Source organism: Muscardinus avellanarius (genome assembly GCF_963383645.1).
Source record: "Muscardinus avellanarius genome assembly, chromosome: 11".
In the NCBI taxonomy this organism is placed as follows: domain Eukaryota; kingdom Metazoa; phylum Chordata; class Mammalia; order Rodentia; family Gliridae; genus Muscardinus; species Muscardinus avellanarius.
In genome coordinates, this window is record NC_137797.1 from 20,951,969 (window position 1) to 21,007,022 (window position 55,054).

General features: G+C 44.4%; 1 protein-coding gene across 1 annotated transcript; it reads right to left on the reverse strand.

Annotated features, from left to right (window-relative positions):
* Positions 1 to 224: 224 nt before the first annotated feature.
* DRAM1 (DNA damage regulated autophagy modulator 1) lies at positions 225 to 51,070 on the reverse strand (the record flags this gene model as incomplete). The annotated part of the gene is made up of 7 exons (XM_080705309.1): positions 225 to 269; positions 1,093 to 1,185; positions 8,827 to 8,885; positions 16,859 to 17,036; positions 26,279 to 26,421; positions 31,585 to 31,652; positions 50,940 to 51,070. The coding sequence occupies 7 exons, from the start codon at positions 51,068 to 51,070 to the stop codon at positions 225 to 227; spliced, it is 717 nt and encodes a 238-aa protein (XP_080561435.1).
* Positions 51,071 to 55,054: the final 3,984 nt, after the last annotated feature.

Genomic DNA, 55,054 nt, shown 5'->3' on the forward strand with positions numbered 1-55,054 from the left:
AAAAACTTTGCTATAATGTTATGAATGTTCTACATTCTCTAGGAAAACATACCTTTGTAAATAGTACAACTACTAGGAATTCTTAATGAAATTCAAGTCCTGGATGTGACGCAGACACACCCCAAACAGGGCAGCATCAAACCCTGTCCATTCTCTGTGCGTTCTAGAAACAGTCTGTGAAACAGTCTGTGACATTCTCTGAGCAAGACAGAATCCTCCTTTCTTCAAATGTCACCGTTGATTTCTGTGGATATCCTTAAAGTGACACTCTATTTTCAAAAGGCAGAAGAAAAAAAAGAGATTTTACTTTTTTGCAGCAGCAGCAGCAGCAGTACTGGGAATGAAACCCAGGGGCACTCTATCTCCAAGCGACACCCACAGCCCTATTTTTTATTCTTTATTTTGAAACAGGGTCTCACTGAGTTATGAAGGGCTTAACTAAGTAGCTGAGGCTGGCCTCGAACTGTGATCCTCCTGTCTCAGCTTCCAAATGCTGGGATTACAAGTGTGTGCCACCACACCCGGTAAAAGAGATTTTATAGAAGTCAAACAACTGCCGGTGTCAACTGACAGGTCCAGAAACTCTGCTGCCCCTAAGAGCTGACCTCAGTCCAGTTTGTGCTGTGCTCGAGTTCGAGTTAGATCCTAAAGGATTTTCTTGGCTTTTGATATCCTTTTAGCTAACAATTCACTTGTCTTAAAATGTAAGTTTTTCCCTGTGGTCTAATCTGCTAAATTCCTACCTTCTCTCTCTGCCTTGGGAACATTTTTCGACAGCATCCTTTCATTTTTCATTTTTAAAAATGACCTATTTTCTATTTGGGGGGAACTAGTGATATTTTCTCTAGAACAAACAGGATAGGTGACTTTTCACCGCAAATGGCAGGACATATAAAAGTTTCATCGGTTGAGTGAAGTGCTAAAGATGATTCCTTTTGGGAATAAGCTAATAAACTAAGTTGCACAACACATATATTTTTTTCAAATACACAAAAGGTAAGAAGAGCATGTTCTTAAAAATGCAAGAAATTTTCTGTGTTTACTAATCCTAATTGCCAGCCATTTAAAACATTTGAGCTGATAAACACCCACCTGGAAATCCTGGATGAATGTTAGGAAGTAGAAAATAAAACCAAAGGCCACGGTCCATTCGCAGATTGCGCTCACTACATGATATATATAATCCTAATAGCAAGAAGAAAAAAGCAGAATTTAGTCTGAAAGACTCACTTTGATATACCACCTGAAATGACGAGGGGGAAAAAGCTGTCTGTGCCTACATCAGCTGTTGGGTTTTTTTGTTTGTTTGCGGGTCTGGGGATGGAACCCAGGGGCATTCAACCTCCAAGCTACTCTCCCTGCCCTATTTTTTTTATTATTATTATTATTATTCTTTACTTTGAAACAGGGTCTCACTAAGTTGTGGATGGCTGTCCAAGAACCACGATCCTCCGGTTTCAGCCTCCCGAATGCTGGGATTACAAGCGTCTGCCACCATACCTGGCATAGTTGTTTTTGTTTTTGTTTGTTTGTTTGTTTTGTGGTACTGGGGATGGAACCCAGGGGCACTCTACCTCTGAGCTATGCCCCCAACACTATTTTTTATTCTTTATTTTGAAACAGGATCTCACTGAGTTGCAGAGGGCCTCACTAAATAGTAGCTGAGGCTGTCCGCGAACCGCAATCCTCCTGTCTCAACCTCTCAAATGCTGGGGTTACACACATGCACCACCATGCCCGGCTAAATCAGAACCTCGAGAAATGAACCCAAGCAGGCCACAGGCTACGTCAGTGTCAGGGACCTGCCCAAAAAGAACTGGGAAAGGCAACAATCCCCAGTGGACTCTCAGGTTCTCACACACCCTGGTTCTAAGACAGTCTACATAACTTCAAAAGGCAGAATAAAGACCACAAAATAGCTGAGACGGGGAAGTAAATGTGGATTCCTCAGAAGAAAGAACTTTCCATACAAGGCATGATGGGTCTCCCGTCACCAGGAAGCCCGTAGGTGAAGGTCATGGCACGCCTGACAGGCATCCAGCTGGCGCTTCTGCAGTTATTCCAAAGAATGAGTGTGTGCATCTAGACAAGACTCGCTGGGTTTTATATTTCCTTGTCACTACAGAAAACGTTCTTTCAGTCAATAGCTTTGCTTAACATCAACAGGTAACCATAGCTGCAATGCCGGTCAGAATATATCCTTGAGAGAACTGTGTTATCTTCCTGGGGGTAAGAAAGAGAAAATGAAAGCCAAAAGAAAGTGTGCCTTTCACCAGGGATTCCAAACTCAGTGGCTTATGGAGGCCAGAAAGTTAATAAAAATAAATGAGCACAGGCTTGTAATCCCGGTGCTTGGGAGGCTAAGACGGAAGGATCACAGTTCACTGCCAGCCTCAGCTACTTAGTAAGACCCTCCATAACTTAGTGAGGCCCTGTTTCAGAATAAGGAATAAAAAATCAAGCTAGGGAATATAGCTTGGAATGCCCCCTGGGTTCAAGCCCCAGCACCACAAAATATTAAATAAATAAAACTGCTGTTTGGTTGCTAAGAGAGAGAGAAAAAAGGCTAGGTGTGGTGGTATGTGCTTGTTATCCCAGTACTTGGGAGACTGAGAAAGGAAGAGGGCAAGTTGAGGCCAGCCTCAGCAACTTGGTGGGACCCTCAGCAACTTAGCAAAAATATGTTTCAAAATAAAAATAAAATAGGGCTGGGGGTGTCGCTTGGAGGTAGAATATCCCTGGGTTCAGTCCTCAGTGTCACACACAAGACAGAGCAAAAGAGAAAACTTGGGAGGCTGAGATAGGAGGTTGTTGGTTCAAGACCAGTTTCAGCAAATAATGAGACTCTCAGCAACCTAGCAAGACTCTGTTTCAAAAGCAAAATAATATGACCGAAAGTGGTGGTGCGCGTTTGTAATCCCAGCATTTGGGAGGCTGAGACGTGACGATCGCAGTTCGAGGACAGCCTCAACTACTACTTAGTGAGCCCTTTGCAACTCAGCAAGACCCTGTTCCCAAATAAAGAATAAAAAATAGCCGAGCGTGGTGGCGCACGCTTGTAATCCCTGCGCTTGGGAGGTGGAGACAGGAAGATCACGCAGGTTCGAAGCCAGCCGCGCTGGCTTAGGAGACCCTGTTTCAAAAAAATAAAATAGATCTGGGAGTGTAGCCCAGAGGTAGAAGGGCTTCCAGAAACCCCAATACCACAGAAAGAAAGAAAGAAAGAAAGAAAGAAAGAAAGAAAGAAAGAAAGAAAGAAAGAAAGAAAGAAAGAAAGAAAGAAAGAAAAAATAGAACTGGGGGTGTAGCTCAGAGGTAGAATGTCCCTGGGTTTCATCCCCAGTACTACAAAAAAGTAAATAAATAAAAAATAAAATAAATAAATAAATAAATAAATAATAAAATAGAACTGGGGGTGTAGCTCAGAGGTAGAATGTCCCTGGGTTTCATCCCCAGTACTACAAAAAAGTAAATAAATAAAAATAAAAAGGAGGGAGTGTAGCTTAGAGATAGAATGTTCCTGGGTTTAATCCCCAGTACCACATACACAAAAAGGCATAAAAAAGGGAACATTGACATAAAAGAATATTAAAATTCTGCATTAAATAAAAGCAGAGGCAAAGGTGAGTGTGATGTGTCACATGAGAAATAGTACCGTATGCACTAACTCACACAAGCCATTGGCTCACAGTTTTAAAAAACCATATTGTAGCCGGGCGTGGTGGCGCACGTTTGTAATCCCCACGCTTGGGAGGCTGAGACAGGAGGATTGCACAGGTTCGAAGCCAGCCTCAGCTACTTAGGCTCTCAGCAACTTAGTGAGACCCTGTTTCCAAATAAAGTGTAAAAGTAGGTCTGGGAGTATATCCTGGAGGTAGAAAAGCCCCTGAGTTCCACCCTCAGTACCACAAAAAAAAATAAAATAAATAAAATAACAGAGGCACAATTTGGGGGAAATGTTTTCAGTATCATATGAAGGAGAGTGCAAGAAACCAGGAGCCCCTCCCTGGTTCCTGGTTCATCCTGAGCATGAATGCAGGCCACGCCTTCAACATCTTTGAGACAATTGTTAATAACAATTATAACTCTCACTCTCCCTACGGAGGAAGTCAGTGCAAAGAAAAAGAAAGCTCTAAAAAAAAAAAAAAAAAAAAAAAAAAAAAGCACACACAGGAAGTCTGGGGCAGAGCCTAATCGATTATTCTCTTCAGGTAAAGAATGTAAAGGGATTTTTGTTGTTGTTGTTTAGTTTGCAGCCATTGATACTAGAAACAGAAACAGCAGAGTAGCCCAGTAATTTATGCAGTGAATAAAAAAAGCAGGTATTTTCCACATTTAGGGAAGGTAACATGCTCATCTGTTTGCAGAGAGATGCTTTGTTGCGCCAGGCCTTCCCAGCTCCTGGTTCCTGTTTGATTCGTGGTGGAAGGCTGCCCTATAGTGGCTGAACAGTAGAATACACCTTGGGCTTTCTCAGCATGGAAAGGAAAAGCAAAGCCCTGAGGATAAGATTTCCACTTGACAGAAAACGTGCCTTATGTTTGGGTGTAACCTCTTAGATAATTTGGCTACTATAAATTTATATTCATAGGAAGTAGTTTTGTTTTTTTTGCGGGTCTGGGGGTGGAACCCAGGTGCATTCGACCTCTGAGCTATACCCCCTGCCCTATTTTTTTATTCTTTATTTTGAAACCGGATCTCACCAAGTTGCGGAGGGCCTCACTAAGTAGCTGAGGCTGTCCGCGAACCACGATCCTCCGGTCTCAGCCTCCCGAATGCTGGGATTACAAGTGTGCGCCACCATGCCCAGCTAGGAAGTAGTTTTTGAACTGTCTAGATGTTCTTTTCTTTTTCTTTTTTCTTTTTTCTTTCTTTTTTCTTTTTTTTGGAGGTACTGGGGTTCCTGGAAGCCCTTCTGCCTCCGGGATACACTCCCATGGGCTACACTCCCAGACCTCTTTTTTACTTTTTTTTTTTTTTAAATGTGGAAACAGGGTCTCTTAAACCAGCAAGGCTGGCTCTGTACCAGCGCGATCCTCCTGTCTCCGCCTCCCAAGCGCGGGGATTACAAGTGTGCGCCACCACGCCCGGCTGGATGTTCTTTTATTACCCATCATTTTCGGTCCTTCCCACCCCCTCTGTCTCAGCTGCTCCAGAGGAGGGCCGAATCCTCTCTTGGAAAAACCCTACTCTGACCCTGCTTTGGTTGGTGAGCATCCCTCTCTCTGATTCCTTCACCTCCGCACAGTGCTTCTAACCGCAACATTTTACTGAAACTGCTTTTTTGAAAAACATCAGAGACTCCCTTACAAGCCCCAGTTCAGGGACCCAGGGCATTCCTAAGACTTCAGCTCCATCCGTCATAGATAACCACTTGCCGTTCTCTTGAGAAATGCCCTTTCCCGAGTCTCCGGGATGTCTTCTCCTCTTCCATATAGTGAGAATTGCTATTGCTTCTGAATTTCCATAATATGTTGTTTGAACTTGTTCAGAGCCTTTATTATTCTTCAAGGTACTACAGCTTATAGCTGACAACTAGCTGTTTGCTCCCACTAAACAAGAGACTTCCTTGGGGGCCCCGCTAGTCCATAGCCGCAGGTCTATTTGGCAACAGAGTCTGGCTTGAGGCAAGGACTTGGGGGATGAAGTCAACTATAACACACTGTTGTTGTTGTTGTTGTTGTTGTTGTTGTTGTTGTTGTTGTTGTTCTTCTTCTTCTTCTTCTTCTTCTTCTTCTTCTTCTTCTTCTTCTCCTCCTCCTCCTCCTCCTCCTCCTCCTCCTCCTCCTCCTCCTCCTTCTTCTTCTTCTTCCTCCTCCTACTCTTCTTTTTCTTCCTCCTCTTTCTCATCCTCTTTCTTGTCTTTGTGTATATGTGTGGTACTTGGGGTTGACATTCTACCTCCAAGTTACACCCCTAGTCCTATCTTAGTTTGTTTCAGCCTCCCAAGTACTGGGATTACAGATATGTGCCACCACGCCCAGCTTACACATCTTCTTGTTGGCTCATGAATTCTCTCCCTTCTCTTCTTGCTGGAGGCATTCCGCCGCCTGTTCTTTGGGGACAAACTCTCCTGCTGTTCTCTCACTAGTTCTCCTCTCTCCTGGAACGTCATCTCGTCACTGTCCTCCAGGATACCTGGAGGAAACACCAGCACGGGTGTCTCACTGCACGGGACAATCTGGTTTCACACATTTGGGTCCAAGTGTTGTAACCTTTACTCTGGAAATTACTGTTTACCCTATTCTCCTCTGGATCTCAATTCCACCAGAGATCTAGCCCTACATTTCTAACTGATAATGCTCCTTGATATCTCCCTCTAGCCTCGGATTCCACGACTGCAAAACCAAACACCTCTGCCTCCGCCTCTGGTATCGCTTAGCCCTGAGGGAGACCTTATCTTGGGTCATAGGTATAAACTCTTTGGTTCATCGAAGATAAAGATTTGGAAGTCATTTATGAGACTATGATTAGATCTCTTCTATCAGAGGAAAGCCTGACTTACGCTCCCTTTTACAAAACCACCATTTTGTAATCCTGTGTACACTTACGTGGTTTTCTGACAATTTCCATCTCCTGAGAATTGCAAGTGCCATCCCCTCTCCCAAGCGTCCCCTCCAGCCAATGGCATGAAGACTGTGCAGCTACGCTCCCACCAATGAGAGCACAGCACCGGAGTCCCATGCTGAAACTAAAATCCCCAGCAGTTTCCCACCATGTTGGGCTTGCCTAACTAATGTTACTGGTGGCAGGATCCCTTTTTGCAAAACTTAAAACTTGCCTTACCGAGCCACTTTTGAATATGTGTCTTTTCTTACAGCGCCAGGAACTTTCATTTCTAACATCATCTATGACTCATGATGCCCCTTCATTCACAAGCCACTCGCAGTGCCCATGAAATATTTTGCCCCGTTGTTTCCAATCTAGGCTCGTCGTGATTTGAACCTGAACTGGTAGCAGCGGCCTCTCCCTGCCTTCCTAATGCCGAGCACCCCCGCAACCATGCTGGGGCCACTTCTGCCTGTTAAGTCTCCAGTGATGCCCACCCCATATCCTTTCCTGATCAAAAGTCTTGAGAACAAAGGTGTGCTGTGGTCTCCTAAGTCAAGTGGAAACTCTCTGCCAGTTCCTTGAAGCCACTGCTCCCTTGCAAAGTCACCCCTGAGCATGTTTAATTCTCACCGTATCCTGAAGCAAACCGCCCACCTCCCGGAGCTGGTCTCGTTCTCTCTGCTTGACAATCCACACTTCCTCTGGCCTCTGCAATCCTTCATTCATTCACCTTGGCCACTGCTCTTAAACATCCAACCTGTTTTACTCAGCCTGAATGGTTAAGGTGTTTAGGACAGAAATTAGGAATTCAACATTTTGGAAATCGTCTCAGGAACCATTTGGGATTATCCAGATGGCTGGTGGTAAACAAAATGCATGAGAAGTCATTGTTCCGGACTGAGCTCTTACACTGGGCTCCGAGAGGTCAGAACATTCAAAATGGACTCACTCGTGCCAAGTGCCACATAATCCCTCTGAAATTTTAGGGAAGCAGAGAGCCGGGCGTGGTGGCGCAGCACGCTTGTAATCCCAGCACATGGGAGGCTGAGACTGGAGGATCCCAGTTCGCAGACAGCCTCAGCTACTTAGTCTCTCCACAACTTAGTGAGACCTTGTTTCAAAATAAAGAATAAAAAAGCCGGGCGTGGTGGCCCACACTTGTAATCCCCACGCATGGGAGGCGGAGACAGGATTGCGCAGGTTCGAAGCCAGCCGTGCTGGCTTAAGAGACCCTGTTTCCAAATAAAAAAGTATAAAATAGGTCTGGGAGTGTAGCCCGGAGGTAGAAGGGCTTCCAGGAACCCCAGTACCACCAAAAAAAAAAAAAAAAAAAAAAAAAAGACCCTGTTTCCAAATAAAATATAAAATAGGTCTGGGAGTATGGCCTGGAGGTAGAAGGCCCCTGGGTTCCATCCCCAGTACCACCAAAAAAGAAAAAAAGAATAAAAAAATAGGGCAGGGGGTGTGGCTCGGAGGTCAAATGCCCCTGGGTTCCATCCCAGACCCGCAAAAAAAAAAAAAAAAAAAGAAAGAAACTTTAGGTAAGCAGATACATCCCAACACTGATGAATTTCTCCTGAAGACAAGACACTCCAGTTTACCTGAGTTAGTGTAATAAAGAAACCCCTTCTGCTTACAAAAGGAAAAAGAAAAAAAAAAATCAAAGTGCAAAAAGCAAAGCTGATGTTAATCAATCAGCGTTCGCCCTTTGTTCTGTTTCCTTGTTCCCACCTTACAAAACCCACTGTCCTGCCTCTGCCCTGTGGGCTCTCATTCCATCTTGTAGACTGGGGGCTGCCTGGGATTCATGAATTGCAAACAAAGCCAATTAACTCTAGAATTAAATTTGATGCAATTTTGCCTTTTGAAACTAATTCCTACACACTCATTGCCAAGTAATGGGACAGTAAGTTGATTATATGCCATCTTCACCCCATGTTTTGAAAGTTGTTCTCAGAAATGACTGTGATCTTCCTTAGGATTTGCCCAGCCACAATCTCACAGAACCGGTTTCAACTATCTTATATTAAGTAAACTGGGCGTGGTGACGCAGGCTTATAATCCCAGCATTCAGGAGGCTGAGACCAGAGGATCGTGGTTTGCGGACAGCCTCAGCTACTTAGTGAGACCCTGTTTCAAAATAAAGAACAAAAAATAGGGCAGGGGGTGTAGTTCGGAGGTCAAATGCTTCTGGGTTCCATCCCCAGACCCGCAAAATAACTAACTAACTAACTAACTAACTAAATAAATAAATAAATAAATAAATAAATTTACCTTTTCTTTTGGATTCCACTCCAGTTTGGTTATGGAAATTAGTGAAGCACAGGCAATCACTTTTTTTTTTAAAAGGAAATTGTTAAGGAAGCTACAGAAGAACGTGGGTCCTTTAATGTTGAGATTCTACTACAAACAAATCATTACATGGTGTTAAAATGTTAGTACCAATATTCCTACATCAAACCAGTTATATTTGTTTCTGAAAATATCAAATCTTCAATTTGCAGCTAACTTACAATACAGCAACACAGTCATTCAGCTGGAGGTGGTGGCACACACCAGTAATCCTAGTACTTGAGAGGCTGAGACAGGAGGATCACAGGTTCAAGGTCAACCTCAACAAGTAGTGAGACACTCTCATCAACCTAGCGAGACACTGTGTCAAAACAAAAATAAAAATAAAATAAAGCTGAGAGTGTAGCTCAGAGGTAGGATGCCCCTGGGTTCAATCCCCAGCACCACCAAAAAAAAAAATCAGTAATTCAAAACACTGAGGGCAGCTGGGTGTGGGTGGTGCACACTTGTAATCCAGCATTCAGAAGGCTGACACAGGAGGATCACGGTTTACGGACAGCCTCAGCTACTGAGGCCCTTTGCAACTCAGTGAGACCCTGTTTCAAAATAAAAAGAATAAACCGGGCGTGGTGGCTCACGCTTGTAATCCCCGCTCTTGGGAGGCTGAGACAGGAGGATCACACAGGTTTGAAGCCAGCTTCCGCTACTGAGTGAGGCTCTCAAGCAACTTAGTGAGACCCTGTTTCCAAATAAAATATAAAATAGGTCTGGGAGCATAGCCCGGAAGTAGAAAGCCTCTGGGTTCCACCCCCAGTACCACCAAAAATAAATAAATAAATAAACAAATAAATAAAATTTAAAAAAATAAAAAGAATAAGAAATAGGGCTGGGGTGTCACTTGGAGTTAGAATGCCCCTGGGTTCCATCCCCAATACTACAAAAAAAAAAAAAAAAATTGCTGAGGGCAAAGTTTAGAGGCACATCTGAGTTAGAGTCAGCGTATCCTCTCGGCATTCCCTCCCTTCATATTTTGCAATGATTAATACTTCCCAGTTTCTAAAAAAAGTATCGAATATTCTCTCATCATTTCATTAGCATACGTGTGTGTGTGTGTGTGTGTGTGTGTGTGTGTGTGTGTGTGTGTAGTACTGGGGATTGAACCCAGGGGCATTCTACCTCCGAGCTACACCCCAGCCTTTTTTATTTTTTTGTTTTGAGACAGGTTTTCGCTAGGTTGCTGAGGAATAAGCATTCATTCAGAATAGAATGGTGTCTGGGTTATCAGGGAAAGCTTGCCAGAGCTGAGCTTAATCTAAACTGTGAATCTGAAAGGGCTCACTAGGGCACCAGCCTACAGAACTCTCAAGTATAATTTTAAATTTTCTGGTGGTCATGGTTTTATAAACTAAAAAAGAAAAGTGAAATTCATACGACTTAACCCAAAATGTTAAAATATTGTCAACTTAATAATATTCACATAGCTATGTGTGGTGGTGCATGCTTGTAATCTCAGCATTCGGGAGGCTGAGACAGGAGGATCGAGGGTCATGGGCAGCCTCAGCTACTTAGTGAGGCCCTTTGCAACTCAGAGAGACCCTGTTTCAAAATAAAGAACAAGAGCCGGGCATGGTGGCTCAGGCTTGTAATCCCAGCATTTGGGAGGCTGAGACAGGAGGATCACGGTTCGCGGACAATCTCAGCTACTCAGTGAGGCCCTCTGCAACTCAGTGAGACCGGGTTTCAAAATAAAGAATAAAAAATAGGGCAGGAGGTGTAGCTCGGAGGTCAAATCCCCTTGAGTTCCACCCTCAGACCCGCAAAAAATAAAAAAATAAAAAAATAAAAATAAAAATAAAGAACAAAAAATAGGGCTGGGGTGTAGCTTGAAGGTAGAATTCCCCTGGGTTCCACTCCCAGTACCATAATAATAATAATGATAATAATAAATAATAATAATAAAATAATAATAATACCACATTATTTGATTAAGGTTATCTAACTTTACATGTCAAATATCATTACTGATAGCCGGGCGTGGTGGCGCACACTTGTAATCCCCGCGCTTGGGAGGTGGAGACAGGAGGATCACGCAGGTTCGAAGCCAGCTGCGCTGGCTTAAGAGACCCTGTTTCCAAATACAAAGTATAAAAAAATAGGTCTGGGAGTGTAGCCCGGAGGTAGAAGGGCTTCCAGGAACCCCAGTACCACCCAAATATATACATATTTATTGATGTTATTACCATTTCAGTGTGCAATTAAATATAAATCATTAATAAGCTATTTTGCATGATTTTGAAAGTCTGTGTGATTTATGTTTATAGTATATCTCAATTTGGACTAGCTACATCGTTTGTTTGTTTGTTTGTTTGTTTGTTTGTTTTGGTGGTACTGGGGATGGAACCCAGGGGCCTTCTACCTCCGGGCTACACTCCCATACCTATTTTATATTTTATTTGGAAACAGGGTCTCTTAAACCACCTAAGGCTGGCTTCGAACCTGCACGATCCTCCTGTCTCAGCCTCCCAAGTGCCGGGATTACAAGCGTGTGCCACCACGCCTGGCTAGCTACATCTCTCTCTCTCTCTTTTTTTTTTTTAATTTTGTATTGGTGCATTGTATTTATACATCATAATGGGATAAAAAACTTATGCAGACATAAATGCACACATCACCCAGACAGCCCCTGGACTAGCTACATCTTGAGAGTGCTGTTGTGGCCACTGTGTGGTTCTGACAGCTGGGCTCTAGAAAGAAAAGGAGAAGGGGCACGCACGCACGCACGCACGCACGCACGCACGCACGCACGCACGCACGCGAGGAGGAGGGCACCGACTATACCGGAAGAGAAGCAGCAGCCTGGCCTAGAGGAGAAAGTTTAAGAACAAGGCTGACAAAGGAAATCGTGGTCAGATCCTGCATCTCCCACAAAGCACCTGGCCTCATTCTGTTTAGTGCTTCTGTGAAGGCTTTAGAGGTCAGTGCAAAGTTGAACGAAAATGCAGAAACGTGATTCTGGTCTCAGTGCCTCCCTGTCGTCAGCAGTCAAATGAAGCCATATCACAGGGTGGAGAAACAAGGGCATTTTGTTATTTATTTTATTTTATTTGGTACTGGGAATTGGACCCAGAGCTATTCTACCTCTAAGATACACCCCCAGCCCAATTTTATTTCTTATCTGGAAACAGGATCCCACTAGGTTGCTGAGAACCTTGCTAAGTGGCTGAGGCTGGCTCTGAGCCTGTGATCCTCCTGTCTCCACCTCCCAAGTACTGGGAGTACAAGCATGTGCCACCATGCCTGGATATTTTATTTTATTTTGTCTTATTTTATTTTGTTTTGTTTTATATTCAAACAGGGTCTCACTAATTTGCTGAGGCTAATCTTGAGCCCGTGATCCTTCTGTCTTAGCCTCCCAAGTACCACACCAGGCTACAAAGAGTGTAGCTCAGAGGTAGAATGCTTCTGGGTTTAACCTTCAGCACCAATAAAATAAAATAAAATAAAAAATAAATACTTTTCAAAGAAATATTACTACCACGCTAACAGATAAGACAAAAGACTTCTTCCAAGGGGTGAATTATTTTAGTTAATTTGCTACAGGGACAGAATTCCCTTTTGTTTGAGGCTGTGACCCAGTGGCATGGCTCACAGATAAGAACCTCCTAGAAATAAAAACTATTAGTATTGGAAACTCAGAGGCCTCAAGTGTTTATTCTGCTAAAACTCTCGAATTCTGTTTTCTAGAGAGAGACCGGTCTCTAAAAGTTGGAAGCAAGGAAAAGTTTCTTACACCAAGAAGCTTTGCTTTGAACACTATAAACACCTTTTACTATTCGTTTTACAATGAATACACGTTACCAGTTTTGCTCTTGTTTTTGTTTTTGTTTTTGTTTTGCGGGTCTGGGGATGGAACCCAGGGGCATTTGACCTCCAAGCTACACCCCCTGCCCTATTTTTTATTATTTTAAAACAGGGTCTCACTGAGTTGTGAGGGCCTCACTAAGTAGCTGAGGCTGTCCACAAACCGCGATCCTCCTGTCTCAGCCTCCCAATGCTGGGATTACAAGCGTGCACCACCACACCCAACTAAGTTTTGAGGAACTATATTCAAAGAGAAAAGTGCAAGGCTCTCCAATCCATAACTAGAACAAGAAAATAGAGAAGACATTATCTTAGGAACAAGGGTATATATTTTATTGGTATTTCTCAATACTAGGATCTAGTTCCTCTGTGTTTGAAAATTTTGTAATTAAAAAAAATTCTTTCCTAGCTGGGTGTGGTGGCACCTACCTATTACCCAGTACTTAGGAGGCTGAGACAGGAGATTCAAGGCTAGCCTCAGAAACTCAGCAAGACCCTGTTTCTAAAAAAAAAAAAAAAGAAAAGAAAGAAAGAAAAAGAAAAAGAAAAGAAAAGAAATTGGGCTGGGAGTATAGCTTGGAGGTAGAATGCCCTGTGTTCAATCCCTAAGATTGGAAAAAATACTTAAGACTTCACATTTTGTATAGCTTCTACTTGAAAGACAGTTGGTGGTGGCACACACTTGTAATCCCAGTACCTGGGAGCTGAGACAGGAGGATCACGGTTTGTGGCCAGCCTCAGCTTAGCCAGGCCCTTTGCAACTCAGTGAGACTCTGTTTTAGAATAACAAAAAAATAGGGCTGGGGTGTCGCTGAGGTAGAATGCCTCTGGGTTCAATCCCCAATACTAAAATAAATAAATAAATAAATAAATAAATAAATAAATAAATTTTACATTTAAAAATAGGGCTGGAGCATAGCTCAAAGGTAGAAAGCCCTTGGGTTCAAACCCAGTACCACAAAAGTAAAATAAAAATAAACAATAAATATGGCTGGGAGGAGAGCTCAGGGGTAGAATGCCCTGGGTTTAATCCCCAGTAACACACACATACACACACACAAGCGCACACACACACACACACACGAAAACTAAAAAAAGAGAGAAATGCAAAGCTCAAAGCACTTGATATCTTTCCAAATGCGTTCTCAACTTGCCCACTTTATACTGTTGTAACCTAACCCATACCAACAAAACTGCCACTTAAAAAATGGTTGCCAAGCCAGGTGGCCGTGGCACACACTTGTAATCCCAGTACTTGGGAGGCTGATATAGGAGAGTCGCAGGTTCGTGGCCAGCTTCAGCCACTGAGCGAGGCCCTCCACAACTTAGTGAGACCTTGTTTCAAAACAAAGCAATAAAATAGAGTTGGTGCTGTAGCTCAAAGGTAGAACGCCCCTGTACCACACACAAAACATAAATAGTTGCCATTTCCCTATATTCTGACATTTTATTGTCATTTTAATGACCCTGCTGCTGCTTCTGGTGTGCCCACAAATGGTACGTTTAAAGATGAGAAATTCTTTACTCCTTAAAGACCACAGCTTTTAAAATTTTCTTGGTTAAATACTTCATTAAAGAAAGAAGGGAAAAAAAAGGAAAAGTTTCTTCTAAATCAAAATGTAGAAGCATGGTGAATGCATATGTTCTTTACATTGCTGAATTAAAAATGAAATTAATTTAGTTGAGAAAATGAAATCAGAGCCAATAAAAAAAACTGACTGCATAAGTGCATTTAAATTGACTTTGGTAGCCGGGCGTGGTGGCGCACGCTTGTAATCCCCGCTCTTGGGAGGCTGAAACGGGAGGATCGCATAGGTTCAAAGCCAGCCTCAGCTACTTAGTGAGGCTCTCAGCAACTTAGTGAAACCCTGTTTCCAATAAAGTATAAAATAGGTCTGGGAGTATAGCCCAGAGGTAGAAAGCCTCTGGGTTCCAACCTCATACCACAAAAAAATTTTTTAATAAAAAATAAAATAAAATAAAATAAATTGACTTGGTAGTAAGTGACAGGGAGCTTCTAAAGGGTCTCTTCGTATGAATGAGTAAATCAAGCCTTCCTGTCATCAGATTGTGAGGGACTGGCCTCTTAGGACTTCATAGAGTTATTGCTTTAAGTACAATATCAATATTTGGTGTCTTTAGCCAAGCACTACAAAGAAAAATAAATATTTTCACAGGGCTCATGAGACTAGCTAGCCCCTGGGAAAGAAAGTAAACAGAGACCCAAGTGTTCCTCCGACATTTTTCTGTTCCTCTTTCACACCACTATTTTCCTCAAAGATTCTTTTGATCTAGCCAGGCAAAGTCGAGGTATTTTTTAATGATTTATACTTTTTCTCTCCATTTGTTCTTCTGAAGAATGTGGAAACTTGGTTCCTTTTTTTTCAAGCCTTCTTTGAGGGAGGGGACACCGAGCTTGCTAGGACACCGTTACAAAGATTCTTTGCTCGACCTAAGTTCAGCCAGACTCCTGAATCTTCGTTGAAGCCCGTGTTACACAGTCCAGTGTTAGCAATAACCCTGCTAAGTCAGTTTAGCAAGAACCCCCACTTTTGATGTTTGTTTCTGTTTTCTGGTACTAGGGATTGAACCCAGAGGCATTCTACCTCTGAGTTACACCCTCAGCCCTACTTTATTTTCTATTTTGAAAGGAGGATTTCACTAAGTGGCAGAGGGCCTGCCTCACTAAGTTGTTGAAGCTGGCCTCGAACCTACGATCCTCTCCTCTCAACCTCTCAAGTACTAGGATTACAGGTCCGCACCACCATGCCCAGCTCCACTGTCGATAACTGACCATCCTGACTATCTGACTGGGAACTTTCTCTAGCATCTGACAGATGATGTCTGATACCCTGGCCTGTCTGCAGGATTCTTAAAGGTGGCACAGTCCTATAACCCCAGCTTTTGGAAGGCTGAGGCAGGAGGATCACAAGATTTTGGTCGACCAGGCTGACCAAGACACTGTCTCAACACAAAATAAAGGGGGCGGATAGCTCAGTGGTAGAGTGCTTGTCCAGTGTGTGCGAGGCCCTGAGTTCAATCCCCAACACTCCTATGCCCCAAGATACTATTTAGAAAAATTAGTTTATACCAAATAGGAACATGGGGCCTACTATACAACTGGGTACTTTGGATTTAGAGATATTATAAAGAGAATGGGATAACTCAATATCAGTATTAGTTCAATCCCCAGAAATTCAGGGGAAGAAAAAGAGGTGGTTAAATCAGTATCCCCCCCACACACACCTCCTCTTGTCTCCTCTAGGGACTTCTACCCACTGATCCTAGGCTGCTCCTGGTTATAAACTTTCACTTGTTCATGCTATACTCAAAGTTGAACCTGGTCTGTGTCCCACACTACAAGACTACTACCGTGGTCTCTACACCTATCACTCTGGCTAAATAAAGCCGTGCTCACCATACATTAACAAGCATTGCTGGTGTGTGGATGTGTGTGGAGAGGGCACTGGGGATTGACCCAGGGGCATTCTACCTCTGAGCTATACTCCCAGCCTGGTTTTATTTATTTAAAAACAGGGTCTCACTAAATTGCAGAAGGCCCCGCTAAATTGCAGAGGCTGGTTTCAAACCTGCAATCCCCCTGTCTCAGCCTTCCAAGTACTGGGATTACAAGTGCACACCACCATAGGAGTTTGATTTTTTTCTCTTTCTTTCTTTCTTTCTTTCTTTCTTTCTTTCTTTCTTTCTTTCTTTCTTTTTTTTGTGGTGGTACTGGGGGTGGAACCCAGAGGCTTTCTACCACTGGGTTATACTCCCAGACCTATTTTCTATTTTATTCGGAAACGGGGTCTCACTAAGTTGCTGAGAGCCTCACTAAGTAGCTGAGGCTGGCTTTGACTTGTGTGATCCTCCTGTCTCAGCCTCCCAAGCGCTGAGATTACAGCATGCACCACCACGCCCAGTTCAACTTGATTTTCTTTTTCTTTTTTGTACTAAGGATTGAACCTAGGTGCATTCTACCTCCATTCTACACTCCAACCCCTTTTCGATTTTTTTTTTTTTTAATTTTGAAATAGCCTCTAAGTTGTTGAGGCTGGCTTTGAACCTGTGATCCTCGTGTCTCAGCCAAGTTCTGGGGCTACAAGCATGGGCCGTTTTTCCCCCTAGGAAATGACAACTGTGGAAAGGATACTGGGGATGACGGCTGCACAGGAAACAGCAGAGATGGCCATGCGCACATGACACGTCAAGAGGCTGTTCCACTGCGGGCACGACTTGTAAGAGATGATGGACTGCAGGAGCGTGTACACCACGCCACAGACGAAAGCCAGCAGCGCGCCCCCGTCGTGGACCACCGGCACGGCCAGCTCCTGGAGAGGAAGCCACAGATAAGGGTTACTCTGGGTGAGACCGTGAACATTAAGCTACAAGCAGTCACTCGACGCCCCAAGCCACAGGCTGTCATGGAGGCACCCCTGCCTGGAAAACCTTGACTGCATACACGAGGGCCCCAAGGGAAAAGCACTTGTTGCTGCAAGAGACGCCGGCAGCTGGGTTCTTTTGCAGCAAACCTGGGCCAGGCGTGATGGCTCCTGCCTGTTATCCCAGTATTTGGGAGACTGTGGGAGACAGAGACAGGAGGATTACAGGTTCAAGGCCAGCCTCAGCAACTCAGCGAGGCTCTCCACAATTTAATAAAGTCCTGTTTCAAATTGAAAAATAAAAAGGGCTGGGGGTGTAGGTCAGAGGTAGAATGCCCCTGGGTTCAATCCTCAGTAACACAGACAGACAGACAGACAGACAGACAGACACACACACACACACACACACACACACACACACACACACCCGCAGCAAACTTGGCCATGTGGGACAGGAAAAAGCAACGTCTACTTTGGAAGTGGGAGATTTGAGGATGGTGGGCTTTAAGTCTGGCACACCTGGATCAAAAAATCCCAACTTCATTTCCAGATCCTGGGCCATCTCTGTATCTGTAAAATTGGCAAAATCATCACTGTCTTGCACGTTTACAGTGAAGACTGTATGATACATTTCATATAAAAATAGCATTTTGGAGCTGGGCATGGAGACACATTCCTGTAATCCCAGTATTTGGGAGGCTGAGATAGGAATATCTCAAGTTCCAGGACAGCCTCAGCTACTTAGCGAGGCTCTCAGCAACCTAGTGAGACCCTGTTTCCAAATAAAAAATAACAAAGGGCTGGAGTGTAGCTTGGAAGCTGAATGCCCATATTTAATCTCCAGTGCCATTACCATAAAATATTTAAAAAATAATACACACACACACAATTTAGGGCTGGAGATATGGCACAGTGGTAGAACAGCTGTATAGCATGACCAAGATTCTGGAGTTTAATCCCCAGCACTAATAAAAAAAAAAAAAAAAGCCAGGCATGGTGGCATACACTTGTAATCCCTGCATTTAGGAGGCTGAGAATCATGGTTCGCAACCAGCCTCAGCTATTTAGTGAGGTCCTTTGCAACTCAATGAGACCCTGTTTCAAAATAAAGAATGAAAAATAGAAGTGGGGGTGTGACTCGAAGGTAGAATGCCCCTGTTTCATCCCCAGTACTGCAAAAAATAATAATAAAATATAAAGCTTCATCAAATTCTGTAATGAGTCATATCAATTATTCATTTATTAGATGTAGATTATGTTTACCTAGGATACTTAGCATGGGAATATAGGTTCATGAAACATTTGAAATATGAATTACATTCTATGCCTTTTTTTTTTTTTTTGGTAGTACTGGGGATTGAACCCTTCACTGGGCTTCACTCCCAGACCTATTTTTTTTATACTTTTATTTGGAAACAGGGTTTCTTAAGCCCAAGAGGCTGGTTTCGAACCTGCTCGATCCTCCCGTCTCCACCTCCCAAGCACGGGAATTACAAGCGTGCGCCACCACGCCCATCACCATTCTATGCCTTTAAAAATGTCTGCACACCTTAGCCAGGCATGGCAGCACACACCTGAAATCACAGTACTTTGGAGGCTGAGACAGGAGGATTGCACGTTCCAGCTCGGCCTCAGCAACTTAGCAAGAGACTGTTTCAAACTAAAACAAAATGATGGAGGTGTAGCTTGGAGGAAGAATGCCCTTGGATTCAAGTTCCAGTATCAGAAAATAAAAATAAAAGGAATAGGGTATATCTCAGAGATAGAATGCCCCTGAGATCAATCCCCAGTAACAATAAATAAATAAATTAATTAATTTTAAAAATTAAAATTAAATGCATGTACACCTTTTTTTTTTTTTTTTTTTTTTTGGTGGTACTTGGGGTGGAACCCAGAAGCTTTCTACCTCCAGGCTATACTCTTAGACCTATATTATATTTTATTTGGAAACAGGGTTTCACTAAGTTGCTGAGAGCCTCACTAAGTAGCTGAGGCTGGCTTTGAACATGTGCGATCCTCCTGTCTCAGCCTCCAAGCGCAGAGATTACAAGCGTGCGCCACCACGCCCGGCTGTATGTACACCTTTGAGTGCATAAAGAACTCAGGAAAACAATCACCAAGCAATATACTAAAAGGGTAGGATGGCCGGGTGTGGTGGCCCACACTTGTAATCCCAGTATTTGGGAGGCTGGGAGGCTGACACAGGAGGATCGCAGTCCGTGAACAGCCTCAGCTACTACTTAGTGAGGCCCTTTGCAACTCAGTGAGACCCTGTTTCAAAATTAAGAACAAAAAATAGGGCTGGGGGTGGAGTTTGGAGGTAGAATGCCTCTGGGTTCCATCTCCAGTACCACACACAAAAAAATAATAATAATAAAATAAAAGGATTATGCCGGGCGTGGTGGCGCACGCTTGTAATCCCCACGCTTGGGAGGTGGAGACAGGAGGACCCCCCAGGTTCGAAGCCAGCCGCGCTGGCATAAGAGACCCTGTTTCAAAAATATAAAATAGGTCTGGGAGTGTAGCCCGGAGGTAAAAGGGCTTCCAGGAACCCCAGTACCACCAAAATACATACATACATACATACATACATACATACATACATACATGGATTAGGATGGTAATTTTGTGTATATTTTATCACAACTAAAAATAATTTTTAATAAGAATGAAGAAAAACAAATCCCTTTCTCCCCTGGAATTTTAGGCACATCTGGGCAGGAGGAAATAAAAAGCTAAGCATCTGCTACTAATGAGTCATCTTCAGGGATAATTTGAGAGATCTGGTACTTTCCACGTCTTTATTTTCTCTTTCCACTAAGTACATCAACATCCTGAATTTGCATACTTAGTTTTCTCCTACAAATACTATCAGGGAATTTTCCTCCTTAGCTCTGACCAATTCAATACATCCTTCTGGGTTTTAATCTGGAAAATTCAAAGCCTCTCTATTCCCCCTGATATTAGCAGACCCAAAGACCCTCAACTCAGTGAGGGCTTTTTTGGTTTGCTTTTGTCTTTTTCACTTTTTGTAATGTCTTTTATTTAATTTATTTATTTACTCATTCATTCATTCATTCATTCATTTTGGCGCTGGAGACTGAACCTGAGGACATCCTACCTCTGAGTTACATCTCCAGCCCCTTTTTATTTTTAATTTTGAAACAGGGCCTCGTTAAATTGTTGAGGATGGCCACAAGCCTACCATCCTCCTGTCTCAGCCTCCCAAGGACGGGAATTACAAGCTTGCTCCACCATGCCCAGTTATAATTATGTCTTTAGAAGAAAAAGAAAAAAATATTTAAATAGAAGGGAAAAAATTATTAGGTTAGACATGAAATTCGGATGGAGGATGAGATGAAAACTTGTATCCTTTTTAGACCCCTTTTAAGAAACTCTCTTGATAATTTAAAAGATACCAAAATACAGAATACACTAGGACATTGAAAATGTTCTTTTCCAAAAGGGACAATTATTTTTAAAGTTTTCTTTCTTTCTTTTTTTTTCTTTTCTTTTTTTTTTTTTTTTTTTTTTTTTGGTACTGGGGATGGAACCCAGGGGCATTCTACCTCCGAACTACACCCCTAGCTCTATTTTTTTATTCTCTATAATGAAACAGGGTCTCACTGAGTTGCAAAGGGCCTCACTAAGTAAAGTAGCTGAGACTGTCCATGAACTGCAATCCTCCTGCCTCAGCCTCCCGAATGCTGGGATTACAAGCATGCACCACCACACATGGCTAAAGTTTTATTTCTAACTGACAAAATAATAATTGTACATATTTAAGGGATTTTGTATGTTTTGATGCTTATAATTGGAATATTAAATCAATCTAATTAGCCTATCCATAACCTCACATACTGTGTGTGTGTGTGTGTGTGTGTGTGTGTGTGTGTGTGTGTGTGTGTGTTCAGAACATTTAAAATCTACTATTTAGCCAGGCAGGGTAGCCCACGCTTGTAATCCCAGCATTCAGGAGGCTGAGACAGGAGGACTGCGGTTCGCGGGCAGCCTCAGCTACTTAGTGAGGACCTCTGCAACTCACTGGGACCCTGTTTCAAAAATAAAGAATAAACCGGGTGTGGTGGCGCAAGCTTGTAATCCCCACGCTTAGGAGGCAGAGACAGGAGGATCGCTCTGGTTCGAAGCCAGCCGCGCTGGCTTAAGAGACCCTGTTTCCAAATAAAAATTATAAAATAGGTCTGGGAGTGTAACCCGGAGGTAGAAGGGTTTCCAGGAACCCCAGTACCACCAAAAAGAAAGAAAGAAGAAAAGAAGGAAAGAAGGAAAGGAAAGGAAAGGAAGAAAGAAAGAAAGAAAGAAAGAAAGAAAGAAAGAAAGAAAGAAAGAAAGAAAGAAAAATAGGGCAGGGGGTGTAGCTCAGAGGTCGAATGCCACTGGGTTCCATCCCCAGTACCACAAGTCAATAAATAAATAAATAAGTGAATAAATAAATAAATCTATTTTTAACAATTTTAGAATATACCTTATTATTAATGATAACCATCGTGCTCTATGATAGATCTTCAGAACTTATTAATTCTGAAGCCCTCTACAATTTAGTGAGACCCTATTTCAAAATAAAATAGGGCTGGAAGTGTAGCTCAGAGGTAGAATGCCCCTTGTTTCCAACCCTAGCACCACACACATACAAATAATAATAATAATTGTTATTATTACTATTACTTCCCACGTTGTCTCAAATGACAGAATTTCAGAAAAAGGAAACTTCTGGAGAGAAAATAAAATATTGACAGAATTAGTTGGGCTGCACCAAAAAGCAGCCATCCCACACATCTGTTCCGGGAAGAGTTATCTGTGAACTTCTCATAAATGTGATTTACTGCAACTCGAGAACAGCTACTCTCTTGACCTCACAGTTCAAACTCTTCTGGAGGTAACAACTCCAGTTGATTTGCTCACGGCATGCTGCAACTGAATTACAGGACATCAAATGAGGAAGTCGCAAAAATATATTTATGGGAACATTGCCACAGCAAACACTTTGCTCCCAAGGAAGTTAAAAAGATTCTATTTTTGGTTTTTGTAAAGACACAGTCACTTCATGGAAGCCTTAAAGAGAACCCACAACTCAATTATCTAACCATCTAAGTTTTCTTTCTGAAGTCTTCCTTTAATAGTTTCAAAAAACATCTATATGATTAAGCCGGGCGTGGTGGCGCATGCTTGTAATCCCCCACACTTGGGAGGCTGAGACAGGAGGATCGAAGCCAGCCTCAGCTACTTAGTGAGGCTCTCGGTAACTTAGTGAGACCCTGTTTCCAAAAATAGGTCTGGGAGTATAGCCCAGAGGTAGAAAGCCTCTGGGTTCCACCCCCAGTACCACACACACACACACAAAAAAAAATCTATATGATTTATATATTCAGTTATTCAGAGGATAGAGTGCATACTACCCTTTACCAAACAATTCATATCCACAGTCTTCTAGACAATTTAGATCATTCCATGTCTCCCCTTTTTACATTTTTTGTCATGCTTTCTTTTCTGTGTGTGTGTGTGTGTGTGTGTGTGTGTGTGTGCGTATGGGGGGGTGTATTGGGGACAACTCAAGGGCATTCTACTTCTGAGCCACACCCCCACCCTACCTTATTTTTTTTTATTTTTTAATCTTGAAACAAGGTTAGAGTTAGCTCACTAAATTGCAGAGGGCCTTGCTAAACTGCTGAAGCTGGCTGTGAACCCATGATCCTAAGTCTCAGCCTCCCAAGTACAGGTGTGCGCCACCACACCCAGCTCTTCTGCCATTTTTCTGTCTTTTTTCCGATGGCAGAACCATGAGCTATTACAGTCATCCCTCAGTCTCTGCAGGAGATTGGTTCCAGGACCCCTTGTAGACACCAAACTCCACAGATGCTCAAGTCTCTTATATAAGAGTGCATAGTAGAGCCGGGCGTGGTGGCGCACGCTTGTAATCCCAGCATTTGGGAGGTTGAGACAGGAGGATCGCGGCTTGAGACCAGCCTCATCTACTTAGTGAGGCCCTCTACAACTCAGTGAGACCCTGTTTCAAAATAAATAAAAATAGGGCAGGGGGTTGTAGCTCAGAGGTTGAATGCCCCGGGTCTCATTCCCAGACCCGCAAAAATAAATAAATAAATAAATAAATAAATAAATAAATAAGTGCATAGTAGCTGGTCGTAGTGGCGCACACTTGTAATCCCAGCAGTACAGATGCAATTCTTTTCTGAGTTGGCTGAATCCATGGATGTGGAGCCCCCGATACCGACAGCAGAGAGTCTTCGCTCCCCTTCTCGTTATCTTCATTTCCAATAACTCTTCATTGAGGCTGGTTCTTTTCTACAAGTTCTAGATGGATTGCTTCAATCCTAAGGCCACCTCTGTCCCACATTACTCATAGGGTCTTGGGCAACTAAAAACCGACATGGGCCTCTATTTCACCATTGGTAAGTAGGGAAAGTGTTAATACCCATTTATAAGACTTTTATTAGAAATATATGACTAGCAACCTGAAATATTTTCATAAATGTGTCAGTCATGGAGAAAATAGTCCAACAAATGTTTGTTATTATGAAAAATGGAATACATGCTATCATAAAACAAAAAGAAAATGTCAAGAGCCCCTGCCACATGACAGACGTCCCATAACACCACTGCAGCCCTTTCTGATGGTCTTATTTTTTCATGGAGGGGTAATAAAGCTAAGAAAATAGGATGATCGTGGTTCGCAGGCGGCCTCAGCTACTTAGTGAGGCCCTTTGCAACTCAGTGAGACCCTGTTTCAAAATAAAGAATAAAAAACGGGATTGGGGCTATAGCTCAAAGGTAGAATACCCCTGGTTCCATCCCCAGTACCACAAAAAAAAAGTAGAAAATAAAGTGGAGCCAGAAACAAACTTAGTTCACAAAGTGCCTTCTACACCGCCCTATGTGCTTGCTTCAAGGGTGCTACAAAGTTGGCTCTCTCTTTTCTAGCTCTCAATGTTAACAAGGAAACATTATAATCACAGTACTTAAAACATCCAAAAACTAAGTCTGCCCAGGCAAAGAGGTGCATGCCTATGGTCCCAGCTACTCAGGAGAGGCAGGAGGATCACAAGTTCTAGACTAGCCTGGGCAATTCAGTGAGATCCTGTTTCAAAGAAATAAAAAGGTCTGGGGATTGTAGCTCAGGGGTAAAAATGTCCCTTGGGTTCCATCCCCAGTACCAAACCAAAAATAATTAATTTGTTTGCCCCTGAGAACCCAGAGACTATCCCTGGCCTGTGGATCATCTGGAAGAGATTGTATAACATAAAGAAGAGTGCCTTTCCCCTAAAGCCTCTTGATAAATAGAAGACTGAGGGCATTTTTTTATAATGCCCTCTATTAACAGAGGGCATCCCTTGTGAAAAGTACAGAGAGGTGATTCTACCAGGCCCGCAGGGTACAGGTCAGACCGGGGACTCTGTTGATGATGGTTCCACTTCCTTGAAGAGCAGACATTAGCTGGGAAATAGGTTCTCATTAAATTGTTGAGAGCCTTGCTAAATTGCTGCAGCTGGCTTCAAACCTGTAATCTTCCTCGTCTCGGCCTACCAAGTACTAGGATTTCAAGTGTGAGCCACCATGGCTATTTTCAACAAATATGTTTAAAATATTAAGTAATGTTTTTATTGGCAAGTAGTTCCTATGCCTTGTTTAAAGACTGTGGGTGTCAGGCATGGTGACACAGGCCTCCTGTAATCCCAGTACTTGGGAGGCTGAGATGGGAGGATTGCAGGTTTGCAGCCAGCCTCAGCAACATGGTAAGATGCTCAGTGACTTAACCAGACTTTCAAAATAAAAAATATTATTATTTTTTTAATATGGGGAGTGTAGCTCAGAGGTAGAATACCCCTGAGTTCAATCCCCAGTACCAAAGAAAAAGAAAAAGAAAAAGCCCCAAGCCGACTCTGCATAGAATTTAATTTGTTTCAGTGGGGTCATATTTTGGTTCTTCAACTAATTAGCTGAATAAACCTCAGCAAATTATCTCACCTCCCGGAACCTGTGTCCTTGCCTGCGAAAGAAAGAGATCAGATGCTGCTCTGTGAACATCAGATGGATTGCACCAAATGCTAGGACTGGTAAACACACACACACACACACACACACACACACACACACACACACTCTCTCTCTCTCTCTCTCTCTCTCTCTCTCTCTCTCTCTCTCTCTCTCTCTCTCTCTCTCTCCAAAATCATTAGATGGCTAAAGTAGCTCTCCATAGCATCATGTGCAGCACACACAGCCCTAACTGTACCCCTTTTCCCCAAGTGCCAGGCAAGAATGATGTTCTACTGTTAAGGGAATTGTTTCTAGCTGAATATGGTGGTGCACACCTGTAGGCCTGGTATCTGGGGAGGCTGAGATTGGAGGATCACAGGTTTAAGGCCAGCCGCAGCAACTGAAAGAGATCATGTTTCAAAATAAAATTTTTTTTAAAAATTTAACCAGGCATGGTGGCATATGCTTGTAATCCCAGCATTTGAGAGGCTGAGCCAGGAGGACCCGGGTTCACAGACAGCCTCAGCTACTTAGTGAGGCCCTTTGCAAACTCAGTGAGACCATTTCAAAATAAAGGAAAAAAATACAGCTGGGGGTATAGCTCAGAGGGAGAATGCCCTTGGGTTTCATCCCCAGTACTGCAAAAAACATTTTAAATTAAAATTAAAAGTTCTTGCGCCGGGCGTGGTGGCGCACGCTTGTAATCCCCACGCTTGGGAGGCAGAGACAGGAGGATCGCGCAGGTTCGAAGCCAGCCGCGCGTGCTGGCTTAGGAGACCCTGTTTCCAAATAAAAAATATAAAAATAGGTCTGGGAGTGTAGCCCAGAGGTAGAAGGGCTTCCAGGAACCCCAGTACCACCAATAAATAAATAAATAAATAAATAAATAAATAAATAAATAAATAAATTTTAAAAAATAAAAATAAATTAAAAAAATAAAATTAAAAAATAAAATTAAAAGTTCTGGAAATGTAGTGCTCAAAGGTAGAATACCCATAGGTTCAATCCCCAGTACAAAAATAAAAAAAAAGATTTGTTTCTAAAAGCCAATCTAGTTCATTTTTTTGGAAACTCGTTGACCATTTCAAGCTCTCCTGGCACAGGGAAGCTTCATGCTTCTGTCCTCTCTCTCCCCACACACATACTCCATCACCCCCAGTACCCAAAATCATCATTTGTACCTGAAAATTGGCTACAATGCCCATTCCGATGCATCCCACCAATCCAAGGACTAGGGACACCAAGTTAAAAACAGGAGTGCTGAAATAGCTGGTTTGATTTTGCTTCTCTACTATTTTATATCTTGTGTACATCGTGGCTGCACCTGAAACAGAAAGGCACGCTGATGAATTTTCATTACTTGATTTTTTTTTTCCAGAATGAGAAACAGGGAGTTTTGAACCAATTTTTAAACCTGTACTGATTATGGCTGAGGAGGTAACTCAGTGATAGAGTGCTTGCCCAACATGCCTGAGACCCTGTGTTCAATCCCCAGTACCACAAGATCAAAGGTCCTGAAGCGACTGTCTCTCTTCTTGCCCACCTGTCTTTCCCTACCCCATCTTACATTCTTCACTGTGATGGACACACACACACACACACACACACACACACACACATTTTAACTGTTATCACACACACATCTTAACTATTATCTTTTTCACATAAATACCATTGTAGTATATCATGTATTATTTTGTGATTTGCTTTTATCACTTAATGTATGAGGGATATTTTTTCCAAGCCAGAACAAACACATCTACTTCATCATTTTGTGTGTGTGTGTGTGTGTGTGTGTGTGTGTTTGTGTGTTATACTGAGGATGAAACCCAGAGGCCTTCTATCTCCGAGCTATAGTCCCAGACCTATTTTCTATTTTATTTGGAAACAGGGTCTCGCTAAGTTGCTGAGAGCCTCACCACGCCCGGCTACTTCATCATGTTTAGAAGGGGCCTTATCATGGTGTGCTGTATAAGATACCATATTTATCTCATCATTATCCAATGCTGGAATTTCTATGTTACTTCCATGTTTTCTCAAATATAAACAAGGATCAACAACTACTCTTGTATATAAATTTTGGGGCTCTCTTTCAGGTGTTTCTGAAAGACCAGTTACTAGTAGTAGTAGTAGTAGTAGTAGTAGTAGTAGTAGTATTGGGTCAAAAAAATGCACAATTAGGCCAGATGTGGTGGTGCATGCTTGTAATCCCAGTACTTGTGAGGCTCAAGACAGGAGGATCACAGGTTCAAGGATAGTTTTAGCAAGTAATGAGATTCTCATCAACCTAGTGAAACCCTGTTTCCAAATAAAAATAAACTAGAGCTAGGGGTGTAGCTCAGAGATAGAATGCCTCTAAGTACAATCCCCAGTGCCACAAAAAAATGCACAGTTAAAATGCTAAGAAGCAGTAATCCCAGTACTTGGGAGGCTAAGACTAAGGAGGATTGCAGGTTCAAGACCAGCCTCAGCAACTTAGTGAGATCTTGTTTCAAAAATAAAATAAAATAGGATTGCAGATGTAGCTCCGAGGAAGAATACCTCTGTGTTCAACCTCCCCCCCCCAAAAAAAATGCTAACAAGCACTTCCAAATTGCTCCAAGACTATAACAACTAACAACATATGCGCCCATAAACAGATTGGACAGTTCTGTATGCACTGGCTTTTTTTTTTTTTTTTTTTTTTTGGTGGTACTGGGGTTCCTGGAAGCCCTTCTCCCTCTGGGCTACACTCCCAGACCTATTTTATATTTTTGAAACAGGGTCTCTTACACCAGCACGGCTGGCTTTGAACCTGCGCGATCCTCCTGTCTCCGCCTCCCAAGCGCGGGGATTACAAGCGTGCGCCACCACGCCCGGCTGCACTGGCATTTTAAATTATTGTCAATCCAATAAATAAAAATGGCAATCCAGCCGGGCGTGGTGGCACACGCTTGTAATCCCCGTGCTTGGGAGGCTGAGACAGGAGGATCGCACAGGTTCGAAGCCAGCCTCAGCTACTTAGTGAGGCTCTCAGCAACTTAGTGAGACCCTGTTTCCAAAATAAGTATAAAATAGGTCTGGGAGTATAGCTCAGAGGAAGAAAAGCCCCTGGGTTCCACCCCATATACCACAAAAATAAACTAAATAAAAATAAAAATAAAATGCCAATATGTTGGTTTAATTGGCATTTCCCTGATCATTAGTGAGACTTAGAAAATTTCAGTGTTTTTACTAGTTTATGATTTTTAAAATTCTTCTTGGATTTGTCAATTCGCCTGTGTGTGTGTATGTGGTTGGGGTTAGTGGAGATGGAAACCAGGGGCATTCTACCTCCGCGCTATACCATCAGCCTTATTTATGTATTTATTTGTTTATTTATTTATTGTGGTGCTGGGGATTGAAAACAGGGGCATTGTATCTCCAAGCTACACTCCCAGTCCAATTTTATTCTTTATAATGAAACAGGGTCTCACTAAGTTGCAGTGGCTGGCCAAAAACCCATATCCTCCTGTCTCAGCCTCCCAAGTACTGATATTACAAGCATGTGCCACCGCACCTGGCTTATTTTTTATTTTGAAATAGAGTTTCAGCCGGGCATGGTGGCGCACGCTTGTCATCCCAGCATTTGGGAGGCTGAGACTGGAGGATCGCGGTTCACAGACCGCCTCAGCTACTTAGTGAGGCCCTCTGCAACTCAGTGAGACCCTGTCTCAAAATAAAGAATAAAAAATAGGGCAGGGGGTATAGCTCGGAGGTTGAATGCCCCTGGGTTCCATCCCCAGACCCGCAAAAAAGAAAGAAAGAAAGAAAGAAAGAAAGAAAGAAAGAAAGAAAGAAAGAAAGAAAGAGAAGGAAGGAAAGAAAGAAAAGAAAAAAAGAAACAGGGTATCACTAAGATTCAGAGGGCTTCACTAAGTAGCTGAGGCTGGCCACAAAGCTGAGATCCTCCTGTCTCAGCCTCCCAAGTACTGGGATTACAAGCCTGGCACCTGTTATTATTTAGAAGCTTTAATTTTTTTACCTACTCTAACCTGTTAATTCTTTCTTATTGCGATTCTGATTTTTATGTAAGCTCAGATAGGTTTTTCCTTTTCTTTTTTCTTTTTTTTTTTTTTTGTGGTACTGGGGGTGGAACCTAGAGGCTTTCTACCTCCGGGCTATACTCCCAGACCTTTTTTATATTTTATTTGGAAACAGGGTCTAACTAAGTTGCTGAGAGCCTCACTAAGTAGCTGAGGCTGGCTTCAAACCGTGATCCTCCAGATTACAAGTGTGCGCCACCACGCCCGGCCAGATAGGTTTTTTCTAACTCAAGGTATGTGTGAGAAAGTGTGTGTGTGTGTGTTTGTGTGTGTGTTGCTGGGAATTGAGCCCAAGGGCATTCTACCTTCATGATATACCCCCATTTATCTCTTATTTAGAAACAGGTGTCTAAGTTGCTGTGGGTGGCCTGGAACCTGCAATTCTCCTGTCTCCACCTCCCAAGTTCTGGGATTACAGGTGTGCACCAAACCATGCCAGATCTATCTCAAGATTCATAAAACATTATTTTGAGCTGGGCATGATGGCGCATGCTTGCAATCCCAGTATTTGGGAGGCTGAGACAGGAGGATCACACAGGTTCGAAGCCAGCCTCAGCTACTTAGTGAGGCTCTCAGCAACTTAATGAGACCCTGTTTCCAAATAAAATATAAAATAGGTGTGGGAGTGTAGCCCAGAGGTAGAAAGCCCCTGGGCTCCATCCTCATTACCACACACAAAAAAACATTATTGTGTAATCTAATTCTCTTATAAATTTGCGTTTCATATTTGTGTGTGTGTGCGTGCGTGCGTGCGTGCGTGTGTGTGTGTGTGTGTGTTACTGGGGATGGAACCCAGGGGCATTCTACTTCTGAGCTAAACTGCCAACTCTATTTTTTTATATTATTTATTTAACAGGATCTCAGTGCATTGGAAAGGGCCTTAGCTGAGGCTGCCCGTGAACCTTAATCCTCCTGTCTCAGCCTCCCAAATCCTGGGATTATAAGCATGTGCCACCATGCCTAGCTTCACTTTTCATATTTTTTAATGCAACTGGCCTTGTGTATGGTGTGAAGAATGGACTAAAGATGTGTTTTCTAAGTATTACTCAGTTAACTAAATACCATTACATGTTTTGGAGAGTAATTTAGCAATAAAAAGCATAATTTCCAATACAGCAGGGCCTGGTCTCTTTTGTTTGCTGTCATGACAACAGAGTATACGCACAAAGTCTATCTCAAATTAGGTGCTTAGAAAGTGAATGCTGGAGCCAGGCATGGTGGCACACACCTGTAATTCCAGTACTTGGGAAGCCTAGACAGGAAGATTGCAGGTTCAGGGCTAGCCTCAGAGACTTAGTGAGACCCTGAGCATCATAGAAACCCACTCTAGACTGAGCTACACCTCCAGTCCTGATTACTTATTTACAACACATATTCTTGAGGCCCATTCTTCAAGGTTCTGACTGAGTAGATCTGTCGTACGGCTCAGGAACATGCGCTCTAACCAGCACCCAAGATGAAGTCCAGGTAAATTGCATTCAACACAATTTGAGAAATAGCACTGTATGCACTGGCTCACACAAGCCATTGGCTCAGTTTTTAAAAAACCACATTGTAGCCGGGCGTGGTGGCGCACGCTTGTAATCCCAGCGCTTGGGAGGCTGAGACAGGAAGATTGCGCAGGTTTGAAGCCAGCCTCAGCTGGCTTAAGAGACCCTGTTTCCAAATAAAATATAAAATAGGTCTGGGAGTGTAGCCTGGAGGTAGAAAAGCCCCTGGGTTCCACCCAGGGTACCACACACAAAAAAATTAAAAATAAAAATAAAACCCATATTGATTTAAAATCTACTTCCAAAGTTTGGGATTTAAAATCACCCACAGCAAATTTTGTGTTAAATTGTCAAATAAACTGGGCATGGTGACACACACTTGTAATCCTAGTACTTGGGAGGCTGAGACAGGAAGATTGCAGGTTCGAAGCCAGCCCCAGCAATTTATCAAGGCCTCCCAACATACCGAGATTCTTAAGAAAGAAAGAAAGAAAGAAAGAAAGAAAGAAAGAAAGAAAGAAAGAAGAAAGAAAGAAAGAAAAGAAGGAAGAAAGAGGAAGGGTGGGCTGGAGATGTAGCTCATAAGAGGTAGAATATCCCTGGGTTCAATCCCTAGTACCATTAAAAAAAAAAAAATGCCAAGTAGGGTGTATTCATTTCGAGTCACCCCCCATGCCATTTTGGCATGGGGCTGTATTTCTATTTTCTGTATTTCTATCTTTCTAATAAACTTCTTTAAATCTTCAAAGAAAATGCCAAGTAAAGTGGAGAATAGTTCTATAATGAGACCATATTAATTTGGGATATGTACATACTTTAGTTTCTCAAAATATTGCAAAGGTTGAACTTAAAAAAACATAACTTGCAAAAAACATATTTTACTTCACTTTATATTGTGAATTTTTCATTTATTTATAATAACTGTATACTTACCAAGAAATGCAGAGAAGTTTATCATGAATCCAAAAATACCACTCTCTGGAGGTGTTGTTCCTGTATCGCTGGGAAAGAAATGTCTGAATGATTAAAAAGGAATTCTGTTGGGGCCTCTGGGAATGTAACTGGCAAGTTTCACATTGCTTTTCTTCTAGATATTCAGCAACATTAGATTCTGAAGGCATGGCTTGGTTCTGTTCTAAGGTGTTTTCATTTTGCCTCACAAAAACCTAAGATTTATTTTTTTACCATGAGATATTGCATTTAAAAATTTCCATGGCAGCCGAGTGTGGTGGCGCACACTTGTAATCCCAGCATTCGGGAGGCTGAGACCAGAGGATCGCGGTTCATGGACAGCCTCAGCTACTTAGTGAGGCCCTCTGCAACCCAGTGAGACCCGGTTTCAAAATAAAAGAATAAAAATTAGGGCAGAGGGTGTAGGTCGGAGGTCAAATGCCCCTGGGTTCCATCCCCAAACCCACACCAAAAAAATTAAAAAATAAATAAATAAATAAATAAAACAAAATTTTCATAGTAAAAAAGTTAAGAAATGTTCAAAGTAAATGGTGTTACTGTTTCTCAAATGATTAAAAACTAATAAGCTTGTAATCCCCAGGCTTGGGGGGGCAGAGACAGGAGGATCACGCAAGTTCGAAGCCACCCTTGCTGGTTTAAGAGACCCTGTTTCTACATAAAAATATAAAATAGGTCTGGGAGTGTAGCCTGGAGGTAGAAGGGTTCCATCCCCAGTACCACCAAAAAAATAAATTAAAAATAAAATAAAGTAAATAAATAAATAAAATCGGCTAGGGATGCTGTTCAGAGGTAGAATGCCTGAGTTCAATCCCCAATATCACAAAAAACTACTACTGAGATATTAAATACACATAGACACAATCCCTCTATCTTTTAATTATCGTATTTATGCACAAAATTCTACCCTGCTAAAAATATGACAAAAAGCTGAACACTATTTATCAATCTCTTCTAATGCTACTGAAAGAATGAGGTACTAAATGTATCTTAATTGTGGTAAATTATTTTTATTTTTATTACTTTGTCTATTTATTTTCAGTACTGGAGATTAAACCCAGAGGCATTCTGCCTCCGAGCTAAACCTCCAGCCCTCTTTTTTATTCTTTATTTTGAAATAGGGTCTCACTAAGTTGCAGAGGGCCTCACTGAGTAGCTGAGGCTGTCCACAAATTGCGATCCTTCTGTCTTTCAAATTCTAAGATTATGAGTGTGCGCCACCACGCCTGGCTTTATGAAAACTTTTCATTAAAATAACTTACCACAGAGCCAGGCGTAACGATTCATGCTTGTAATCCCAGTACTTATGAGGCTAAAACAGAGGATCTCAGTTTGTGGTGAGCCTCAGCTACTTACTGAGGTCTTTTGCAACTCAGTGAGACCCTATTTCAAAATAAAGAATAAAAGAAAAAAAAAAAGGGGGGTGTAGCTCAGAGGTAGAATGCCCCTGGGTTCCATCCCAGTACCACAAAAAAAAAAAAAAGTTTCCCTAAAACATTTTTAGGTATAGCCTATCAATTAATGAGATGATTTGGAAAATAGCATTTGACATTGTTCTGTTTTCTATTTGTTACTGCCAAGTTTAAAAGTTTTACATTTTCAGGCTGCTCGCGAGCAACTTTTCCAGTTTAAACTCATGGTAAACTGGGCGTGGTGGCACACATCTGTAATCCCACCACTTGGGAGGCTGAGAAAAGAGGATTGTAGGTTCGAGGACAGCCTCAGCAAGCATAAGACTGTCAGCAACAGTTTTATTTCAAAATAAAAACTAAAAAGGACTGGGGGTGTAGGTTAGCAGTAGAATGCTTCTGGGAGGCTGGGTGTGGTGGCACAGGCTTGTAATCCCAGTATTTGGGAGGCCGAGACAGGAGGAGTGACAGTTTATGGTTACCCTCAGCTACTTAGTGAGGCCCTCCACAACTTAGTGAGACTTTGTTTCAAAATAAAAAATAAAAAAATAGTGCTGGAGGTGCAGCTCAGAGGTAGAATACCCCTGTGTTCTATCTGCAGTACCACACACACACAAAAAAAATGCCTCTGGGTTCAATTCCTTGTACACACACACACACACACACACACTCACTCACTCACTCACTCACAGCCAAAGAGCTCCCAACATGAAACAACTTGTACTTGTTTTGAGTGTTTCCACATATAAAAATTGCTCTCAAATGTATATGTTGAAAAACGGTTCACACTGAAAAGACGCACTTCAAAGTGTGCGAAGAATTCCATAAGAAGCCCGTGTTTGCAGAGCACTTATTCAAAGAGGAACCTAAAGAGGTTACTAACCTCCTCTTTACAACAAGTGTACTTTTATTCACAATTATTTCAGTCTCAGAATCACCTGTACCTGTAAGAACTTGAAGGGCTTAAAACTCAACGTTCCATCTTTCCCATTTTTTCACCTAGCATGTGGGATGCTCTGCCCAGCAGATTGCTGAGTGGGCAGCCAGGAAGAGACAGGGACCAGTAACAGGAAAAAGGCAGAGCCGGCCCGGGACCCAGGGTGATGCTTCTGCAAGACGCCTGCCTCTGAGCAGGAAATCACGCCTTCCTCTCTTGGCCTGGAGTACAAAAGAGCAGCCACCAGGTGAGTGGTCCTAGAGGGCCTGCTGTATGCATGTTATCTCAGAGAGTCACATGCCAGGGACAGGAGCAAAGGCCGAAATGCACTGGGGAAAAGACTGTGCTTTTTGTGAAGAAAGAGAAGCAAGTGGGAGAATGTGGAGATATTCCAAAAGATAGGTGTGGGGGTGAAGGAGCGTCAACAGGAAAACAAAGGACAGACTCGGGGACTCTCTCGATGGCAAATGGGGGCATGTCAGCAGCCCAGTGTACCGTCCACATGCCAACCAGTGGGCTTGGCAGCACACACCTGCCAGTCATCTCAATGCTTCGGAGGCTGAGAAAAGAGGATCTCAGGCTCCGGACCAGTCTCAGCATCTTAGTGAGACCCTGTTTCCAAATAAAAAAATAAAATAGAGCTGGGGGTGTCACTAGAAGGTACAGTGTCCCTAAAGACAATCTGCTAGCCACACACACACACACACACACACACACACACACAACCATGTTATCTAAAAACTCGGGATTAGGTCGGGCATGGTGGCTCATGCTTGTAATCCCCGTGCTTGGGAGGCAGAGACAGGACCGTGCTGGTTAGAAGCCAGCCTCGCTGGCTTAAGAGTCCTGTTTCCAAAATAAAAAATATATAAAAATAGGTCTGGGAGTGTAGCCCGGAGGTAGAAGGGCTTCCAGGAACCCCAGAACCACCAAAAATAAAAATAAATAAATAAATAAATCTCAGAATTACAGGTGGTATTTTATTCTTTTTTATTTGTACATTTCAAAGCATACAGGTATGGCTGGGGATGCTTAATATAAGTGAGGCCCTGGGTTCAATTCCCAGCACCATAAATAAACAAACTCATACAGGTCGGACAAAAAACACTTTACAAACATATACTCCATGTGAGTTTCTCAAATGAACCTCAGTACTGGAAAAAATCAAACTACTATATACCACTTAGTATTAATTATGTATCAAACACTTATGTGCTCACTGTATAAACATCTTTCCATTTTATCCTCATAACCTTAAGAAGGCTCTTATAGCAATCCCATGCTACCAAGGAGGAAACTGAGTCTTAGAGAGGTTACAAAAGTCGTTCAAGGTCCTAGAGCTACGTAGAGGAATTATATCTCAATCCAAATGTCTACTCCTGATTCCCAGCTCTACTCCCAGCCTTCTTTCCCTCCAACAGCAGTCAAGGAGAAACCCGCAAGGAGACTGGTGGTATCGAGCAAACTCTGCCATGCTGGGAAGAGTTTAACACCAGCCAGGCATGATGGCGCACGCTTATCATCCCAGTACTTGGGAGGCTGAGACAGGAGGATCGCGGTTCGCAGCCAGTCTCAGCTACTTAGTGAGGCCCTCTGCAACTTAGTGAGACCCTGTTTCAAAATAAAGAATAAAAAATAGGGCTGGGGGTATAGCTCAAAGGTAAAATGCCCCTGGGTTCCATCCCCAGTACTGAAAAAAAAAAAGGGCTCCCGATTTGTCTGCATCTGCCAAATCTACCAAAATGTAGGTCACTGACATGAAGTTAGAATTAGAGCCACAGTCAGGTGCAGTGACACATACCTATAATCTCAATACTTGTGAGGCTGAGACAGGAGGATCACAGGTTCAAGTCCAGCCTGGGAAACTTAGATTCTCAGCAACTTAGCGAGGCCCTGTTTCTAAATAAAAAGGGTGCAGAGTGTAGCTCAAAGGTAGAACTACCCTGGGTTCTAATCCCATGTTCTCCCCCCAAAATGGAGACTATGAAGTATGGGAGACTTTCAAGCAGAGGATCCAGTATATGCCACGGCCCCATCTCTTTTTTATTTTTATTTTTGGCACTTTGGGATTTATTTCAGGGGCATTCTACCGCTGAGTTACATCTCTATCCTGTTTTATTTTGAGACAGGGTCTCACTATATTGCCCAGGCTGGCCTCGAAAGTACAATTCTCATGCCTCAGCCTCCAGAGTAGTAGCTGGAGTTTCCAGCATGTATAACCACACCCAGACACTTCTAAGAACATTTTTTTTTTCTTTTTGGTGGTACTGGGGGTAGAACCCAGAGGCTTTCTACCTCCGGGCTATACTCCAGACCTATTTTATATTTTATTTGGAAACAGGGTCTCACTAAGTTGCTGAGAGCCTCTCTAAGTAGCTGAGGCTGGCTTAGAACCAGTGCGATCCTCCTGTCTCAGCCTCCCAAGCGCGGGGATTACAAGCATGCGCCACCACGCCCGGCTCTAAGGACATTTTAAAATAGCACTGGTTAGAAAGAAAGAAAGAAAGAAAAGAAAGAAAGAAAGAAAGAAAGAAAGAAAGAAAGAAAGAAAGAAAGAAAGAAAAGAAAAGAAAGAGAGAGAAAGCAAGCAAGCTGAGCGTGGTGGTGCACACTTGTAATCCCAGTACTCGGGAGGCTAAGACAGGAGGATCGCGGGTTCATGGCCAGCCTCAGCTACTTAGTGAGGCCCTCAGTAACTTAGTGAGACCCTGTTTTAAAATAAAGGATAAAAAAGAAAATAGGGCTGGGAATGTAGCTTGGAGGCAAAATGCCTCTGGGTTCAGTCTCCAGCATCACAAAATAAAGTATACTGGAGGATGTGTGTAGATTACATGCAAATATTGCGCCATTTTATATTAGGAACATGAGCCTCCACAGGTTTAGATGTCTCCACAGGGGCCCTGGAACCAAGGTTCTACTTGGTTGCATAGTTGTACCTGGGTGCCTGACTCAAGAGGCGTTAGAGCAGCAGGAGGCCAAGCCAGTTCCTTCACAGCCTGGATATAAGTAGCCTCTACCCAGCAACCCCCTCACTCCTCGGCATCACGTGGTCACAGCCCTGCGGTGGTCCTGCTCCCTCCCACTCACCACCTCGCCTCTGCCTGTTTCAGGAGGTGTGTCTGGAAATCATAACAGGGGTGAGGAGAGCAATTATTCATTTGCCTGTACTCTAAAAACTGTGTACACAGTTGTCAGGCTAGTTTGTTCCTGAGAAATCAATTTATGTCATAAGTCCTGTTATTTACATTTTGACAGGTTAAGCCAAGTGTGGAAAATTCCAAGCACTTTGTGGAACATCTTTCTCCAAACTAACTTACGGTGTTAAGCAATGCGTGACCACTTACCTTTCCAAGGGGAGAAAACAGGAGAATCACAAAAAAAATGTGCCCGATAATATGAAACTTTTCCAAGCTTGGACAAGTGTGTGTGTGTGTGTGTGTGTGTGTGTGTGTGTGTGTGTGTGTGTGTGTGGTACTGGGGTTCCTGGAAGCCCTTCTACCTCCGGGCTACACTCCCAGACCTATTTTATATTTTTATTTGGAAACAGGGTCTCCTAAGCCAGCACGGCTGGCTTCGAACCTGCGCGATCCTCCTGTCTCTGACTCCCAAGCACAGGGATTACAAGCAATTACAAGCAGGGATTACAATAATAATATAAAAATAGGTCTGGGAGTGTAGCCCGGAGGTAGAAGGGCTTCCAGGAACCCCAGTACCACCAAAAAAAAAAAAAAAAGTCATTATGAACATGTGATTCAGTTCCCCCAAAGCTTGGACATATGCTTTACTGGGGGGAAGTTAGATGCTGGTGAGACGCAGCATTATCTGTTTCTCTGAATGAAGTTTATTAGATTGTCCTAAAAGCTGGGCATGATGGTGCACGCTTGTAATCCCAGTGCTTGAGAGGCTGAGACAGGAGGATTGCAGGTTCATAGCCAGCCACAGCTACTTAGTGAGGCCCTCTACAACTTAGTGAGACCCTGTTTCAAAATAAAGAATAAAAAACAGGGGGGAAAATAAGCCTGGGAGTATAGCCCAGAGGTAGAAAAGCCCCTTGGTTCCACCCACAGTACCACACACACACACACACACACACACACACACACACATACACACACACACAAAAAAAGATTGCCCTCGTGGGAGGATGGTAAAGCCTTCACCAAAGAGGGCACATACCATGTGAGCCCTGACTTTGTTAACCAAGTAACACATCTTGACTTGCAGCGGAGATAATGGGTGGGCCTATACCTGCATCAGGTCAGGGGCAGATAAAAAGACTAGGTCAAGCAGGATGGGAGAGACTGACATCATAACAAAGGCTTGCACCAGAAATAATGGAAGGGCCTACTCCTGCCTCACGTCAGGGGCAGATAGAAAGACTATTGGTTAAGAAAAATGGGAGAGAGTCAATCCTTATAAAAACTCTTCTATGTTCAAAAACGTCAGTGTCTTGTCTTCAAGGCACTCCACTGCGTTACTTTCCTCTCTGACATAGTGCTTTATAGTTCTGTCCCTTCTATCGACCTTTGTCATAATAAAATTTGCTTAATCTCACAGCAGTTAAAAAAAAAAGATTGTCCTAAAATCCTAGGCCCATTGCCTAGAAGACTGAGCAGGAATCAGAACTAATTTTTTTGGAGGGAGTGGGAATTATTAGGGATTGAACCCAGGGGTGTTCAATCAGTAAGTTTCTGAGGTTGGCCTCAAACTTGCAATCTTCCTATCTCAGCCTCCCAGGTACTAGAATCACCCCACCTGGCAGAATTTAAAACATTTAATGCATCAGTAAAAGATCCTTAATCCCGTTGTTTTCAGAATATTTAAATATATTATTTAATGTAAAATATATTTAATGTATTTAATAAATATAATTAATGTGTAGCTCAGAGGTCAAATGCCTCTGGGTTCCATCCCCAGACCCGCAATAAATATATATATAATTTTTTTTTTTTTTGATGGTACTGGGGTTTCTGGAAACCCTTCTACCTTCGGGCCACACTCCCAGACACCTATTTTCTATATTTTTATTTGGAAACAGGGTCTCTTAAGCCAGCGAGGCTGGCGTCAAACCTGAGCGATCCTCCTGTCTCTGCCTCCCAAGTGCGAGGATTACAAGCGTGCGCCACCATGCCTGGCATAAATATATTATTTAAAAGGAAGCCAGGCCTGGCGTGGTGGCGCACGCTTGTAATCCCAGCATTCAGGAGGCAGAGACTGAAGGATCCCAGTTTGCAGACAGTGTCAGCTACTTAATGAGGCCCTTTGCAACTCAGTGAGACCCTGTTTCAAAATAAAGAATAAAAAATAGGGCTGGGGATGTAACTCAGAGGTAGAATGCCCCTGGGTTCCATCCCCAGGAACCATAAAAAAATAAAAGAATAAAAAATAGGGCTGGGGTTGTAGCTCAGAGGTAGAATGCCTTTGGGTTCCATCACCAGTACCGCAAAAAAAAAAAAAAAAATAGTTGCAGGTGGACATGGTGTAATCGCAGCGCTTGGGAGGCTGAGAGAGGAGAAATCACAGGTTCAAAGCCAGTCTTAGTAACTTTGTGAGGCTTTCAGCAACTTAGTGAGACCCTGTTTCAAAATAAAAAATAAAATAGGTCTGGGGTTGTAGCCCAGAGGTAGAAGGCCCCTGGGCTCCATCCCCAGTGCCCCCTCAAAAAAAAAAAAAAAAAAAAAAAAGGATATTGTATAAAGATTTCAGAGAGGCAAGCTGGCCCAGGGAGACAGTTAGGAAACTATTTCAGGAGTTTGTCAAAAGACAAAAGTGGCTTAGACCAGTGCATTAATAAAGAAGGAGGGGGAAAATGGTCAGATTTAGGAAATTTTGGAATTTTTGTTTGTTTGTTTGTTTGGGAACACTCTAAAAACCATTTCTCCTTGGACTACAGAGGTTAATGTTACCAAAAGAAAAAAATTGGAGATGAACATTTCTTCAGCACTTATTCTCTGCCAGGCACATCGTAGTTAATCTTCACAACATCACAAAGTACTTAGTAAACTGTTAGCAAAGTAGCTTGCCAAGGTCACACGGACGCGGGGTGGAAGCCGGGCTGAGCATCTATAACCGATCTCAATGGACACAACCTAGAGCCGCTTCTCTATTGCATTATATTACATTTCTGCAACCATATTATCATTCCCATGTGAATGTGTATGATTTTTTTTCCCTCTGTGTATAGTGATAGGGATTGAACCTAGGGAAATTCTATCTGAGCTATATCTCCAACCTATTTTTTTTGGGGGGGGGTGCGGTACTGAGGATGGAACCCAGGTACATTCTACCTCTGAGCTACACCCCCAGCCCTATTTTTTTATTCTTTATTTTAATATTTTTTGTGGTATTATTGTCTACCTCTGGGCTATACTCCCAGATCTATTTTATACTTTATTTGGAAACAGAGTCACTAAGTTGCTGAGAGCCTCACTCGGTAGCTGAGGCTGGCTTCGAGCCTGTGCGATCCTCCTGTCTCTGCCTCCCAAGTGCTGGGATCACAAGCGTGCACCACCACACCCGGCTTATTTTATTTTTTATTTGGAAACGGTCTTACTAAGACGCTGAGAGCCTTGCTAAGTTGTTGAGGCTGGCTTTCCAACCTGTGATCCTCCTGTCTCAGCCTCCCAAGTACTGAGATTACAAGCATGTGCCACCATGCCTGGCTGAGTTTATAGTATTGGTGTCTACAACCAGGTTCCTAGCAGCTGTTACTTCTGGCCATTATTGAAGTGCTATTGGAGTCGAGTGTGGTGGTGCACACCTGTAACCCCAGTACTTAGGACGCTAAGTCAAGAGGATTGTAGGTTCGAGCTCAGCCTCAGCAACTTAATGAGAGCCTGTTTCAAAACTAAAAGGGCAGCCTGGCCTGGTGGCGCACACTTGTTATCCCAGCATTTGGGAGTCTGAGACAGGAGGATCGCGGTTCACAGACAGCCTCAGCTACTTAGTGAGGCCCTTTGTAACTTAGTGAGCCTGTTTCAAAATAAAGAATAAAAAATAGGGCTGGGGGTGTAGCTCAGAGGTAGAATTCCCCTAGGTTCCATCCTCAGTCCTGAAAAGAAAAAAATGAAACTCATATTCTCTTTCAAAACCCAAATGTGAAATAAAGGACTTTATATCATCCAACTCTGCGACTGCATTGGAAACATGCTCATCCTTCCTTTAAAAAGCAAGCCATCTTCCAGGTCATACATTGTAATCACAGTATTTGGGAGCTGAGACAGGAGGATCACAAGTGTAAGGCCAGCCTCAGCAACTAAGCAAGATCCTGTTTCAAATTCAAAACTTGAAAAGGGCCAGGCATGGTGGCACCTGACTGTAATCCCATTACTCGGGAGGCTAAGGCAGAGGATCATGGTTTCGAGGACAGGCTCAGCAACCTAGCAAGACTCTAATCAACCTAGTAAGAATCTATTTCAAAAAACAAAAAAAAACCCAAGTGTGGTAGCACACACTTGTAATCCCAGCATTCGGGAGGCTGACACAGGAGGATTGAAGTTTAGAGACAGTCTCAGCTATTACTTAGTGAGGCCCTTTGCAACTCAGCGAGACCCTGTTTCAAAATAAAGAATAAAAAAAAAAAAAATAGTGCCGGGGGTTTCGCTGAGAGGTAGCATGCCCCTGGATTTTGTCCCCAGTACTGAAAAAAAAAAAAAATGGAATAGAGGGTGTAGCTTAGAGTTCGAATGTCCTTGGGTTCAATCCCTAGTACCGCAAAGAAAATATGATTAGCACATTAGCACATTTGTATTAATTAAACTGTGATTTTCAACTAAATGCAAGTTAACACATAGTTACTTCCTTAATTTTTAGTTTAATTTTTGAAGTTAAACACCTAATCTAACCTCTTTTCCTTTATCTACTATGTAACTTTGGTTCCCCTCTTTAAGTGGCTTAATCCTAGGTGACCCAGCTTCCTGCCATCAGTTATTAAGCAGAGACTGTGGTCAAGAGAAAAAAACAATGTCTATGGTCACAGGATACAATCTGTCTAGCAAAACTATCTGCAATAAAAAGTGAGACATGTGCTAATAAAAAGGAAGGCTAGATCCCAGTATTTGGGAGGCTGAGACAGGAGAATGGCAAGTTTGAGGACAGCCTCAGCAAGTAGTGAGACTCAGCAACCTAGTGAGACTCTGTTACAAAATAAAAATAAAATCAGGCTGAGGGTGTACTTTGGAGGTAGAATGTCCCTGGGTTCAATTCCCAGTACCATAAAATATATGTAAATATAAAATATATGTAAGTATATGTAAATATAAATCGAGCTTTATATGTGTAAATAAAAGCTTATGTATATATACAATTGTATATACATTATATACATATACACATACACACACATATATATAGCAAGGCTAGGATACAGAGTTGGCAAAACTTTAAGAGTAAATGTATACAGAACATCAAAGGAAGTGGGCGTGGTGGTGCCCACTTGTAATCCCAGCATTCGGGAGGCTGAGACAGAAGGATCGAGGTTCACAGACAGCCTCAGCTACTTAATGAGTCCCTGTGCAACTCAGTGAAACCCTGTTTCAAAATAAAGAATAAAAAATAGGGCTGCGGGTGTAGCTCGGAGGTAGAATGCCCCTGGGTTCCATTCCTGGTACCGCAAAAAAAAAAAAAAGCCAGCCAGCCAGCCATGGTGGCACACCCTTGTAATCCCAGAATTTGGGAGGCTGAGAGAAGATAATTGTGCAAATTCGAAGCCAGCCTCAGCTACTTAGTGAGGCTTTCAGCAATTTAATGAGATCTTGCTTCCAAATAAAATAAATAGGTCTGGGAATATAATCCAGAGGTAGAAAGCCCCATACCACAATAAATAAATAAATAAATAAATAAATAATAAAATCAGGCTGGGGCTGTAGCTTGGGGGTAGAATACCCCTGGGTTCAATCCCCAGTACCACAAATATATATATATATATATATATATATATATATATATATATATATATATATATATATATCAAGGCTAGGATCCAGAATTGGAAAAACTTTAAGTGTAAAGGTGTATAGAACATTAAAGGAAAAGACATGAAAACAAACCAAAAAAAAAAAAAAGGGTTACAGAACATTGCGATGTAAGACATACAAGCCAAAGATGATAGGAAAGATATGAATGTGGTCTACCAGCCGGAGTTGGTACACGGAGTTGGTACACGAATACGAGATAGCCTCAGGCATTCGAGATAACCTGGATTTGGTGACCAGAGGAAATATAATAAACCCTAACAAGTTCAGCATGATTGTCCTTGAGAATGCGGGCGTGGCCTTGTAAAATCTAATCTTCTGAGGGGTTTGTGTGTGTGTCCTTGGTTTTGATATCTTTTCATTAAGTTCCTGATACATACAGAAACACCACTTTTTGCTATTCCACTCTGCTAAATTCCATGGGTGTTTGAATCCCATGTTCTTCATTTTCTGATAAGGAATCCCTCCATTTGACTGAAAAATGAATTCATACAAAAAAAGAGATTCCAGGAAAAGTCTTATAATCACACTGTCTTGCTGATCTGCTCCACCGTCCATCACACACAGATGAGCCCCTTATTTTTTTCTGAACTAGGGATTGAATCCAGGGGCATTCTACCTCTAAAGTAATCCACCCCCAGCCCTTTTCCTTTGAAATTTGGAAACAGGGTCTTGATCTATTTGGATTTAAGATCTTACATACAGAAAGAAAAAAAGGGATTATCTGTTTAACTCCAACGAGATGACTGAAAAGATAAGTTGCTGAGGCTGGCCTTGAACTTGAGATCCGCCTGTCTTAGCCTCCCAAGTAATTGGATTACAACCATACTCCACCACACCTAGTGATAAACTACTTTTGTTAGTCTGTTTATTTTTTTATTTTTAGTGCTGGGTTGAATCCAAAGCCCATTACATGCTAACCATATATTTTACCACTGAGCAACACCCACATCCCTTAGCAGTCTCTTTTTGAAAGCTAATACAAATTTAGTTTTCTCCTCTTTTTCTTAATGGTAGAATGTTTTCTTCTGCATCTTTCTTTTTTTCCATGTAGCAATGCATCTTGGAGATTTTCCATATCAGTATATTGATGTAAAGAGAATATGTTATATAGCAGGAGATTTTACTTGAGATACTGTATTCTTTGAATAATCTATATGTATTTAGCCATTTCTCTTTTACAGACATGTATCCAGTTTCCAAGTTGTCATTAAAGGCCATGATAGGAACCAACCATCATGCCCTGACTTAGAATAAATACAAAGTGTGCAAGAAATATTCATTCAACACATACCGAACACTTCATGATCTTGTGAGGGAAGACAGATAAAAAAAATATATAAGACCCGGGCATGGTGACGCATGCTTGTAATCCCAGCACTTGGGAGGCTGAGACAGGATCACACAGGTTCGAGGCCAGCCTCAGCTACTTAGTGAGGCTCTCAGCAACTTAGTGAGACCCTGTTTCCAAATAAAATATAAAATAGTTCTGGGAGTATAGCTTGGAGGTAGAAGTGCCCCTGGATTCCACCCCCAGTACCACAAATATATATATTAAGTAAAACCATATAATTTATTAGCAGGTAATAGGAGGTATGAATAATAAGACTGGATGTGGGGGATCAGGATGGCAGGGTGAAATTTTAAATAGAATGATCAGAGCCTGGTGTGGTGGCGCACACTTATAATCCCAGTACTTGGGAGGCTGAGACAGGAGGCTCACAGGTTTGAAGCCAGCCTCAGCAACCTAGACCTTGTTTCCAAATAAAAAAAATTAAATTGGGCTGGGGGTATAGCTTAGAGGTACAATGCCTCTGGGTTAAAAAAAAAAAAAAGGGATCCAGACAGGTCTCAGTAAGATGCTAATACGTGAACAAAGATTGACACAAGGAAAAATCCTGGTACTATTTGGACTGAGAACTTTGTGACTGAGTGGGTGGCCTGCGCAAAGGCCACCAGAAGGGCCTCAAGTCTTCAAGACACAGGAAGGAGGCTGCGGCCAGCACAGCTGGGAGGAAGTGCCGGGAGTAGGAGAGAGGAGATCAGAGATAAGGACATTGATTCCTCCAGTCTGGTTCTTATCTATGTCTTTTTTTTTTCTTTCTTTGTTACTAGGAATTAAAGGGGGAGGGCATTCTATCTGTGACCTACACCTTCAACCCTATTTTATTTTTTATTTTGAAATAGGGTCTCATTAAGTTACAGAGGGCCTCACTAAATCACTGAGGCTAGCTTCAAACCTGCAATCCTGTCTGCCTCCCTCCAGAGTACTGGGATTACAAGAATGCACCACCATACCTGGCTCATCTGTAGCCCTTTTAAATTTTTATTTTGGCCCTGGGTCTCAGTAAATTGTAAAGGCTGGCCTCTAACTTGCCACCCTCATGCCTCAGCCTCCTGAATAGCTGGGGTTGCTGGTATACACTACCAGGCCTGGAAGGCTTCTTTGCTTGTTAAATTTTAAACTCCTTCCTGGGAGTGTCTGTATTTTCAGCATCTCAGAAATGGTTCACCTTTTAGCTTATTTTTTATTTTATTTTATTTTATTTTTGGTGGTACTGGGGTTCCTGGAAACCTTTCTACCTCCGGGCTACACTCCCAGACCTATTTTATATTTTTTTTATTTGGAAACAGGGTGTTCTAAGCCAGCGCGTGCGGCTGGCTTCGAACCTGCGCGATCCTCCTGTCTCTGCCTCCCAAGCACGGGGATTACAAGCATGCACCACCACGCCCGGCTCTCCCTCCCTCCCTTTCTTTCTTTTTCTTTTTTGTAGGTCTGGGGATGGAACCCAGGGCATTCGACCTCCAAGCTACATCCCCTGCCCTATTTTCCTATTTTTTTATTCTTTATTTTGAAACTAGGTCTCACTGAGTTGCTGAGGCTGTCCACGAACCGCGATCCTCTGGTCTCAGCCTCCCGAATGCTGGGATTACAAGCCTGCGCCACCACGCCTGGCTTACTTCTCCATTTCTGATTGTCAAAATGAGCAAGTTCGACCCTGGGCAGGTGGGCAGGCACTGGCGGGGCGCCCCTAGGCGACCCCCCTCTCCACCCCAAAGGACCCTGTAAAAAAGGAAAAGAAAAAGAAAAAAGGAAAATATCGGAGAGGGGTCAAGGAGGTGGCAGATGCCAGGATACTGGAGATGCAGACAAAACTTATCCAAATGAACTAGAATTATTGGAAAAATTCCCCGCTAAGGAGGACTGCTTCTTCTCTACATTGTTAAGAATCTTGGACATCACCTGTAAGGAGAGAAACTTTAGAGGAGACCAAGGAGAAAGGCGGTGCTGAAAGTGGTCTCCATGTTGGCGATGGAGAATTGTATTCAGGAGAAGCAGAAATCAGAGCCTACCAACCTTATTTATTTATTTATTTATTTATTGGAGAAATTACACCAAAGGTTGAATGCTACCGTCGCGCATGCTTAGGAAGATTGGACAACATTCAGAGTGAAAAGAGAGCTTGGGAAAGATTTGAAATGGTGGAAGCAGTGGCAATGGCAGTGGCCAGTACTCAGGGGAGGCAGAGATCTGATGCATTACACCTGGAACCTTTGAAGTAATGACCCCAGAGGCAGAATGCTACCACCACCACGCACCCTCGAGAACATGGGACAAACAGTTGGGCGAAGAGGGTGCTCGGATTAGAGCCTACCGAGAGGTGAGGCCGGCAACGGACACAGCAAAGCTGGGATCAGAGCCTGCCGTGAGGCAAGGCCGGTGCTGGGGCCTCCGAGACTGGGATCGGAGCCTGCAGAGGGGTTAGCCCAGTGCTGCAGCCAACAGCCGGCATCGGAGTCTTCCGTGAGGCAAGGCCGTTATTGAGGCCTCCGAGGCTGGGATCAGAGCCTGCCGAGGGGTTAGGCCGGTGCTGGGGCCAGCGAGGCCGGGATCAAAGTCTGCCACGAGGCAAGGCTGGTGCTGGAGCCTCCGAGGCTGGGATCAGAGCCTGCTGAGGGGTTAGGCCGGTGCCGGGGCCACTGGCCGGCATCGAAGCCTTCTGTGAGGCAAGGCCCCTATTGAGGCCTCTGAGGCTGGGATCGGAGCCTGCTGAGGGGTTAGGCCGGTGCTGGGGCCAGCGAGGCCGGAATCGGAGCCTGCCATGAGACAAGGCCGGTGCTGGGGCCTCCGAGGCCAGGATCAGAGCCTGCCATGAGGCAAGGCCGGTGCTGGGGCCTCCAAGGCCGGGATCAGAGACTGCCGAGGGGTTAGGCCGGTGCCGGGGCCAATGAGGCCAGGATCAGAGCCTACCATGAGGCAAAGCCGGTGCTGGGGCCTCCGAGGCCGAGATCGGAGCCTGCCGAGGGGTCAGGCCGGTGCCAGGGCCAGCATGGCCGGGATCGGAGCCTGCCATGAGGCAAGGACGGTGCTGTGGCCTCTGAGGCCAGGATCGGAGCCTGCCGAGGGGTTAGGCCGGTGCTGGGGCCAACGGCCGGCATCGGAGCCTTCCGTGAGGCAAGGCCGTTATTGAGGCCTCCAAGGCTGGGATCGGAGCCTGCCGAGGGGTTAGGCCAGTGTTGGGGCCAGCGAGGCTGGGATCGGAGCCTGCCACGAGGCAAGGCAGATGCTGGGGCCTCCGAGGCCGGAATCAGAGCCTGCTGAGGGGTTAGGCCGGTGCCGGGGCCACTGGCCAGCATCGGAGCCTTCCGTGAGGCAAAGCCGCTATTGAGGCCTCTGAGGCCAGGATTGGAGCCTGCCGAAGGGTTAGGCCGGTGCTGGAGCCAGCGAGGCCGGGATCGGAGCCTGCCGAGGGGTTAGGCCGGTGCCGGGGCCAGCGAGGCTGGGATCGGAGCCTGCCGTGAGGCAAGGCCGATGCTGGGGCCTCTGAGGCTGGGATCGGAGCCTTCTGTGAGGCAAGGCCATTACTGAGGCCTCCGAGGCCGGGATCGGAGCCTGTCGAGGGGTTAGGCCGGTTACTGAAGCCAGTGAGGCTGGGATTGGAGCCTAATGCGAGGCAAGGCCGGTGCTGGAGCCTCCAAGGCCAGGATCGGAGCCTGCTGAGGGATTAGGCCGATGCCGGGACCATCGGCTAACATCGGAGCCTGCCGTGAGGCAAGGCCAGTGCTGGGGCTTCCGAGGCTGGGATCAGAGCCAGCTGAGGAGTTAGGCCAGTGTCGGGGCCAGCGAGGCCAGAACCGGGGCCTCCCATCAGGCAAGGCTGCTGCTTGAGCCAGCAAGGTCTGATCAGTCCACTGGGTAGCCAGGCCACAATTGGGGCCGTCAAGAGTGGGATCGGTATTTGCAACATGGCATGTACAGAGAAATATCGCAGAAAATTAAAACCAGATGCTTCCCCTAATCAGCAATAACTAGGAGGAAACGGGCAACAGGAAGTGGTCGAGCTATAGAAAGGGCCTTATAGTGAAGCAATTAAGGTGACCAATCAGAGGGTATGGAATAGGGGAGGATGGAGCCTCTTTAAAAAGCAGGAGGTACATAAACATATGTATCTAAGTTAATCACCAAACAAGCATGGGATCGAGGGAGGGGGAGGGAATGGGATGGGGACTGGATGAGGGCTAAGTGGATGATGTGTGCTTGTATATCCTCTCAAGTCTTATATTCCAATGTGATGTATGATTAGAATGCACCAATAAAAATAAATTTAAAAAAAATGAGCAAGTTCACCGTGGGTGATGTTAATCACACCTACAATACACATCTCTGCAAACACTCAAACCTTGACGGCCAGCGTGTATCCCTTCTTATCTGCCCCTGACCTTCAGATTCAGCAAAACAGCTATTGTTTTCTCAGTCAAAAAGATTACAGAAGAACAGCGCTTCATTTTTTCACAAATCAAAGAGGATCTATCCTGTTTCACAAAGGAAAGAAGGGAGATGGTGGCATTTGAAATGTGTTGGAATACCCAGCCCAGATTTCTTCCAGGCCACAGGACCAGCTGGGAGTCTCCTCCAGGTATAGAAAACTCCGTATTGCCAGAGCAAAGCTACCTCCACCACTAGAGATTCGCTGCTGCACACTCTGCTGCCTATTGCTAACTTCCTTGCATCTTTAGGACTCTCGTCCCCTCTTGCCTCCCTCTCCCCTTCCTGCCCACAAAAAATACAGAACATTGCTCACCAGACGAATAGGAGAGGCCCACAGTCTCTATCTCAAAGTGGTAATAAACCTTGGATATCACCAACCTTACTGTTCCTTCACTAACCAATGAGGATCCAGAGGGATCACTCCACTTAGACAGGATGGATCCTTCTAAAGCATAAGAAGAGATGCCTGCTAGGCCAGGCATGATGGCGCATGCTAATAATCTCAGTAGTTGGGAGGCTGAGATAAGAGGATTGCAGGTTCATGGCCAGCCTCGGCTCCTTAGTGAAGCCCTCTGCAACTTAGTGAAACCTTGTTTTAAAATAAAGAATAAAAATAGGGTTGGGGGTTAGGTTGGAGGTAGAATGTCCTTGGCTTCAATTTCCAGTTCCGGGGAGAGAGAGAGAAGAAGAAGAAGAAGAAGAAGAAGAAGAAGAAGAAGAAGAAGAAGAAGAAGAAGAAGAAGAAGAAGAAGAAGAAGAGGAGGAGGAGGAGGAGGAGGAGGAGGAGGAGGAGGAGGAGGAGGAGGAGGAGGAGGAGGAGGAGGAGGAGGAGGAGGAGGAGGAGGAGAGAAGAGTGGAGAGGGGAGAGAGGAGAGGGGAAGAGGGGAGAGGGGAGAGGGGAAGAGGGGAAAAGGGGAGAGGGGAGAGGAGAGAGAGGAGAGAGGAGAGAGGAGAGAGGAGAGAGAAGAGGGGAGAGGGAGGGGGAGAGGGGAGAGGGGAGAGAGATGCCCGCTGCCAGTGGGGCTACCAGTGCTTGGGAGGCTGAGAAAAGAGGATCATAGGTTGGAGGATAGCCTCAGCAATTTACTGAAAACCTGTTTCAATATAAAACATAACAAGGGAGCCAGGCTTGGTGGCGTGCACTTGTAATTCCAGCATTTGGGAGGCTGAGACAGGAGGATCACGGTTTGAGGACAGCCTCAGCTACTTAGGCCCTTCGAAAGTCAAGTGAGACCCTGTTTCAAAATAAAAAATAAAATATAGGGCTGGGGTTGTAGCTCCAAGGTAGAATGCCCCTAGGTTCCATCCCCAGTACCACTAAAAAAAAAAAAAAAAAGTTGGGGGTGGGTGTAGCCCGGAGGTAAAATGTCCCTGGTTCAATCCCCAATACAAAATAAAAAGAAAGAGAGAAGGAGGGAGGAAGAAAAAGAAGAAAAGCCAGCTACCATGAGCAACGCACAGAGCTGGAAGCCAGATGAAATGGACCAGGACATAAGAAAGGTCCCTTGACTGGTTAAGTGACCCTCGGGAAAGGTGGAAGCCAAGAATGAACTGGTAAAATATCAACTGGCAGCTGACAACTTGAGGGCTCTGACTTGGGTGCCCCGGTGACCAGAGGTGTCTTGGGCAGCTCCCGCCAGGGGGCCTTAAGCAGGACTCCCTGGATCTGCGGGCAGAATCCAGTGGCTTTGAGCACGGGACAGACCTGAGTGTGAACTCTGCTACTCCCATCACTAGCGCTGACTGACACCAACATCACACTGATATTTCATCGTTTGCTTAAGTCTCCATCTTACTGCATGGAAGGAGAATGAGCCCAGACAGCCCCTAAGAGATGCTGGGGAGCAGAAGTGAAAAGTGTGCGCTGCCTGGCGCACATCTGGATCTGCACGGTAGAATAAAGAGGAATCTCTCACGGACCTACCCTTGTTTTAGTCTTATCGAAAAGTGTCTTCCCAGGATTCTGTCCCATACCCAGTCCGAAGGTGCTCAGAAGGCCCTGACCCCTCCTGAGGGCTCTGGGTTCAGTGCTCAGGGTAAAGGCGGAGCTGGTCCCGCCGCACCCCCGACAGCTCTCCGGGCCCTGGGGCTGTCAGAGGGACGTCCTCGCAGGGTCACGGCTGCCCATCTCCCGTCCGGCAGGGTCGGGGCTGGACGCCTTCCCTCCCCATCGGAGGCTCCCCGGGGTCCCTCCCTGGCCCCGGGCTCCCCGGCGCCCCCCTGCCCCTCACCTGATGTAGGGGAGGAAAGGGTTGACGTGCCCGGAGAGCACGGCGACCACGTAGGAGATGATGAAGGCGGCGGACGACCAGGTCACCAGGAGGAAGGGGACGAAGGCCATGCCCCGCAGGAAGCAGAGCATCGCGCCGCCGGGCCCGCGGGGCGCGGGCTGCTCCGGGCTGCCTGGAGGCGGCGGCGGGGACGGCCGGGCGCGGCGGGAGCGGGGGAGCACGCGGAGCTGGCGGGCGGCGAGGCTGCGGGCCGGGGCGGGTGGGTGGGGCGCGGCGGCCCCGGCTTGTTGCGAAACCTGTGAAGTCACAAAGCCGAGGCCCGAGGCCGCGGAGGCGCGCGGCGACCTCCCGCCCCGCCGCTTCCTTTCGCTTTTGGTTTGGATCCTGGACGGGGCGCGCGGGGAGGTCCCCCCACCTCTCCGCCGGCGCCCGGCTCCGCGGGCCCCTCCTCCCCGCGGGGCGGCCCGGCCCCGGGGCGCGCCCCCCCGCGAGGTCCCGCGGACACCGCGTCTCCCCGGCCAGGGTGGCCCCGGCGTGGGGATGCCCGCGCCCTCCGCGCGCTCGGGGATGCTGGGAGGGGCCGCGCAGAGGTGCCCGGCGACGGGATCCACCCAGGCCACGCGGCACGGATGTGACCCCCACCTGGGTGCTGTGCACCTGAAAACCGAGGCCGCGGAGGAGCAGGGGGCAGGGACGGGACCCTGCTCTCCGCCCCTCGACAGCCAGAGCGATGTGAGCTCTCTCCTCTCCTCCTCCTGCGGATCTGATCTGGGTCGGTCCAGATTTGGAGCCGCAATCTGAGATGAGTAAAGTGTCTTGATACACTTTTTGCTATTAGCACAGTGGTTTTTGAGATATCAGTTAAGAGTTCTGAGCCGGGCTGGTGGCGCACCCTTGTAATCCCAGCATTTGGGAGGCTGAGACCGGAGGATCGCGGTTTGTGGACAGCCTCAGCTACTTCGTGAGGCCCTCTGCAACTCTGTGAGGCCCCGCTTCAAAATAAAAAAGTGGGCAGGGGGTGTAACTCAGAGGTCAAATGTCCCTGGGTTTCATCTCCAGACCCGAAAAGAAAAGAAAAAAAAAATTCGGAGACCCGCGTGTAGGTCCTGGGTGACCCAACGTGCATTCATTTGAGCCGCATAAACACTCTAGGGTTCCGTGTCGCAGCTAGGGAATTATCTACAAAGGTTAAATAACACCATCAAGACCAGGAGACTGATCCGTCATTCCTGAGAACAGGGTTGAGCTTGCTGGCGCTTGCCTGTAATTCCAGCTACTTGGGAGGCTGAAGCCTGAGGAGAGTAAATTTGAGGCCAGGCGGGGCAATTTAAGTAGACCTTATCTCGAAATTAAAAAATCAGCCAGATGCAGTGGCCCATGCCTGTCATCCCAGTACTTGAGAGGCTAGAGACAGGAGGATCACGGATTCGAGGACAGCCTCAGCAACCTAGTGAAACAAAAATAAAAATAAAATAGGGTTAGGGGTGTATCTGGAGATAGAATGCCCCTGGGTTCAACCCCCAGTACGCCCACACATAATAAATACATATATAAACAAACGAATACATAATCAGAAGGGCATGGAATGTAGCTGGTGGTGGAGCGCCCCTGGGTTTGCTTCTTACACCACGGGGAGTAGTTTAACAAGACTTGCACAGGAATGGGGGCCAGGGCCTAGGACTCAGATGAAGGAATAGGGGAATTTTACTGACAAATGACATCAGAATTTTCAGAAGGAAATAATTATTAACCAGGCAAAGAAAAGCAAGACTAGCTTTCCAGGCCATGGAAACGGGGGAGGACATGGGTAGACTCAAAGTCCGCATTTCTCTGGAATTCAGAAAGCACGTGAGTCCCTGTGAGGCAGGGACCTGGGGGGGGGGGGAGCAGAGCCCTGCCAGAACCTGGGCTTGGAGTTTTTATTTATTTGGAGGCTGGATGAGGATAGCGAGGGAAGTATATTTTTTTTCGTTTTTCGGGAGATCATGGGGCTGTGGAGGGCGGAGTGTCCGCCACAATGGGTAAAGCAGCAGCTTTCTTTTTGTGGCCCTGGGGATTCTATCTCTGGTCTACCAGCCATTTTTATATTGAAACAGTCTCACTAGGTTGCCGAGGATTTCTTTAAATTGCTGAGACTGGGGTGTACTCATTTGAGTCACCCCTCCATGCCAGTCTAGTATGGAGCTGTTCCTATCCTCTGTGTTTCTATCTTTTAATAAACTTCTTTAAATCTTCAAAAAAAAAATAAATTGCTGAGACTGGTCTTGAACCTGTGATCCTCCTGTCTCAGCCTCCCAAGTTCTAGGAATTATAGGCCACCACTCCTGTCTAAGCAGAAGTTTTAAATTAAGGACTTTTAAACTGGCTGCAGTGGTGCTTGTTTGCAATCTCAGTATTTGGGAAGCTTAGACAGAAGGGTCACAGTTTCAAAGCCTGAATTATATTTTATTTATTTATTTTATTTACTTTTTTTTTGAGAGTCTGGGATGGAACTCAGGGGCATTTGACCTCCGAGCTACAGCCCCCCCCCCCCGCCCTATTTTTATTCTTTACTTTTTTTTTTTTTTTTTGTGGTACTGGGGGTGGAACTCAGAGGCTTTCTACCTCCAGGCTATATACTCCCAGACCTATTTTATATCTTATTTTTTGGAAACAGGGTCTCACAGTTGCTGAGAGCATCACTAAGTAGCTGAGGCTGGCTTCAAACCAAGCGCGGGGATTACAAGCGTGCGCCACCACGCCCGGCTTAGTCTTTACTTTTTAAAACAGGGTCTCACTAAGTTACGGAGGGCCTAAGTAGCTGAGGCTGCCTGCAACCGTGATCCTCCAGTCTCAGCCTCCCAAATGCTGGGATTACATGTGCTACCACGCCTGGCTTCTAGCCTCAGAAATTTAACAAGACCCTTAGCCATTATGCAAGATCCTGTTTCAAAATCTTAAAAAAGGGCCAGGGTGCAGGGTGTGGTGGCACACACTTGTAATCCCAAGATTTGAGAGGCTGAGACAGGAGGATCATAGATTCACAGCCAGCCTCACCTCCTCTGAGGTCCTCTGCAACTTAGTGAGACCCTGTTTTAAAATAAAGAATGAGCCGGGCGTGGTGACACACACTTGTAATCCCCACGCTTGGGAGGCAGAGACAGGAGGATGCGCAGGTTCAAAGCCAGCCTAAGAGACCCTGTTTCCAAATGTAAAAAAGTATAAAATAGGTCTGGGAGTGTAGCCCGGAGGTAGAAGGGCTTCCAGGAACCCCAGTACCACCAAAAAAAAAAAAAAAAAGAAAAATAGGGCTGGAGGTATAGGTTAGAGGCAGAATGCCCCTGGGTTCCATCCCCAGTACAGAAAACAAACGAACAAACAAAAAAACAAAAGCTTTTATCCATGGTGTTCATTATACATCTCTAACCAGGTTTCTTTCTTTCCTTCTTTCTTTCTTTTTTTTTTTTTTTTTTTTTTTTTTTTGGTGGTACTGGGGTTCCTGGAAGCCCTTCTACTTCCAGGCTACACTCCCAGACCTATTTTTATTTGGAAACAGGGTCTCTTAAGCCAGCACGGCTGGCTTCGAACCTGCACGATCCTCCTGTCTCCACCTCCCAAGCACAGGGATTACAAGCGTGCACCACCACGCCCCGCTAACCAGGTTTCTTTTCTTTTCTCTTCTTTTCTTTTCTCTTCTCTTTTTTTTTTTTTTTTTTTTTTTTTTTTTTGCGGTAGTGGGGATGGAACCCAGGGGCATTCTACCTCTGAGCTACACCCCCTGCCCTATTTTTTGTTCTTTATTTTGAAATAGGCTCTCACTGAGTTGCAAAGGGCCTCACTAAGTAGCTGAGGCTATCTGCAAACCTATGATCCTCCTGTCTCAGCCTCCCGAGTGCTGGGATTACAAGCGTGGTGCACCACGCCCCGCTCTCTAACCAGATGTCTGTGTTCTGAAAAACCACTCTATTCCCTCGTCTCCTTTCCTATCCCTTCCCTTCCCTGTTCTTCTTTCCTACTCTACTATTCACTAGATTTAAAATAAAACAGCATTCTCCCTTAGCCAGAGGAATTATGATATCCTAGGGAATTCACCTGATCATCTTTTATTACTTAATTTGCTTAGGCAATACAGATAG